General features: G+C 35.0%; 1 protein-coding gene across 1 annotated transcript; it reads left to right on the top strand.

Annotated features, from left to right (window-relative positions):
• The first annotated feature begins 37,851 nt into the window (after positions 1-37,851).
• LOC132554432 (cytosolic phospholipase A2-like) lies at positions 37,852-56,136 on the top strand. Its single transcript, XM_060218751.1, has 17 exons — positions 37,852-37,865; positions 40,342-40,374; positions 46,597-46,621; positions 46,857-46,938; positions 47,231-47,380; positions 48,392-48,507; positions 48,843-48,880; positions 49,107-49,239; positions 49,750-49,886; positions 50,237-50,459; positions 50,760-50,874; positions 52,840-52,977; positions 53,241-53,342; positions 53,529-53,891; positions 54,694-54,878; positions 55,245-55,431; positions 55,805-56,136. The coding sequence occupies exons 1-17, from the start codon at positions 37,852-37,854 to the stop codon at positions 56,134-56,136; spliced, it is 2,373 nt and encodes a 790-aa protein (XP_060074734.1).
• The last annotated feature ends 2,970 nt before the right edge of the window (positions 56,137-59,106 follow it).

Consider the following 59,106-nt stretch of genomic DNA (forward strand, 5'->3'; position numbering starts at 1 on the left):
AATAAAATAAGAAGGCAAGTAATGAATCTCCAGAACTGCCCCTACCCATCAACTCAAGTTCTAAAACTACCTGTCACCACATGGAGGTTGATGAATGTCTAATGAAACAGAGAGACTAGAAGTGAGTCTCTATTACTGCCCCCTACCCATCTACTCAAGTTCTAAAACTCCCTGTAACAACATGGAGGTTGATGAATGTCTAATGAAACAGAGAGACAAGAAGTGAGTCTCTATTACTGCCCCCTACCCATCACTCAACAAAACTCCCTGTAACAACATGGAGGTTGATGAATGTCTAATCAAATAAAACAGAGAGACAAGAAGAATCTCCAGAACTGCCCCCTACCCATCTACTCAAGTTCCAAAACTCCCTGTCACCACATGGAGGTTGATGAATGTCTAATGAAACAGAGAGACAAGAAGTGTGTCTCTAGTACTGCCCCTACCCATCTACTCAAGTTCCAAAACTCCCTGTCACCACATGGAGGTTGATGAATGTCTAATGAAACAGAGAGACTAAAACTACCCATCCTGTCCAAAACTCCCTGTCACCACATGGAGGTTGATGAATGTCTAATGAAACAGAGAGACAAGAAGTGAGTCTCTATTACTGCCCCCTACCCATCTACTCAAGTTCCAAAACTCCCTGTCACCACATGGAGGTTGATGAATGTCTAATGAAACAGAGAGACTCTGCCCCCTGCCCATCTACTCAAGTTCTAAAACTACCAGTCACAACATGGAGGTTGATGAATGCCAAATGAAACAGAGAGACAAGAAGTGTGTCTCTAGTACTGCCCCCTACCCATCTACTCAAGTTCTAAAACTCCCTGTCACCACATGGAGATTGATGAATGCCAAATGAAACAGAGAAACAAGAAGTGTGTCTTTATTCCTGCCCCCTACCACATCAACTGATCAGATTCTATAACTCCATATTACCATCAGGATCAAGAGTGACCTGAACATCTCGTTCATGTAGTGAAGTTTATTGTCTGTACAAGATCTTACTATTAACAAACGGAAAAAAAAAATGAAATTTTAGATGATGACAACTGTGACATTGAATAAAGGTGACAATAAGCAGAGGATACATCCCGACCAGTGACTAAAGCCACTATTTCGATACTAAATCTACAATATGATCTATAACTTTCCAGATTGCTACTCTACTGATCAAACAAACAGAGATTCCCTCTAGGGTCAAACTTAATGAGGCAGTAATCCTATGTACATACTGTCTTCAGCTACTGAACACAGACAATCAACCAGTCTTGTAATATTTCCTAAACGAACAGCCACGACCACAGTAGACACAAATTTTGTTTCATAAATATATCTTAGAAAAAGGCAACAGGTACTTTATAAAATGTTTACAATTGGAATAAGTACTTCTGAATGTAACAGACAAATTCAAGGAATACACCTGGTCAGTTTTTGCTTGTTAATCCGGGTAGTAAACAAATGTTTGGTTAGCATACACAATACTATCACCCTTATTGACTTATGCGTCACCTTAACACTTAACCTGTTACAGCTATCATGAATATAACTTTTCATTTCTAACAAAGTCTTGGTCAGTCAAGGTACATCACATCAAAAGGTCCTGAGAAGACTTACTGTAGAACCTGAATAATTACAAATACATGGTTTACCATACAGATATTTGCAGAAAGGCTTACCGGTTTTTTTTCTCTCCTGTAACTGTTAACAGTGGAAGTCCTTTAGAGTGTTTGTACTAATACCTACTACAGACACAACAGTACACCAATGACACCTGGTCATGTCGTGTGTGGTGTTTATACGGGTGATACGCCCACTAGTCACCCTCCATTGACCACTTTGGGGTATACGTAGTAGGTCAGAGGAAGCGAAATTGTGATTACCTTGTCAGGTGATCTCGCACAGATATAAGTGTGGCAAGCACTTGAGTACCTCTAGGAATGTATGGACAAAATCAAAAACCAATAATTCTATGTCCAACATTGATCAACCCATTGAAATAGACACTTTACAGAGGTAGTCAGTTAAGACAGGTTAATGCTTGATCTTCACAAGTATAAGGTGTCACAAGGATAAGGTCATTGCACCATATGGATCAGAACTGTGTTTACTCGGATTGGAGGGGACATATCAGGCGGTGTCATTATTAACTGATGGGTCTCCTCTCCCTTTGTACCATTGTGTATACAGGACTCCTCAGCAAGACTAATTTATTTATTATGTGATATGTCCACACCCTTGACATTCTGTTCTGGTGTGACGTTGTCTACAGCACTAAGATTAACTTAAAGTTGACATCTCACTGTCGAAGGTAATAATATCATATTTACCGTGGATGATTCAAAATGAGCGTACCACTCAATTTACAAATATTTCAGTATTTACATCAAATACTTATTTGCTTAAACCAATCCTTCTTCAGTTTATTAACCACACAGTGATTCTTCAAAACTTGGAAACATCAATATTCCAGACATATATATCATAAAACAATGCCTTGTTAGGGTACCCAGTAACACATACCGTAACAGTTTCTTCAAACTAAACTGAAAATAACAATAACAAATTTCTTTAAACTTAAAGATTTTAGTGAGTATATCTCTGATCTGTGTTTCTAGTTTTATAAAATGTTTTTGTACATATGTAGACAAATTTTCACAGAGATATGTTGAATGATTTTCAAGTTGTAGTCAAGATAAGCTTGTAAACAGTAAATCCCATTCTTCATGACATTGTTTCCATAGTAACAGATAGAATATTTGAAAAAAAAGGAAATCTTGCCAATGATAAATGGCACCACTAGGGCAATTCCAAGCTTGATATCAATAGAAATATTCATCAAGCTAGCTCACTTAAATGATTTTCAAGCTGCAGCCTGGAAAAGCCGTGGTGATGAATGAGTGGATGGGCACATGCACACACATACAGAGCCCGATTTAAAATTCCCTCAAAATGTGTTCGCAGTAAATAACTTTGAACCTGTTTCATAAAGTTTATTGATTCAAAGAAATTTAATTATATGTTATCCTATATCTAAGGTCAAAATATTAAAATACTTTTTGTGTGACACCATGATCAAATTGTTAAACCTACACGTCTTTAGTTTTGGTCTTGTAATTAGGATGTCTGCCTTTAAAACTTTGTGCTGAACATCCGTAAATCTCTACCTATAATGAATTCAGCTACCACAGATATCAGACATCTCACCTTTTCATTTAAGTACATTTAAATCCTCAACAATCTGAATTCTTAATGCACCTAGTACTTCGTAAGTTATTTAATACATGTGTTTATCAATTTGAAGTTGAATTAAACAAATTCTGCTCTAGGCATCTGTAAAACATTGCCACTGACCCGCTGTTAACACATACCACAGTACAAACCCACACCAAAATTTTGGCTTCCATATATAAACAGTGAAGGCTAGTAAAAGGTCAAAACAACAGATTTATTTTTAGAAATCTTAAAATCCTTAAAATTCCCATATAAATATACGACTAGGCATTTTCCGGTATCTTTACTGACAGAGGTCTTATAAACACACTGGCATATTTATACACAAACTGATAAGGTATTATAGACTCAATGGTAAGGTATTGTAAACTCACTGGTAACATAGTATAGACTCACTGGTGTCATTGTAAACTCACTGGTAAGTTTGTAGACTCACTGGTAAGGTATTGTAAACTCACTGGTTTCTACACTCACTGTATCTGTAAGTCTACAATATGTCACCACTGAGTCTACAATACATTACCAGTGAGTGATATGTATTGTATACTCAAAAGCAATGAATTGCAGACACATTAGTGATGTATTTTAGACTCACTGGTAATATATTGTAGACTCAATGGTAACATGTTGTAGACTCACTGGTGATGTATTGTAGACTCACTGGTAATGTATTGTAGACTCACTGGTAATGTATTGTAGACTCAGAGGTAATTTATTGTAGACTCAGAGGTAATTTATTGTAGACTCAATAGTGATGCTTAGAAGACTCATTAATAAGATATTGACGTCTCACTAATAATGTATTAGAGACTCAATAATGATGTACTGCTGACTTATCAGTGACATATTATGGACACACAGATAACACATTGTAGACTCAATAGAGATGCATTGAAGACTCCTTGGTAAGATATTGCCATCTCACAGGTAATTTATGAGAGACTCAAAAGTGATGAATTGCAGACTCATTGGTGACATATTACAGACTTACTGGTAAATGTGTAAACTCACTGGTAATGTATTGTAGACTTGCTGGTAATGTATTATAGATTCACTGGTAATGTATTGTAGACTTGCTGGTAATGTATTGTGGACTCACTGGTAATGTAATGTAGACTCACTGGTAATGTATTATAGACTCACTGGTAATGTATTGTAGACTTACTGGTAATGTATTGTAGACTCACTGGTAATGTATTGTAGACTCACTGGTAATGTATTGTAGACTCACTGGTAATGTATTGTAGACTCACTGGTAATGTATTGTAGACTCACTGGTAATGTATTGCAGACTGACTGGTAAGTTTGTAGACTCACTGGTAATGTATTGTAGACTCACTAGTAATGTATTGTAGACTCATTGGTTTTAGGCAGAACACCAGGACTAGTAGAGATGCTGTAGACACACTACCTTGATGTCACAATATTTGAACATGCCACAAACAACAAATTGGTTCCAAATGCTGATAGTGCAGTGGAGTCATTATTTCACTCATCAATTTTAATTTCCCTTTTCTGAAAAATTCATCTAAAAAATAATCACAAGCATTTATGAGAAAACTTTTGATTGATAGAAAAGCACTTATTTCCAAGTTCATACTGACTCAATGGAGTTTGAAAGTTGACACCTGGTGCATTGCCTGACATTGTAAATTTGACACATCAAAACTACAACATTCTTTGTGGTTTGGTGTGTAACCACATATAAAATGGCTAGAAGTAGTAAAATTAGAATGGTAGTCGTGAAACGCGTTCACTTCAACAATCAGTAAGAAACAATAAGTAACAATACAACACGGTCTGTGGAAGTGACGTATACGCCTATCCAGTGTCATTCATTACGTATGAACGTCTTAGTTTATTTGGATGTCACTAAAGATGATATACCAACACAAAGAACAATCAAATATGACTGTAGGATTTCCTTCCTATTGGAGACAATCATTGCAAGATCCTGGAGTGTTGTAGAGTGATGATTGGCTGGGTGTTTTATGGGTACCAGGAAACAGCTGATGACAGGGTGGCTAACCACTTATATCCTGTTATATCTAATTACATACAACTTCCGATTACGCTGTGTGCACTCATCCATGGTTATTGTCTGATTAGGTTACTTACATATGAATATAAATAACATCGCTCTGAAGGATATGTCAGTAATTAACATGTCACTGACATATCTGTCTATACACTATGAACAGCTGATGAGAAAATGGTCAGATTTATGAATGAAGACCGAGGTATACACACGTCCTGTCTATTCAGTAAAAGACGAAGAAAAAATTTTAATTAGATTTCTTAAATTGTGGATTTACGTGTAAATTATGGTACCTTATACACTAGCAGTGTAAATGAACACATCCTAAAAATAGATTTTAAAATACATGTTTCACATTTACAAAAGATATGAACTCTATGGCTCATTTCATAAAGGCCATAGTTCATGTTCTGTATTATAGACCAAAATACACTTTATTCAATACTTAAAATCCATTAGCCATAAAACCTACATTTATATACTTTATATTTGATATCAGCAATATCAAACTAGGACATGTGACGCATGGAAAAAAAATAAAACTGATAATGTTTAAATATTCCAAATATAAGTAGTGTTTAATAGTCCTAAATAGGAAACCAAAAGTGAATACAGAATATGGTGCATTTCATTGTAAATTTGACACATCAAAACTACAAATTCTTTGATAATCAATTTGGTGTGTAACCACATATAAAATGGCTGAAGTATACAAATTAACATGGGTGTAATATCACACGTTCACTTCAACAATCAGACAAATTAACACTGACCTGGTGTAATATCACACAAATTAACACGGTCTGTGTAATATCACACAAATAACACTATCCAGTGTAATATCACACAAATTAACGTATGAACGTCTTAGTTTATTTGATGTCACACAAATTAAAGATGGTAATATCACACAAATTAACACTGACCTGGTGTAATATCACACAAATTAACACTGACCTGGTGTAATATCACACAAATTAACACTGACCTGGTGTAATATCAGACTGACAAATTAACACTGACCTGGTGTAATATCACACAAATTAACACTGACCTGGTGTAACACACAAATTAATATCCTGTGTATATCACACAAATTACTGACCTGGTGTAATATCACACAAATTAACACTGACCTGTGTAATATCACACATGGTTATTGGTGATTAGGTTACTTAAATGGTGTAATATCACACAAATTAACACTGACCTGGTGTAATATCAGACTGACAAATTAACACTGACCTGGTGTAATATCACACAAATTAACACTGACCTGGTGTAATATCACACAAATTAACACTGACCTGGTGTAATATCACACAAATTAACACTGACCTGGTGTAATATCACACAAATTAACACTGACCTGGTGTAATATCACACAAATTAACACTGACCTGGTGTAATATCACACAAATTAACACTGACCTGGTGTAATATCACACAAATTAACACTGACCTGGTGTAATATCACACAAATTAACACTGACCTGGTGTAATATCACACAAATTAACACTGACCTGGTGTAATATCACACAAATAACACTGACCTGGTGTAATATCACACAAATTAACACTGACCTGGTGTAATATCACACAAAATACACTTTACCTGGTCAATATCACACAAATCCATTACCATAAATCACACATTTATATACTTTATATGTAATATCACACAAATCAACACTGACCTGGTGTAATATCAACAAATAACACTGATAATGTGTAATATCACACAAATAACACTGACCTGGTGTAATATCACACAAATCAACACTACCTGGTGTAATATCACACAAATTAAAAGTGTAATATCACACAAATTAACACTGACCTGGTGTAATATCACACAAATTAACACTGACCTGGGGTAATATCACACACATTAACACTGACCTGGTGTAATATCACACAAATCAACACTGACCTGGTGTAATATCACACAAATCAACACTGACCTGGTGTAATATCACACAAATCAACACTGACCTGGTGTAATATCACACAAATTAACACTGACCTGGTGTAATATCACACAAATTAACACTGACCTGGTGTAATATCACACAAATTAACACTGACCTGGTGTAATATCACACAAATTAACACTGACCTGGTGTAATATCACACAAATTAACACTGACCTGGTGTAATATCACACAAATTAACACTGACCTGGTGTAATATCACACAAATTAACACTGACCTGGTGTAATATCACACAAATTAACACTGACCTGGTGTAATATCACACAAATTAACACTGACCTGGTGTAATATCACACAAATTAACACTGACCTGGTGTAATATCACACAAATTAACACTGACCTGGTGTAATATCACACAAATTAACACTGACCTGGTGTAATATCACACAAATTAACACTGACCTGGTGTAATATCACACAAATTAACACTGACCTGATGTAATATCACACAAATTAACACTGACCTGGTGTTATATCACACAAATTAACACTGACCTGGTGTAATGTTAGACTGACAAAATACTTCTCACCATTAGGTATTTTAAATATAACCAAGGACGATGTTATTGTACCAAGGGATATTGCCTTGACATATAAGTTCAATGTTTGTTTCAGAAGTTCACTTATCTTACTGAAAAACCAAAACAACAAAACTGGCATTGCATTCTAATTGGCATCAGATTAAAAGATCATCTAAGATGCCAAGGGACCTATTCAACTCTGAAATATAAATACTTAGTGTAGAGGTAAATGTTTATATACTTAAGAAACCAGATATATATCAAACCACACATAAACCGAAAGTTACACAATAGAGGTGGAAAGCTTCCAACAAACCTCTTGTATCAATAAATCTGAGATTGATTTCTTAAAAGTAATTAAATGGAGAAATTGATTCATTTACTCTAAGAAAGAAACAAAGATGAAATATTCAGAGGAGATGTATTTCCCATACAATGACAGCCAGCATAGCTCGCCACAACTTGTAACTAATTGATGTATAGGACATATATTTCATATCAGTTGACAGTTGAAAAATAAATGTGAAGTACTTGTGAGTTATTGCCCTTGTGTTACACAACATGAATCAGAAAGTGACGTTGATATGAACTAAGGGAGAAAAGTCTTATAGTGAAATCAAACTACCTATTTATTTCAAGTGATTATAGCTTCAGAGAAGTCTTAACCTTAATCACGGGAGAAAACCAACTCATATTATATATTCTGAACCCCATATTAGACTTGTTTAATGTTTTTTCATAACATTGTTAACAGGAACATTTGGTATATGATGTACATTCATGAGAGTTTACATATGTACTTTTATATATATATACGTCGTTAATAAAAATTGCCAATTTCAATTCATATTAAGTCTTTGTTGTTTATTTACAAGTCTAACTAGCTTGCCATGGTAGCTGTTCATAGTGGAATCATCTATAAATATATATATATTACAAGTAACTGAAAAGAGTATGCAATGTAACATCAATATCATTTAAGTTGCATGGCAGAATTCCAAGATTATTTTTTATTTTTCATATTATTTGAAACTTTAATGATGAATTTTTAATACTGATAAAACTTTTCAGGTTCTAATTAACAAAACTTGTAAATAAAATGAAAAAAATAAGACAAGAAATGCTTAATTAAGACAATGGAATGTTATGTTTAGGAAGTTTTTGATATAACCCACGTCCTTGTAGGGTACATTGAGAATTCATATTTTGCCTGGTTTATATGTATTCACAAGCTCACAATAGTATTTGACAGATGGTACCTGTATATATTTTGAACACAAATTTCATTTCAAGTACCATTATTACAAATACTACAGATTACGTGTAGAAAATTCTTTCAAAATAATCAGTGAACAAAATCCAAGGTTTGTGGCAAAACATAACGATGGCCATCAAGGTAATCAGCATGGAGGGGTATAACATACCAACAGTGCCACACTGATGCCACAAATGCAAAAACCAGTCAGAAAAGGAGATTTTTGCAGCTTCAACCAGCCACAGAGCAATGATTGAATGGCTGATATTTTCAGGGCAACTGTGAGTGTCATCCCTGAATACTTGAGAAGTCTGCCACAGGTAAATGTTTAGGATATGGTGCTTTGTGATAAGGATGACACAAAGAAATGATCTGGTCATCAACGGTCACACTACAGGGAAGAAATATCCTGATTCATTAGTTCAATTCACATAGTGGGTTTTATCAGAAATCTGATGATAATATTATACTATCAAAGTTAAAAAAACATCCTTCTGTCATATCTACCAGAGAAAGAAAAGAGATGGTGTCATAGAGTATTTATAGGGGGAAGTATAGATAGTTTCTGTATCAAACTGGGAGCAATATTAGCCATCTTATAACTCCCTGCCATTGGTGATGAAGAAGGATTTTATACATCAAAGAAGTTAACCATACACAAATGTCAGATGTGAAAACTGTCTGATCACACAAAAATTGATTGAAAAGTCAAAATTTAGGCAATGCATGCATCAGGGTATATTCAAGCAGACTGCCAATATTTAGCAGGCTTGGGTGAAGATGGGAGTGAAAGATATGCTGATAAGGGGAGACAACTGAGTTGGATACAGATAAGAATCTTAAGGTCTTGTTACACATTATTAATAATTTTCAGAAATGATACATCATTATGATAAATTTATCAAAATCCTATAAAATCACAGAAATATATTCAAAACAATTGGAATGTATATACATAATGTATAAGTATTAGTTACTTATCCAGAACAAATACTTAACTTCTAGATACTTTTACCAGTGTACAGACAAATGTATTTGAAATGATCTGAATCACCACAAACTTAATGAAAGTGTTTCTAGCCTGCAGCTATGGTATAATGGTATAATGGCAATGTTTAGGGAAAAGGGTTTATAAAATCAGTTCACACCAGGAACCCAGACGTTTTCCATCATCTGGGAGATGAAACATTGACAAGATCATAAATGTGATAATTGGTGAATCACTGCTGCATGCTTTGACCATTATTGTTGATATGCTGTTAATGTTAAGGACACAACTTAATAATTTGTTAATCATGTGTTAGAAATCAGTTGTAAACGACAATTTTTCGTCAATCTATCCATGGTATGTCTTATGCCAGAGTATACCAGAATAGTGTTAAACTTAACCGACGTATGTCGGTGAATAAATCAAATCTAATATACATTGACATACGCGTGGCAAAATCATCAATAGGTAACAAGCCAGTTAGTGATAAACAACTTTTCTGTACCCAGTTGAAGCACTCCTCACCACACAAGTCATTCACAATGCAAGGAAAACAAATCTCAAATAGATATTTTGATGGTACAAAGTTTTGATGCATTCATCATTCTCCTAAGTCAAACCACATGGTTTTTTTTAACAGATACTCCGGTTTCCTCTTGTGCTGGGACTCCTTGTATGCTTCCCCCCACATCAACATAATCAAATAATTAATATAAGTTGAAATAAAATAAAGTTTGATCTAATCTAATCTAATTAAAAAATGAATTTAAGAACAATAATCAACAAAACCAGAGAGGAAAAATCTGAGATCAACACAGGCAAACCTCATATACATGTACAACCACATAACTAAGATTTGATTTTTTTGCAAAGGCAACACCAGGTAGACAGCTAAAGTATAGATGTCACACCTTGCCTTCAATACATCACAGGAAAGAGTGCAGAAGTTTGTTTTTGGTACATTGCCAGAACACATGAGAATTAATTCGGACTGCAGTATTGATCTTTTACCCAATTTATTTGGTAAAATGTTCTTTACCTTTAGGAAAGGATCTTGATAAAAAAAATTTTTTAAAAAGGCAAAATAACAGTATTGAAAGAGTCATTTCAAAACCTGTTTGTTGATGTAGAAGTCACATTTGTTTTTGGCTCACTTATATCTGTACTTTTTTGTCAAATAATCTATTAAATGTTTCATAGTTTCAAAGTTATATGTAAAAAAAAAAAAGACTTACATAAAATCAATCATATCAGAATGGGCCAGCGTGTCTCCTTAGTGAGTAGGTAACAGAAACGCTCTCAGGTCTAATGGTCGTTTGTTACATCAGGATTCTCTGTTAATAAATGTTATCAGTATTCCCATATCATTGACTTGTATGAACAAATCTTTAGATTGGAACCGAGACCAGCCAATCCAAGCACAGCTTTTCCACACTTTTATCAGATAAAAAAACAAATTAACAAGAAAAATCACTATTTCATTTAAATATAAGGATTTGGCAATGCACATTGGCCTAACAGATATCACTTTAAACTATTAATTAAATCAAAATAACTTTAATTTATATATGGTTGTAAATCACTTAAAAATCAGATAAACCTCATCTTGACAATTTGTGAATTCCATCGAACTTTTGTGAAATTAAGGCCCAATTATCGTCACCTTAGGTCTATGTATAGAACATACATGAGAAGATTTTACACTGTCTTTGTAAAAAATTGTTGAAACATTGAACAATACCTACATAGGTGATATCTTGAGTAACCAGTTAAGCCAGAGGGCTCTTATAGTCTACCAGAGAGATACAACAGGTTGGTCTGGAAGATTTACTACATAATAGGTTACAACCATTATACTTAAGATTTCATCACAGTTCGGCCTCAGGAATCGGAGAAAAAAAAAAGGCCTCAGGAATTGGTGAAAAACAAATGACCAGTCCATACTACCAGTGTTACTGATCAAAGATTACTCAAATCAGATCGCATAATTAGCTTTATCTACATGCCAGTTATGAAACAAATCCTTCATCGTGACCTTGCTAAATCAAAATGGAAATTGACTTCAGTAACAACTGAATCTGACATAGAGATAGCAGCATTCCTAAATACAAGCATTCCTGTACATTCTATATTGACTTTTGATACAAAAAGAAGACAGCAACACGTTTTTCTATTTCGATTTGTGTGTAATGTAGAAGACATCTGAGATGCCAATATCAAACCAAATGTTCTTTTTTTTTCTATTTTTTTTTTTATGCATGTTTATTTGTCTTCTCCTGAATAAATCAAGATTACCATTTGATTAATTCGGTACGGTGTGGAAAATCGTGTTTTTATGAGAAAAAGGGGTCCCTTTACAATTCCACTGCCACACTGCTTTATGACTCACATCAAGAAAGAGTTTTGTAAATTGAAAAACCATTCTAAAACAGAGATATGGCTCAATGATTTAGTCTTTGATCCTTTATTTCCCCATGGTTTCAAACATCTGACTCTGCCCCATTGGGATTTATAATCATTCTGTACGATTGGAACTCTGTCTGGCATGAAACTTTCGGTAATATCTAGTGTGTATGTGTGTGTTCATATCAATTAGTATATGTTAAGAATTTTAGAAAATTTATTGTTGCATCTGGTGATTTTAGAGTCGATCAAATACATGCTTTTTGAAAATTCCATGTCAATTGGGTGTAAACTAGAATAAGTAAAGTAAATACTTATCTACTAGAAGTGTTAGAGATTATCTGCCTCCATACATGTAATATTGTTAACAGACAAGATATTCACAATATTTAGTGAATAGTTGTATTGTATAGCCAGAGCATCTGGACCCTTTCAATCAGAAGCGGATGAAACCAATAACATTAATGCAACTTTCAAAACACAATTAAGACTTTGATTATAAATATTCTGCTTGACTATAACATCTTAGGGATGTAAGTATAACAATAGGCCAAATAGGCATGTAAAACCTGCATCTAATTTCTGTGAATTCAAACCAGGCATGTTAAGTGATTAATAAATCATATTTCTCAGGTTTTATAATCATGCAGCGTATAAAAAGAAGACTTTGTCGGTAAGCTCTATTCACGCAACCTTTAATTAGAGTTATGAAATAAGTTACTAACATGGATTAATGATAGTGGGGATCTCAGCTTAAACTAAGGTCATATTGATATTTCAACACGTTTTATCAATATGATCTCAAAAATGGGAATAGGTTAATTTGAATAACTCAAAAACAGATTATCCCTAATTCTGATTGTCTTGGTTAGATTTAAGAGGATATTGTTTAAACATTAAACATGTCTGACTTCTGTGAGCTTGACAGGATAATAGATATTGGACATGCTGCTGGCCAAATATCACACGACCTAAGATCACTGAGCATATGTTTTAAGGAGAAAGATGGCACCAAACATACAAGATATAGCAGATACCAAGTCACAGTATCAGATTATTTTTGCTATTACAATAAATGATGGTAACACAAACACCACACCTGGGCAAAGAGGAATTTCCAAGTAACACTATGGAACTACACAACAAACAATACCCGACTTACCGATGCCATTGGACAGGTTGCCTCCCCACTGTTCTGTCTCTGTGACTTGTTGAGATATTGAAGGTGCTAAATTACATCCAATTACAGGGGTATAGGCTATGTCAAGGCAGCAGCTCTCAGCCGTAGGCAAGGCACCACTCCTTACCATCAACCTGTCCGCCCATAAACCGCTCACGATGGCACTTCTCTGTGATGTCTTATTTCCCCAAATAAATCATCGTGTGGAAATAGAATGGAATGGTGCTACCTCTCGTTCTAGAGTATGTTATATTGTTAGAGTACTAACCTAAAAGTATTCTGAAATTCATCAGTTAGAATGCTTGCAATAGCATAATACAGGCACAATGTACATATCATAATATTTCATATCATTTTTTGATGTTACCAACCATCATTTTATATCACCCACCAACATTTTATATCACCCACCAACATCTTATATCACCCACCAACATTTCATATAACTCACCAACATTTTATATCACCCACCAACATTTTATATAACTCACCAACATTTCAGATCACCCACCAACATTTCAGATCGCCCACCAACATTTCATATAACTCACCAACATTTCATATAACCCACCAACATTTTATATAACTCACCAAAATTTTATATCACCCACCAACATTTCATATCACCCACCAACATTTCATATAACTCACCAACATTTTATATCACCCACCAACATTTCATGTCACCCACCAACATTTCATATCACCCACCAACATTTCATATAACTCACCAACATTTCAGATCACCCACCAACATTTTATATAACTCGCCAACATTTTATATAACCCACCAACATTTCATATCACCCACCAACATTTTATATCACCCACCAACATTTCATATCACCCACCAACATTTTATATAACTCACCAACATTTTATATCACCAACATTTTGTATCACCCACCAACATTTTATATCACCAACATTTCATATCACCCACCAACATTTTATATCACCCACCAACATTTTATATAACTCACCAACATTTTATATCACCCACCAACATTTCATATCACCCACCAGTGTTTGATATAACCCACCAACATTTTATATCACCCACCAACATTTTATATCACCAACATTTTATATCACCCACCAACATTTTATATCACCCACCAACATTTTATATCACCCACCAACATTTTATATCACCCACCAACATTTTATATCACCCACCAACATTTCATATCACCCACCAGTGTTTGATATAACCCACCAACATTTTATATCACCCACCAACATTTTATATCACCCACCAACATTTTATATCACCCACCAAAATTTTATTAAACTCACCAACATCTTACATCACCCACCAACAGTTTATGTCACCCACCAACATTTCAGATAACCCACCAACATTTCATATAACTCACCAACATTTCAGATCACCCACCAACATTTTATATCACCCACCAACATTTCATATAGCCCACCAACATTTTACATCACCCACCAACATTTCATATCACCCACCAACATTTTATATCACCCACCAACATTTCATATCACCCACCAACATTTTATATAACTCACCAACATTTCATATCACCCACCAACATTTCATATAACTCACCAACATTTCATATCACCCACCAACATTTTATATCACCCACCAACATTTTATATAACCCACCAGTGTTTGATATCACCCACCAACATTTTATATAACTCACCAACATTTCATATCACCCACCAACATTTTATATAACTCACCAACATTTTATATCACCCACCAACATTTTATATCACCCACCAACATTTCATATAACTCACCAACATTCTATATAACTCACCAACATTTTATATAACTCACCAACATTTTATATAACCCACCAACATTTTATATCACCCACCAACATTTTATATAACTCACCAACATTTTATATAACCCACCAACATTTTATATAACTCACCAACATTTTATATAACCCACCAACATTTTATATCACCCACCAACATTTTATATAACCCACCAGTGTTTGATATTACCCATCAACATTTGATTTTACTTAATGACCTAAATATGTTTCTAGTTGAAGGATATGAAAATCATAAGTGTTACAGTGCACTTGTTAAAGTTAACTGCATTCATCCAAAGTTAATTATAAAATTTCTCAATTTATACTGTAACAAAGCACCTTACACCATAATGTTACATTGTAATGTCTCATAAATATCTATGTGATCTGTTTACTAGAACAACTCTTCACCGAGATCTTGTCTTGTCATATTGGGATCTTCGATAAACAATTGATAGTTTGTTTGATAAAAATAAGAAAAGAAAGACACATTTCTTTGATAACTGCTGAAAAAGGGTTCAAATTAAAATGTCTAGAAACAGTGTTTAGAATGGATACGGTTCAAGTTTTCAGAACGGTGAAGTAAAATGATTCCAAGATGTAAAGTAAGGTGTTTGTGGCCATCAGCATTACACAAAGGTACTATTATCCAGAATGATTACAGTGTTTGAAGTCGGAGAAGTCAAGTTGTCTAACTAAACCAGCATCACCAGGAACTAATAAGTACCGAGTCCATGCCAATTTAATAGTCAGACTCCCTCTGGGACACGGTAACATTACAATCTACTTCCAAAACAGATGGAACCTTCCGTATCTTAACATGGCTTAACAGTCTGTACTGAAACATTTTCTCTTGATCAGGCAAAATTGATATACAGATACTGAAGACAGAATCACAGACACTAAGTGTGTACCTGATCTTATCAAATGGAAGTATATCATTTGATTATCATTTCAACGATTCAAAAAAAAAAAAAAAAAAAAATTGTAATTTATGCACACTACTGAAAATCATGACAGCCTGCAGTACAAACTTAAAATAAAATTATTGGAATAGATATTCATTTTAATTTGAAATGGGTTAAAATATCATTTAAGATTTAAATATTGTTATTCAGACATTTTTTTCTGTGACCTCTCAAAAATAATTGTAGCCATAGAACATCACTATCAGTGTTTTGTCACAAGAGGCAAGATATAGCTGTACGTTTGCTTACTCCTTGTTTGATTGTGTGGCAAAAACAATTTGAAGATTTTGAAACACATAAAGCCTGCACGAGATCTTAAGTACAGACCAAGATAATTACATTTAACAAGATGATAGCCATCATCCGATCTCGTGGTAGGCAAAATATCACATCTAATAATTATCATGCTCTGATAAAAGATATTTCAATGAAAGACTTCATTGAATATGTGGCAGCTTATAATCCTGCTAGATACTCATGAATGCCACATATACTTTACTTTGGCTTTATGGTTCATTAGAAGAAGTTTTCTGAAGATTTTAATACCTTGACTCCTATCACCATAACATCTGGACAAAATTATTAAATTTGAACAAACTTGATAACTCCAATTCCAATCATGTTATTCTTCAATTATTAAGCTCTAAATATATATACATTGGATTATCATATATTTAGTAAATACACCCTGCATACCTTGATACTGCATGAGTGACACCAGAGATTTCAACACCATAAAATATGACCTCAATCAGTCCTCGTCTAAACCTAATTTAAGTAAATTGTTGTCAAATTTGTTTCAATACTTGAATTTTTCAAATACCCTTACTATCAATTTCACTATTTTATGAAAATATTTTTTTCACACACACTATCATGACCTTGGCACATTAAACCATACAAGACTTTCTTCATAGAATTTATTGTACATCTCCAAAACGTCATTGTCTAAGACATTTTAGTAACATTTCTAAGAGATAAATTTTCATGGATTTTAACCTATTAATCTTTAGATAGAGGTAGATAAAATTTGAAATCTATAAACAGGTGGTTCATTTAGTCTGTAATATCCAAAAAAAAAAAGTTCACAAAGATACTATATTCCAACAAACATTCCAACAAGAGATAATACTGGGGAACTTTACAAAATTCATTCGTCATAACTCTAAGCCACGTCACACTGATCCAAAAAAACCTTTTAATAATCCTTGTTCAGAGTGTAGATCAAACGTATTAGGATCATTCTGATACAGTTCAATGGTTTTTGCATTCATGTAAAATTGTAAAAGATTTGTCTAATGATGTATATATAGATTTTAAGACGTCATCATTTTACATTGATTGCATATAATTAACCAATTGCCAAACCCCTTTGCTACGTAACTCATATTTAAGTTCATGACGTGAAAATTGAGAAAATATTGATATTGAGAATTAAAAAAAAAAAAAGACAGGAATATGGAACAACGTTCCAGTGTTATGTTTGTAAACCTAACAAAAACATACAACATCAACAGGGAATTATTGCTTTTCCGAATCGTGTTGGCAGCTAATCTTCTACGTCTTAGTCGTTGATAAAAGCAATATCTCCTGGGCTAGAATGCAATAAGAATTAATGTCTTCAAACTTTTACGTCCATATATATCTAAAACATAGATTCACTTTGATACAAGTAATCAAATTATGTGCATTTGTTTGTTTTTTTAAATATCTATAAAGGCAACATGGCCGATGTTGTAGATCTTACAATTGATATTTTACTGAATACTTTACACTCAGTGCAACAGAAAAGTGCATTTGATAAAGTTGGACATGATTATATGATGACGATTGTCCCCTATAACTGGGTACCTGTGCAGAAAAAAGGGAGATAACCACCATAAAGTAAATAACACAAGCAGGGGCTACATTTTACGAAGTGTTTGTAACATAACGTAATTGTTATGATTTCCTTGTCTCAACATGACATACATGTTGGAATAACAATGAAGTGATATGCGAGGGGTGTCTGCGTAGGTCTTACACTGGGTGTCACGGTGTACTGAGGATTACCAGTAATCTGGAGAAAGTAATTGTATTAAATAAATAAGAAAAGGCTGCCAAACCAAAGCTAAACAAACGGACATATCAATCGGATTAAACATCATTATAACACAGGATTTGATAACAAACTGAATAGCTGAAATCCAAATGTGATTAAAGTCATGCCAGCTAATCCATTTACAGGTTAACATTATAATAGTAGGTTGTAAAAGTCTTACCTGGCAAAGCAATTCACTATGTTTGTATTTTATTATATACAGGTAACACCATCCACCTACACTTTTATAAAACCTCAATTAAACATTACAAGCCCTTCCAATATTAATAAAAACATCAGCAAATAAAAGTAATGTCATGTATACCAACAACGGACATCAACAATATGTTCCTACAATTATAAAAAAGGTCACTTATGTTCCTCTGATAGCAATAAAGGTCACATATGTTCGTACGATTAAAATGAAGGTCACATATGTTCCTATCATAGCAATGAAGGTCACATATGTTCCTATGAAGCAATGAAGGTCACATATGTTCCTACAATAGCAATAAAGGTCACATATGTTCCTACAATAACAATGAAGGTCACATATGTTCCTATGAAGCAATAAAGGTCACATATGTTCGTACGATTAAAATGAAGGTCACATATGTTCCTATGAAGCAATGAAGGTCACATATGTTCCTACAATAGCAATAAAGGTCACATATGTTCCTACAATAACAATGAAGGTCACATATGTTCCTATGAAGCAATGAAGGTCACATATGTTCCTACAATAGCAATAAATGTCACATATGTTCCTACAATAACAATGAAGGTCACATATGTTCCTATGAAGAAATGAAGGTCACATATGTTCCTACAATAGCAATAAAGGTCATATATGTTCCTACAATAACAATAAAGGTCACATATGTTCCTACAATATCAATGAAGGTCACATATGTTCCTACAATAACAATGAAGGTCATATATGTTCCTATGAAGCAATGAAGGTCACATATGTTCCTACAATAGCAATAAAGGTCACATATGTTCCTACAATAACAATGAATGTCACATATGTTCCTACAATAGCAATAAATGTCACATATGTTCCTACGATAGCAATAAAGGTCACATATGTTCCTACAATATCAATGAAGGTCACATATGTTCCTACAATAACAATGAAGGTCACATATGTTCCTATGAAGCAATGAAGGTCACATATGTTCCTACAATAGCAATAAAGTTCACATATGTTCCTATGAAGCAATGAAGGTCACATATGTTCCTACAATAGCAATAAAGGTCACATATGTTTCTACAATAACAATGAAGGTCACATATGTTCCTACAATAGCAATAAATGTCACATATGTTCCTACAATAGCAATAAACGTCACATATGTTCCTACAATAGCAATAAAGGTCACATATGTTCCTACAATATCAATGAAGGTCACATATGTTCCTACAATAACAATGAAGGTCACATATGTTCCTATGAAGCAATGAAGGTCACATATGTTCCTACAATAGCAATAAAGGTCACATATGTTCCTACAATAACAATGAATGTCACATATGTGTCACATATGTTCCTACAATAACAATGAAGGTCACATATGTTCCTATGAAGCAATGAAGGTCATATATGTTCCTACAATAGCAATAAAGGTCACATATGTTCCTACAATAACAATGAAGGTCACATATGTTCCTACAATAGCAATAGATGTCACATATGTTCCTACGATAGCAATAAAGGTCACATATGTTCCTACAATATCAATGAAGGTCACATATGTTCCTACAATAGCAATAAATGTCACATATGTTCCTACAATAGCAATAAAGGTCACATATGTTCCTACAATATCAATGAAGGTCACATATGTTCCTACAATAACAATGAAGGTCACATATGTTCCTACAATAGCAATAAATGTCACATATGTTCCTACAATAGCAATAAACGTCACATATGTTCCTACAATAGCAATAAAGGTCACATATGTTCCTACAATATCAATGAAGGTCACATATGTTCCTACAATAACAATGAAGGTCACATATGTTCCTATGAAGCAATGAAGGTCACATATGTTCCTACAATAGCAATAAATGTCACATATGTTCCTACAATATCAATGAATGTCACATATGTTCCTACAATAACAATGAAGGTCACATATGTTCCTATGAAGCAATGAAGGTCATATATGTTCCTACAATAGCAATAAAGGTCACAAATGTTCCTACAATATCAATGAAGGTCACATTTGTTCCTACAATAGCAATAAATGTCACATATGTTCCTACAATAGCAATAAGGTCACATATGTTCCTACAATATCAATGAAGGTCACATATGTTCCTACAATAACAATGAAGGTCACATATGTTCCTATGAAGCAATGAAGGTCACATATGTTCCTATGAAGCAATGAAGGTCACATATGTTCCTACAATAGCAATAAATGTCACATATGTTCCTACAATAGCAATAAATGTCACATATGTTCCTACAATAGCAATAAATGTCACATATGTTCCTACAATATCAATGAATGTCACATATGTTCCTACAATAGCAATGAAGGTCACATTTGTTCCTATGAAGCAATGAAGGTCACATATGTTCCTACAATAGCAATGAAGGTCACATATGTTCCTACAATAACAATGAAGGTCACATATGTTCCTACAATAGCAATAAATGTCACATATGTTCCTACAATAGCAATAAACGTCACATATGTTCCTACAATAGCAATAAAGGTCACATATGTTCCTACAATATCAATGAAGGTCACATATGTTCCTACAATAACAATGAAGGTCACATATGTTCCTATGAAGCAATGAAGGTCACATATGTTCCTACAATAGCAATAAAGGTCACATATGTTCCTACAATATCAATGAATGTCACATATGTTCCTACAAGAGCAATAAATGTCACATATGTTCCTACAATAGCAATAAGGTCACATATGTTCCTACAATATCAATGAAGGTCACATATGTTCCTACAATAACAATGAAGGTCACATATGTTCCTATGAAGCAATGAAGGTCACATATGTTCCTATGAAGCAATGAAGGTCATATATGTTCCTACAATAGCAATAAATGTCACATATGTTCCTACAATAGCAATAAGGTCACATATGTTCCTACAATATCAATGAAGGTCACATATGTTCCTACAATAACAATGAAGGTCACATATGTTCCTATGAAGCAATGAAGGTCACATATGTTCCTATGAAGCAATGAAGGTCATATATGTTCCTACAATAGCAATAAAGGTCACATATGTTCCTACAATAACAATGAAGGTCACATATGTTCCTACAATAGCAATAAATGTCACATATGTTCCTACAATAGCAATAAATGTCACATATATTCCTACAATATCAATGAATGTCACATATGTTCCTCCAATATCAATGAAGGTCACATATGTTCCTATGAAGCAATGAAGGTCACATATGTTCCTACAATAGCAATAAAGGTCACATATGTTCCTACAATAACAATAAAGGTCACATATGTTCCTAACGTCTGTACAATGATAATACAGGTTACTTATTTTACAGTCACTTGGACATTATAGATAGATAACAAAATCCTGGTAAGAACAAAATAACACATACAGCAGAGAGTGCTACACTACATTTAAACTTGAGATGTTAATATATACAGTAATAGATGGTTCACCTAACTTGACCTTTTTACACCCGATGTTACACGGACATTTCTCCGAGTCCCATTTCACACCAATGAGTTTTGTTATCAACCATTTTGGTATGTGAGTCATTACCTCTGATCCTATCACAACAAAATTTCCCATGTACATTCATGGCTACACTATTCCTGGTTCATTACATCTTTATTAACTCACTAACTGCTCAAATTACATCAACATATATACATGTATCTTAAGAGTCATATTTTATAAGGATATTAATTGATATGAGATTATCATTCTGGAATAAATAATTTCATATGTTTCTTTATCTAAATTGATCACGAAATCACACTGGAGTCAAACTACACAAATATACCACTCACCCTCCATCTAGTATATGTATAAAACTCTGGGCATATCGGATACCCAAACCTTGATCATTCTAGACAGCAGGACATACTTGATACCAAATACCCAGCACATGCGAGATACTCAATACCTAAAACATTCTAGATATCCATACCAAGAACAAAGAAGTCATATTAAATACCCTTTATCCAGGAAATACTAATACTCCCTACACAGAATATACTCGTTACTCCTTCCTAGGATGTAGTTTACATCCATTACCCACTAGGGATACTTGATACCCCTACCTGATACATGTTAGATACCACTACCCAGGGTATACTAAATACCCACTACCCAGGATGTACTAAATACCCACTACCCAGGTTACACTAAATATCCACTACCCAGGATGTACTAAATACCCACTACCCAGGATATACTAAATACCCACTACCCAGGGTATATTAAATACCCAATACCCAGGTTGTATTAAAAAATACCCACTACCCAGGGTATACTAAATACCCACTACCCAGGTTACACTAAATACCCACTACCCAGGGTGTACAAAATACCCACTACCCAGGATGTACTAAATACCCACTACCCAGGGTATACTAAATACCCACGACACAGGGTATATGAAATACCCACTACCCAGGTTATACTAAATACCCACTACCCAGCACATTGTAGATACATCTTACCAAGCACTTATAGCCTCTAACAAGGACATATTACATATTCTTTCTCTGTACACAAAAGATACCCCCTATCTTGGAAATACTATATACTCCTTACACATCAAATAAAAATACTTTGTAGCCTGGACAATTGCTCATCTGGCGCAAGTACCTTTTTCCTACAATTTTTCACTCAAACATTCTCTCTTCTTAACAATCTATTATAGCACAAGTAACTAATTTTTTCAATAACTTTATGTAATCACACAAAATTCGTTATTGACTTTTTTATTCTAAAACATAAATGTCTAAGAAACAATAGTGTACCTCATTATATTTTCACATGACAAGCACTGTCCATACTCAGAGTTATCAAATTAGGTGGAACGTTTTTTAAATGAAAAGTTTCCTCATCATGGCGGACAATTAGTCACGGTCAATTAACTTATCAATAGTTCAAACACAAATCGTAAATAATGTTATGTTCCGAACCTTCTGTGTATAAGTATTTCACACCGTAAGTCTTGGTGTACTATATGACGAGGGAAAATCACCATCGTCACACCATATACACGTACGGCTAAACGTCACACATTCTACTGCTATATATAGCCATTAATAATCTCGCCACAATAGTCCCTGAATCCTGTTACCTGTATTTACCATTCCAGAACATGTTACCTGGCAGTGAGCATCATCAGCTAGGCTAGATAGTATCCAACATCAAAAGGAAATACTAACGAGATTTACCTGTACTTTTCATATCTGGCATGGAAAGCAATTAATACAGGTAAGTGATTAACTATGATATTATATGTGTCAACTTTTAACTGACATGTAGTACAATTACCTGTTGAATATATATACATGCCGTACACCTGGAAAAAACCTAGTGGTAATCTAGTATACTGCTTGAAGCTGGAATCAATTATCAAAACTATTGAGAAGATCAGATCAGTAAAATTGCATAGGAACTGTTTTATTTTAGCAGCTTAGTATCTGAAATATTAGTTTAATCAAAGACCTTAAAAAACTTCTTGTTGACAACACAACACTTGATTAACACTTCACTATATATCCTGTGTAGAGATCCAACAAATGATGTTTAGAATGGTAAACGCTATTAATATTTAGTTACAATTCTGTGAGTGAAGAGAGTTACAGATACTTGTCAAACTCAAGTTATGTCATTCTTAAAAGCGACAATGACACAAGTTTGAAAAACATATCTCTGTAACATCCTGGGAAAGACCAGTTTGGTGTTACATATCTTTATAGATAAATATTCTTAGTAGCAAAACAGAAATGAGATTGATCAATCATATATAAAGAGTTGTGAAATTTACATTCACCCAAGAATTTTGTTATTTTTCAGTTTCCCTTTTTTCCTGTAAAAAAATTTCTCCGTCTATACATAGGTTTGCAGTATTTCATTTCAAACTAAGTAAGAAAATCCAACTAAAATAAAGACGTTTTTAATCGTTAACCGGAAAGGAACTCCAATGTGATTCACTCACTGATAACACAGAAATCTGGGACAGAAAGTGACCAATGAAAGGTCCTTAGTTACATAATACACTGTAAACATTAAATACAAAGTCAATCTGAGTAAAGAATCGACAAGCGATCGAGAAAACATCATTAATTAACTGATTGTGTCAGCCGTCAATTTAAGGAAAAGCATTTCTCCTGTAAGTACCATTATCATGATTGTTTTATCATCTTTATTTAGAATTACTCCATATAAATCACATCTTAAAGACACATTTTATACATTTATGTAAAAAAATTGGTATAAAACAGATCACCCTGGAGCATTATCCCATCCCTGTATACGAGAATGTACTTACAATGTAAATAATTTTGCTAGACAGGGATCAAATATGAACAGCTTTAAAATGAGACCAGGTTTCTGTGACAGGCAAAGTAACAGAAAGAGTTTAAATTGTTTTATCTTCTATAAATCAGATACCCGGTACATAAAATTCTCAAATAACTGTTAGGGACATGTCACCTTCTCAAGGCGTTCATGGATTACTAGAAATTCCACTGGAATTATTTATTAACGGGTTTTACGTCCAGTATTACCACCTTTCCGTCTTTCAGCGGACGAGACTGGAATCATGCCAGCAGGCTGCTAATAACTTGTGACAGCCAGTGGTATCCAAAAATACACCAAAGCTTGACACATTCCCATTGTGAACACATTGTCAGATTTTAGCTGATTACAATCTTATGAGATCTTGTTGATAGGGACAATCCTTCCAAAACATAACTGTAATGCTGACCAATACATATCCTCTAGAATAGTATCTACTCTATACTTGTCTGAAAATTACAAATCTAGATTCCTAATGATATATTCTCAATTAATAGTTTTGATTAACTTTTGTTTATACTACGATTGTCTGAGTTAGGTCACGTACAGCCAGACAATGTAAACAACTGTTTGATAATCCAGAAATGATCTGTTTATACGGACAAGTTGTGACATATCGTGTCATTATAGAGAAGCTTCATGACTGCTGAAATGTATCTATTTAAATATTACACATGATCTCGGAAAAAATCTGTTAAGTAGGTTTCTGGTTTACCTGAAAATATCCAGGAATTAATTTAAAATCAATTCATCTAACCCCAATATGCGAACAGTTTTGACTTCATCTGATAATTTTTGACATGATTTTTAGATTGAATGGTTATAGACATGATTTCAAATTGTTTTCAATTTTTTAAAAAAGTTTTTTAAAAGGGTAGTTTTTAATGTCAGTCTTGATATCAATCTTTTTTATAATTTATAAGGCTTCATTAGCAATGGTACGTAACCATATTGTAATAACCTTGATGTTACCTAGTGTACATGAGGATTTCCAAATCACTGTTGAATACCTAGGTAGTAATATAACCAATGCTTTCTATGGACAGGCATCAAGTGCTATACAAACTGAAGGATCAGCATGGGATGATACACGACTTATATTTGTCTGATATTAGTGAACAAGTTTCCTACAACTTATCTGATAAGGCCTTATAAATCTGAAGCATGTAATCAGTCGATGGATCTTATATAAAGTCTGGTATCATCAGGAAATCCCTGTATCAGAAGAAATGGAGACCCCAGTCATCACCCTTACGAGGTTACCATACTAACTCCCCCACCTAATCCTCACCCTTTGAAGATTATCATACTACCTCACTTATCCATTTCTCATCCTCAAGAGAGTACCTTACTAAATCCCTTTTTATTCCTTACTCTTAAGAGTTTACCATACTAAAATGTAAATATTGTATATTTCTTGGTAAACACTTGACCAAATTGTAATACGAGTCATTGACTTAAATTTGTTATCAAGTATAAATAAAGATTATTATTATTAAAATTAAATCAAATTAAATCCCCTAATCAATTATTACCTTCAGGACTGAGCTTAACATATACAGGATAATAGATTTAACATACAGCTTCCAAGAATTGTCACCAGCAATCAATATACATATGTATATTTGATAATTAGGTAAGTTTATCTATGTAAGTATCTATGTAGGGTTTAAAAACACCAATAACTTCTTGGTACATTACATACAATAGGTAAGGTCTTCCTACATACCTACATATTGATCCTTAGACGTCCTACCATCAGGTATGCTTGAACACTTATTATCATACTGAACATGTTTTTTCAATTGTGAGTCATACTGAGCACGAGATGTTTGAAATGTGAGTAATACTGAGCATCAGTTTTTTCAATTGTGAGTTATACTGAGCGTATGTCTGAATTGTGAGTCATACTGTGCATGAGTTTTTTCAATTGTGAGTCATACTGAGCATGATATATCTGAATTGTGAGTTATAATGTACATGAGTTTTTTCAATTGTGAGTCATACTGATCATGAGATGTTTGAAATGTGAGTCATACTGAGCATCAGGTTTTTCAATTGTGAGTTATACTGGTCATCAATTGTTTCAATTGTGAGTCATACTGAGCATCAGTTATTTCAATTTTGAGTTATAATGAGCAAGAGTTGGTTCAATCATGTTTTATAGTAAGAATGGATAGGATCAATTGTGAGAAATGATGAGAAAGAGTTGGATCAATTGTAAATTGTAATGAGATTGAAGTGGTTCATATTTCAGTTATAATGATAATAGGTTGGTGTAATTGTGAGTTATACTGAGCATGTGTTCTGAGCATTTGTGTGTTATATATTGAGCATGTGTTGGTTCAGTTGTGAGTAACATTTAGAATGAGTTGGATCAATTGTGAGTAATGATGAGAAAGAGTTGGGTCAATTGTAAATTGTAATGAGAATGAAGTGGTTCATATTTCAGTTATAATGATAACAGGTTGGTGCAACTGTGAGTTATATTGAGCATGTGTTGACTCAATTGTGAGTCAGCTGGTGGCTAACTAATTGGATAACATGTGATAGACAAGTAGCACTGAAAAAGTTTAAACTATTGAGTTAAATATTGAAAATGAATTGTTTCAGTTCTGAAGTATACTAACTGAGATTCCTATGTGTTGATGCCCATTATTAACAATAATGGTTACTGGTGTTCTGAAATTATGATAATCTATAGTTCAACAGATATATCAGAAAATGATTGATAATTGACAATACTGACTTATAAATTTATAATGATAATGCCATTGATGCATATATAATAATTACATATCTGGGTCTACCTGAGGTCACATAGTGCTTGTTTCCTTACATACCATTGAAAACAAATGTTCAGAGTCAATAATTTATTTTAGAATCGATAAAACTTTAAGCGTTGGTATGTGAAGAGATATGGACCTGGGATTTCCAACATCAAACTATCATGAATTAGTGATACTGATGGTATGTCATCTGTACTGGTGTATTTATTGTCAATCCTGAACATCACAGCTTCAGTACCCAGCTTCTCCATCGATAATCACCTCTATTGGGACTTTAGTTGAGACACCAATAAACAGAATCGAAGATGATGAAACAAACTGAGGTGTTATCAAACAGCACCTCATGTCACTGAGGAATTAATAAGTTACTTATGACTTAATGTTTTTATATCTTAACTAAGCTTAGTGGCCTTTAGGGTAAAGAGTAATGGTATCAGCTATAGGAAAAAGTATAGGTATAAAATCAAACTTCATACATAAGGTTTCGTGATCATTCTTCAAGAATAATGAAGGTTCAATTGTCACTGTAGTGAGGAAAGGGGTACGTACATGAACATTTGAATTTCCTTTTTTGAACACACTCACTTGTCAGCTCAGTGAATGGTACGGCATTCTATTTCCAAACAATACAAGAAAACACTTAGGTCATCTGCCCAATAATACAGATTTCTTCCAGTTTTTGTCAAAATATTAAACAAAAATTTCACTCTTATCATTTGATAAAACAGCACAGCTGCACATCTCAGTCTCTATCTGACCTCTGTGAGATTAAGACCTAACCCACACATCTATCTGACCCCTGAGTGATTCAGACCTAACCCACATGTCTATCTCACCCCTGAGTGATTAAGACCTAACCCACATCTCTACCTGACCCCTGAGTGATTAAGACCTAACCCACATATCTATCTGACCCCTGAGTGATTCAGACCTAACCCACATCTCTACCTGACCCCTGAGGGATTTAGACCTAACCCACATGTCTATCTCACCCCTGAGTGATTAAGACCTAACGCACACCTCTATCTGACCCCTGAGTAATTAAGACCTAACCCACATCTCTATCTGACCCCTGAGTAATTAAGACCTAACCCACATCTCTATCTGACCCCTGAGTGATTAAGACCTAACCCACATGTCTATCTGACCCCTGAGTGATTAAGACCTAACCCCTTTCTCTATCTGACCACTGAGTGATTAAGACCTAACCCACATGTCTATCTGACCCCTGAGTGATTAAGACCTAACCCACACCTCTATCTGACCTCTGAGTGATTAAGACCTAACCCATATGTCTATCTGACCCCTGAGAGATTAAGACCTAACCCACACCTCTATCTGACCCCTGAGAGATTAAGACCTAACCCACACCTCTATCTGACCCCTGAGAGATTAAGACCTAACCCACACCTCTATCTGACCCCTGAGTGATTAAGACCTAACCCACACCTCTATCTGACCACTGAGTGATTAAGACCTAACCCACATCTCTATCTGACCCCTGAGTGATTAAGACCTAACCCACATCTCTACCTGACCCCTGAGAGATTAAGACCTAACCCACACCTCTATCTGACCCGTGAGAGATTAAGACCTAACCCACACCTCTATCTGACCCGTGAGAGATTAAACACCTCTATCTGACCCGTGAGTGATTAAGACCTAACCCACACCTCTATCTGACCCGTGAGAGATTAAGACCTAACCCACACCTCTATTTGACCCCTGAGTGATTAAGACCTAACCCACACCTCTATCTGACCCGTGAGAGATTAAGACCTAACCCACACCTCTATCTGACCCCTGAGTGATTAAGACCTAACCCACACCTCTATCTGACCCGTGAGAGATTAAGACCTAACCCACACCTCTATCTGACCCCTGAGTGATTAAGACCTAACCCACACCTCTATCTGACCCGTGAGAGATTAAGACCTAACCCACACCTCTATCTGACCCGTGAGAGATTAAGACCTAACCCACACCTCTATCTGACCCCTGAGTGATTAAGACCTAACCCACACCTCTATCTGACCACTGAGTGATTAAGACCTAACCCACATCTCTATCTGACCCCTGAGTGATTAAGACCTAACCCACATCTCTATCTGACCCCTGAGAGATTAAGACCTAACCCACACCTCTATCTGACCCGTGAGAGTTTAAGACCTAACCCACACCTCTATCTGACCCGTGAGTGATTAAGACCTAACCCACACCTCTATCTGACCCATGAGAGATTAAACACCTCTATCTGACCCGTGAGTGATTAAGACCTAACCCACACCTCTATCTGACCCGTGAGAGATTAAGACCTAACCCACACCTCTATCTGACCCCTGAGTGATTAAGACCTAACCCACACCTCTATCTGACCCGTGAGAGATTAAGACCTAACCCACACCTCTATCTGACCCCTGAGTGATTAAGACCTAACCCACACCTCTATCTGACCACTGAGTGATTAAGACCTAACCCACACCTCTATCTGACCCCTGAGTGATTAAGACCTAACCCACACCCCTATCTGACCACTGAGTGATTAAGACCTAACCCACACCTCTATCTGACCCGTGAGAGATTAAGACCTAACCCACACCTCTATCTGACCCCTGAGTGATTAAGACCTAACCCACACATCTATCTGACCCGTGAGAGATTAAGACCTAACCCACACCTCTATCTGACCCCTGAGTGATTAAGACCTAACCCACACCTCTATCTGACCCGTGAGAGATTAAGACCTAACCCACACCTCTATCTGACCCCTGAGTGATTAAGACCTAACCCACACCTCTATCTGATTAAATAGTAATTTAAATATGATGCACTTTTAGATAGTTTGTTTGCATTTCAATATTTCTTGAAAAATCTAAATTGATGCTTAGTATCTCATTAAAGTAAATATCTGACATTTCTTGCATTCAGTTTCATATAAAAAGAACAAAACCTTCATTGTAATAGTAATCAAACCGTACTGTAAAACATCTTAGAGCAGACAAGATCCAACGTTGATATATAAATGTGTATTGATCAATACAGTAACATTCAATGAATCCTTACAGAGATAGAGATATGTGGCCAGACTTGTGGAATACATAGACATATGCAACACCCAAGGGGAGTCAGTCATGCACGGTCAATTATACCATTTCTGTAAACAAGTTTGTTACACTCCATTAGACATGGAGACGGGTTTGTTTAGATCTAACTGTCAACATGTTGTCTAGCAGTTAGTCACATACAATCTCACCTGACTGATGGTGTATCAATGGTATATCAAACAAAATTTTAGATGGAATTTAAATCATACTTTCAGCAAGTCTTCAGTGGCTACTTCAATAATCAGTCAGATCTATCAATATACTTCTTTTTTAATTTCTCTATCAAACAAAGTTTCCAAGTGAACAAGTTGGTGACAACAGAATCTCAATTATAGAAACACAGAAATGTTTAAATGTCTGTTATTAATAATTTATATCTGACTTATTGGTGGGACAGGGTTACTATAAACACTCAATCTCAGACTTATTGGTGGGACAGGATTACTATAAACACTCAATCTCAGACTTATTGGTGGGACAGGGTTACTATAAACACTCAATCTCAGACTTATTGGTGGGACAGGATTACTATAAACACTCAATATCAGACTTGTTGGTGGGACTGTGTTACTATAAACACTCAATCTCAGACTTATTGGTGGGACTGTGTTACTATAAACACTCAATCTCAGACTTATTGGTGGGACTGGGTTACTATAAACACTCAATATCAGACTTATTGGTGGGACAGGGTTACTATAAACACTCAATCTCAGACTTATTGGTGGGACAGGATTACTATAAACACTCAATCTCAGACTTATTGGTGGGACAGGATTACTATAAACACTCAATCTCAGACTTATTGGTGGGACAGGATTACTATAAACACTCAATCTCAGACTTATTGGTGGGACAGGATTACTATAAACACTCAATCTCAGACTTATTGGTGGGACAGGATTACTATAAACACTCAATCTCAGACTTATTGGTGGGACAGGATTACTATAAACACTCAATCTCAGATTTTTTGGTAGGACAGGATCACCATGAACTCTCAATGACTAAGGATACCTAACAGGTGCTGCTTCTGTCAGTCATGAACGTGCAACTTAGGTGACAGAAATGTGTCACACTCGAGTATAGAATCTGCTACAGTGTCACTCTAGAGAGAGAGGCACTCAGTGTGGCCATTTATCTATTTACCTAAACGGATTTTACATCCACTATTATGGCCTTTTGACCTTTCAGCAGAGAGGAGATAGGAGAATGAGTAGAAAGGAAATAGCATAATTCTAGCATTACATATACCAGTAAAATACTTTCTGTCCATATCCAATTCATTTGATCCCTAAAACATCAGGATATGTATTTTTTACATCTATCATTATTCATTGTAATCCAATAAACATTGAAGACACATTAATTCGACCCTGTAGATGTTTACTTACTGAGTCTGATGTAACGATGGTTAAGGTAACATTGCATGTGAGCTATACAATGTCTACTATAAATATATATATTACTGTTGTCGCTTCATATACAGGAAGTAGCTAGGCAGGATTCAGTGAAACCCTTTATATTGGTAAATAGGTGTAGGCATTGAATATGTATACTCAATGTTTTTGTTTCTAAATTGAAATCGTTCTTTCAAAGTAAATATATCATTCAGGTTATCGTATAGAAGTTTCTGTTATTTCGAAAAATCAATAGTAACAACCCTGATTTATATATACATATCAAAGTTCTTGACAACTGGTGGCCATCTTGAATAGACCACATTCTAAGCAGGTCATCAACTAGGAGATACATCAATTTATATACATGCTTTCAGTTTCAGTAATATCTCTGCCCTAAATTTTGAGATCGAGGAGTAAAGCACTACAAATTTCAAACCCCAAAGTGACACAGGAAGCACCTTGAATATATCCAGAAAGGTCTTTTCAGTGGTTCCTGAAAGATACAGCACCAAAATTCAAATGGCGAATCCTAAAGGGTGGCCACTGGTGGCCATCTTGAACATTTTATCAATCTCAAAATGATGCAGACACAGATAGGATTCATTGGCATATCATTATGTTTTCAGGAAATGCCTTTTGTAATTCACAAGAACGAGCAATAGTAAAATTTTTACATGACAGACTAATGAGTGCACATCTTGTACGGACAAAAACATTTTTGAGATACCAAACAACTGATGACAGAAATGGTGTTGTGGCCCTCCCAGCAGTGACAGGTGATTGAAATAATGTGAAAGATTTTAACTGTATAGATTCACGTTCCAAAGAATTGCCCTAAAGCAGATTAGTTAAGCAGTCAATTACGAAGTCATGATCACTAGTCATGTCCCTGGTTTGGACAAAGAAGAATCCAACATTCCAATTGCATACCTCATACTAACATTTATTACAATATTTCTGGACTAAAGAAATTTAGGCATACTAATAATTTTACAATACAACTCAGCAAAAACTGAAATGCCACTAACTATATAAAAATATATTTGGATTTATATGAAAGCACCTGTTGCTATCAGCTTGTGTAGCTGGGTAGATGTGATATCATGACAAAACTTTCTAAATAGGACCAAGCTGTGCCATATTTGTAAATATATATGTAAATGCACTGAAAATGACAATACAGGAAGTTATTGTGTGATAGGCCTACAGGTCAGAGAGGAGTACTGACACTCATTCATATATGTCAAGTACTGGACTTAAGTGTGCCTGTATGTAGCAAATATCACAAAGTCTGCCTATAGCGTTGAATTCATTTAAGAAATGTTATAGTAACAAACACATATGAAATTTTTGTCTTATTATTTCTCAACAGATTCAAAGAAATTTTTTTTTAAAGAAGAGTGGATTTTTTTTTTAGTGAAACATTGGCTTTTTTTTCCCAAATTAAGTAAAATGATAGCAAAATTTGAGCATACTTACCTCTTTCTAACTTTACTAACTTCACCGGGCATCCAGTTCAGCAGCTAGCTGACTTTAGTGAATTTGGACCATACCAACAAATGTTCAGGTATCTTTTATAAAGTACTTATTTCTCATTTGCTGTAATATAGTTCTATAAGAAACAATATGTCAATTCTGATATGTTACTGTATATAATTGTACAACTCAAGTGTCATTAAGGAATCAAGTATTTATTTAGATAACTAAACATATATTTATATGTGCAGAAAAACCTAATACCTTTCATTGAGTTCTCGCTGTCATAAGTACGATTTAAAGTGTCATGAGGAGATCTCCCTGACATATCTACCTGTACCACAACTACTGGGTACCACTCTGGGATCACTGTTTGCACTTATGACCTCGTTATGTTTGATAGTCACTGGGAAAATATGAAATGGATGGAGTGAAACAATGTACACAAGGTTTGTAATGCTGTGATCATGATACTTTTGGTTATATTACTGCATGTATAGACCTCCTGATGAATCAGTAATGTCTTTAGTTATATTGTGGTTCATGTGCTATACAGATATTTATTCCCAATAATTTGTAGAAAAAACTTCAATCCAAAACAATTGTGTTTTCATGCACAGCTTTCGTTTTCAGATATATTCTGTATCAACTTGAAACATTATTCATTTGGATGAAAAATAACTGGAATTTATTTATTTTTCCAACTCCAACCATTTCAGAAAATTCAGGTGTAGGATCAAAATTCATCAATATTTTCATTCACACAGATTTTATTTGAATTTGTCAAAGCAAACAGATATTATCATTATAATTTTGAAATACCATCAAACTTAAGAAATGGTTTATAAATTGGTATAATTCTATCAAACTATGTCACCATTGCCTTGTGATAAAATACTTCATGTGAGAACTAAGATTGTTTTAGGTGTAACACCAGTAAGTTTTAGGAACTTGATTCAGGTAACTGTTTAGCCATTCAGTCTTCAGGAAAACAAGAAAAATTGAGGAAAGTTTGGTGTAGGATTTTAAGGTAGATGAGGGGCTGTGGGCAAAAATCTTTAATCATGTTTAAGTACTAAAATGACTCAGTTTAACTCAGTCTATTCCTCCAAAATGACTCAGTTTAACTCAGTCTATTCCTCCAAAATGACTCAGTTTAACTGTTCCTCCAAAATGGACCACCACTTGTATTACAGAATGATGCAATGTAGAGGAATCATGTCACTAACTGATACACTATTATCTTACCTGGAAAGTGGTAAATAATGTATTGTTTAAAACATTTCCAACAACCAATCAGATTAAAGTATTTTCTGAATGAAAAAAATGCATCATAATATACACAACAGAAATAGATTTTGATATCAGGATGAGAAATTAGAACATATAATTCTGAATTCTTAACTCTACATATGTACTTACTATATGTCAACATGCACAGTCATATGTTGTACCCCGCCTCCCCCCCCCCCCCCCAACCTCTCAAAATCAATACTGTAACTTTGTCTGTTTTACAAAGCTGTTCATACTGCGGTTGTTGGACAGTCAGTTGGCCACATATACCAGAGGAACTTGTATAGGTGTTCAATTAACTGTTTACAATAATGTACACTTAATGAAGATGCTTGCAGGGGCAGGGGTGGGAGCTGTCATCCTTCATTCATAATTCTAACCAAGTTTGAAATATTTCCAATGGAAATTAAACAAATTCTATTCAAAAATCTAGTTTTCCTATATACACTATAGTAAACTTTACCCCCTCCCTATGGGGAAATGTGAGACCCTGGATCCATGTGGGTGTTGAGAAGAAGATTTTTGAAATCAATGTCAATTTCTTTGGGCACCTCCCATCAGGCCCCTGTGGGGTGGAGACTGCATAATTCAAAATGTTGATTCATCGTAGGCCAGGGAAGGTTTCTGAAAAATTTCATTGAAATCGGATCAGGAATTTTTGAGAAGAAGTCAAAACTGTTGAACTGTTTACAGAAGCACTATGCACAATGTCGGATGAGAGTGATCGCAGTAGGTCACCATGAGACCTTGTCTTAGGTAACCTAACAGCAGGCCCATAGGGATCTCAACTGTTTCAAACCTATTACCAGTTCTAACATTATGATTGTGTTTGTCTCTTGACGCCCATCATTGATAAATATGGTTAAAGGATGAGTATTTCAGTTGTTTCAAAGATATAACAAGGAAACATAGTCCCTAGGGGTGGGGCCAGACCCCAGAGCCAAGCTGCTCTTGCCCTGAGGGGCATTGATACATCATTTATACAAAATTAATTTTTCTTCACCCAAGTCTGATTTTAGATAATTTGCACTATTTCCCCCTATTAAGAACCAACTCTCACACCCCAGGGGGCAAAGATCCACTATTTATACAAAATTGACCTCCTTCACCCAAAGATGCTTCTGACCAAATTTGAGCAGTATCCAATCATTCCTACAGGAGTAGTAGGATTTTAGATAATTTGCACTATTTCCCCCTATTAAGAACCAACTCTCACACCCCAGGGGGCAAAGATCCACTATTTATACAAAATTGACCTCCTTCACCCAAAGATGCTTCTGACCAAATTTGGGCAAAATCAAATAATTCGTACAGATCTGGGCCAGGTGAGCTAAAAAGCAAGTGAACAGTCTGTAATATTGACTTCTTTGCTCAGAGAATGGACGGTATGTGTAAGAGTGATGTAACAATGGGCAGATATACATGTATCCCCTCTCTATATATGATAAATCTCCCCTCGATACTTTTTTGATGGCCATCATATATGTTTCCCCCTGATATATAATATAAACCTACCCAGACACTTACTCAAATATGTATCCGCTCTTTATACATAAATCACCCCCACATACTTTTCTGATGACCATCAAAAATAAATTAAAAACTTTAAAGAGAAGTTTGATTCATCATTGTCTTTCTGGACATGTACATTGTACAGATCGAAACAGGTAAATTTACCTGTACCCAGTAGGTCTCCTCTGTGTCAGTGGTCACCCCTGCTTTCCTGTTATATAATACATGTATGTACTGCTTGACCATGGCCAGGTGTCGTTAATTAATTACCTACTTTATATTTTGTCACCATGACGCCTGCACAGGTACCTATAACTATTTTTGTGATGGTCTTCCTCAAATTAACTTTGTACAATGTAAATGACCCCAGCATATGTAAAATAAAATGTAATTATCTTCATTTAAAATTTCTTTTTCCTTTTTATGAGACAGCACACAGGATTACAATAATATACATACACATGACAGTATATTTCATAAGTGGAAGCAAATAGCTACAACTACAACTCCTCTACCAATCAGCCTGACCAATTTACCTGTGAAACCTAGTTGAGTGGCAGGCCTAATAGGTGTAAAGTTCATACATTGAACACTTAATTGATTTTAACTTTTACTACAACATATATACACAGATTAATCTTCAGTAAAACACTTCCCAAGGACATTCTAATGATACATGAGGGAATATACTAATACTGACAAAATGAAAAGTTTCACGTCAACGAGGGTAAGATTCATTTTTTTCTTTCCTCTTTTCGGAACAAACTCATGTGTGGGGAACTCCTTGTACTAAATGGACTTCCATAAAACTATCTCACATCCGCAACGGTAATGGCAAAATAGTTTTACGTCTTGCTTTCCATTACAAAATAAGTAATTTGAAATATTCTGTTTATTGTGTAGAAAACTATTAATCCTGAAAACAGCATCGCTCTAATGACCCAAATTCTCCATAAAATCCGTTGACTTATAACAGAAGTACAAAACTCCAGACTACTTGGACAAACATGATTTCAGTGTACACTGTCATAAAGCTGAGTGATCCATGCCATCTTGTCAGCTATAAACAAATTTCGCATTTTATTTACCTGTATGTAGCTTTCAGTATTATCCTTTGTTGTTTCAGTAATGAAGATTGGTGAGTGACTTGTGATTAGTGTAATACTTAATTTGCTTTCATCTGCTGTTGCTGTTACCACTGTTTCACCATCATCAGAATTCTTCCCGTACCACTGACATGGACCTAAAAAAGTAAGTACTGTATAGATAGTGATTCCTGATCAGTTTACAGAAAATTGATGGTTACAAACTGTCGCTGAAATACTTTGGAAGTATGGAGCAATCTAAAATTAAAATCAATATTGTTCTCACTATCTAAAAATCCAAAGTTACTTCTATAAACAATGTGTTTTTCTGACTTTTGTTTTAAATACCACTAGAAATTATTCCAATTTATTGACCTTGAATCTAGAATTAGTTCCACCATAATTACCAGCCTTTCCTGTCATTACACCCATGTACTGATATCTAATGAGAGTATTTACAAACAAGGCTAGTACTTGTGATACTACCAGAGATTTTCATATTTTCTTGACCTTTAACATTTGACCTTTAAATATTGCCTGAAATACTTCATGTATTTATGGCCAAAGGTCCAAGCTACTTCTTGCCCTTATACCAGGTACCATGTAATCTTTTCTGAACATTGAACTTTAGCTCTTTCAAGACCAGCAGTCGTAATGTATTAGCCTTTGAAGTGCAGAATACATTTAAAACAGTGTTTGTTACTTAAACAATTTCGATAATTATAGGCGAATCTGAGTTTTAACTGAACAAAGAAAATAATTTCCAAACTACCAAGGGGAACCTTTAAAAAATCTGTACAATTTTACATTCTGTCAATTTAACTCTTTGATCATGGAAATCAGCGACAGAATGTGACGTAAATGTTCAAGGGAATTATGTTGTCACATTTCTAGGTGAATAACTCGACAGTATGACTTGGTGTGATAATCCCGCCAGTCACCATGAAATGTATCTTAGTTATATTTACAAAACGATCCTGTAAATAAGAGGGTTTCACTTTTGATATCATCATTTTATCATTAGGAATCCAAGCATGTCCTTTGTTAGTGTAATCAAACAGTGCTAAACTTGTAATAGTGTCAATGTATAGGCTACCTAAGCTCCGCTATTGTAATCCTATCACGAAACAAACACAATTATATCTACATTTACCAACTTAAACTGTAAGCCAATAGCTGACTATATAGCTAATAGAATTACCTACTACTGAGGCAACCGCACATTTTTTGTTTAAAAAGGGATGCAAATTTACAAATTGAACCTAACATTCATGCTTCAAAAATAATGAAACTGACACATTAGTTTAGGAGATCTTGTGCAGACAAAATTTTCAAACAAATCCTATTGACTGGCTACCATGGCTGCCAATATTTTGCTGAAGAAAAAGTTGAATGCACATCTAAACATGGTCCCCAACATTCCTGTATAATTTCATTTAAATCAATCCAGTAGTTTAGGAGGAGATGTGTGGGCAAAATTTTTTCTACAGATGGATGGACACGCTGATTCCAGTATATCTGCCCCCCTCCCCCCTCCTCCCCCTCCCCCTAACTTTATTACAGTTGAAGTACATAAACAATTTGATATAGAACTTATTCCCAAGCAGCATTATACCATTTATATCATTTGTCTTTTCCTTTAATGTTTTTATGATCTCAGCAGAATTTACAATCAATCACTTTTTATTTGAATATTTCCGGTTAAACATTGCAAAAGCCATGTTAAAACAAAATCTATTGATATGTAACATAAACATTTTCATAACTGAATGTATAAATGGTATACTATTGAGTAATGTTAGAGGTAATGATATGTTTACAGTGACCTGTTTGGGTAGGTAACTTGTGCACTTTGTTTGTCTCATTTGATTGAGTGTTAATAACGTGACAATTCAGCATCATTTACTCTTTCTGCTTACCGTGAAAGGCTAAACCATGTATAAGCTCCACAAGTTTGTAATTAACCCTTACTATATCACGTTTCTGCATGGAGAATGTGAAAATTGACAATGTGACCATCCACATCCTCCACTTCTATTACAAAATGGCTAATTTTCATTTAAGAAAAAGAATTTTTTGGAAAAATCTAGAAAATGTCTTAAAATATCAATGTCCTTGCTCCTACACAAATCAGACACTGATCAGGTGTAGAACTTGACGTTAAGAAGATATGGGGTAAATATGAACCAAATTTGTCGAGAGGTTCTAAAGATATATGACATTGATTTGGAATGCAATGTGTGAAATGAACAACATAGTATGCCACACCCCCTACACCCCAATGAAATAGTACGGGAAGAGGTACAAAAAGATACTGACAAAAATAAAGTCACATCATCAATATTATTTCAGATTTCATTCAGATTATGGCCAATAGGACAGGTTAATGTATGCCAATCCTACCTCTGGGTTAGTATATAGTAACCTGTACCAGGATCATCATTCCTGTGATTAAGGCCATTCCATTAGTAAATCATAGCTCCTATATCTCATCATCATTAACTATGTTTCTGTGATTGTGTTTTTTTTTAATTTTCCAGTGATATTTTCATACTAGTCTAGTAATTGTTTTACATGTGTATAAATGTCGTGTTTTGATAACTAATGCTCTACTGTTTTTATTTTTTAATCCTTCTTTAAAGACGGGTACTTCAACATCTTCCTAAACTTTCCAGGTGAATATCAAAGCGCCTTATCTATAATGCATGTCTCATACCTAGTGGCATCATGCTTTGTTGATGGGGAATGTTGCTTCATATTAATCAAACCATGTCCTTACTACCTGTAAATAACCAGCATCATCACTTTTGAGTCACATTCAGTACACAGGAAGTAATATCTGAAGTTTCAATCAACAATAGAATCAATGTTACATCCAATGCTTGTGCAATGATAGGTATCAGTAAGGTGTTATGTAGGTCAGTACCCAAACAAAAGAAATAGGTGTGTCTCTGGTCTGATTCACAACCGGATACACAATCCAGCATGCATGAAATATTCATGTCCATTCATTCTTTTGAGCAGTGGAGTAAAACTTCCTCTATTGATTGTAAACAAAAAAGTATGTCATGGCACTAGATATGTATGTATACATGAGAAAACACATGGAAATATCAAGTTCCTCTTTCCTTTTCAGTAGTCACAACAAACTGTTTCTTAGAAAGCTGGGAGGTCATTATCAATGAAATATTTACAACACTGTGTAGTTTACATATGCACATAAGGATATATCTGTCTTCAAATGTCTTTGTTCGTTAAGCAAATTTCTGCAAAATTGATTTAATTTCCCTGCAATCATACTACTTAAACACAATTACCATGACACTGGGTATGTTGGTTATTTGAGAGTTTGTTTAAAGATTATAAACATGCTTCAGGCCCAATATCAGTACCCTGGGGCAGGGTAGACGACACTTCAAATAAAAACAAGAGGCCCATGGGCCTTAACGGTCATCTGACAAAAAGCAAGCCAAACCTAGAAAGTGGGTTGAGGTCATTCATTTGAACAAACTTGGTAGCCTCTCCTCCAAGCATCTTACAGGCCCAATATCAGCACTCATGGACTTTTGCTTGTTGAGAAGAAGTCGTTTGTATATTTTAACATATTTGACCCCTGTGACCTTGAAAGTGGGTTGAGGTCATTCATTTGAATAAACTTGGTAGCCTTTCCTCCCAGCATGCTACAGACCCAATATCGGCACTCATAGACTTTTGCTTATTGAGATGAAGTCCTTTGTATATTTTAACATATTTGACCCCTGTGACCTTGAAAGTGGGCCAAGGTCATTCATTTGAACAAACTTTGTAGGGCTCCATGCCAGCATGCTATGGGCCAAGTATTAGCCACCTAGGCCTTCTAGTATTTGAGAAGAAGTTATTTAAAGATTTTGACATATTTGACCCCTGCGACCTTGAAAGTTGTTCAAGGTCATTCATTTAAATAAACTTGGTAGTCTTTCCTCCCAGCATGCTACAGACCCAATATCGGCACTCATAGACTTTTGCTTATTGAGATGAAGTCCTTTGTATATTTTAACATATTTGACCCCTGTGACCTTGAAAGTGGGCCAAGGTCATTCATTTGAACAAACTTTGTAGGGCTCCATGCCAGCATGCTATGGGCCAAGTATTAGCCCCCTAGGCCTTCTAGTATTTGAGAAGAAGTTATTTAAAGATTTTGACATATTTGACCCCTGTGACCTTGAAAGTTGATCAAGGTCATTCATTTAAACAAACTTGATAGCCCTTCATCCCAGCATGCCACAGGCACAATATCAGCAATCTGAGCCTTTTGGTTATTGAGAAGAAGTTGTTTAAAGATTTTAACATATTTGACCCCTGTGACCTTTAAAGTGGGCCAAGGTCATTCATTTGAACAAACTTTGTAGGGCGCCATGCCAGCATGCTATGGGCCAAGTATTAGCCCCCTAGGCCTTCTAGTATTTGAGAAGAAGTTATTTAAAGATTTTGACATATTTGACCCCTGCGACCTTGAAAGTTGTTCAATCATTCATTTAAATAAACTTGGTAGTCTTTCCTCCCAGCATGCTACAGACCCAATATCGGCACTCATAGACTTTTGCTTATTGAGATGAAGTCCTTTGTATATTTTAACATATTTGACCCCTGTGACCTTTAAAGTGGGCCAAGGTCATTCATTTGAACAAACTTTGTAGGGCTCCATGCCAGCATGCTATGGGCCAAGTATTAGCCACCTAGGCCTTCTAGTATTTGAGAAGAAGTTATTTAAAGATATATGCTACAGACCCAATATCGGCACTCATAGACTTTTGCTTATTGAGATGAAGTCCTTTGTATATTTTAACATATTTGACCCCTGTGACCTTGAAAGTGGGCCAAGGTCATTCAAACTTTGTGCCAAGTACTAGGCCTTCAATACCTTGAAAGTTGTCAAGGTCATTCATTTAAACAAATATATCATATCAATATCAGCAATCTGAGCCTTTTGGTTATTGAGAAGAAGTTGTTTAAAGATTTTAACATATTTGACCCCTGTGACCTTTAAAGTGGGCCAAGGTCACATTTGAACAAACTTTGTAATATGGGCCTAGTATTTGAGAAGAAGTTATTTAAAAGTTATATATATTTGAGAAGAAGTTATTTAAAGATTTTGACCTGATGAAAGTTGTTCAAGGTCATTCATTTAAACAAACTTGATAGCCCTTCATCCCAGCATGCCACAGGCACAATATCAGCAATCTGAGCCTTTTGGTTATTGAGAAGAAGTTGTTTAAATATTTTAACATATTTGACCCCTGTGACCTTTAAAGTGGGTCAAGGTCATTCATTTGAACAAACTTGGTAGTCCTTCATCCCAGCATGTCACAGGCCCAATATCTACACTCTGAGCCTTTTGGTTAATGAGAAGAAGTTGTTAAAAGATTTTAACATATTTATATATATGAACAAACTTGGTAGAGCTCCATGCCAGTATCCTCTGTGCCAAGTATTAGCCCCCTAGACCTTCTAGTATTTGAGAAGAAGTCGTTTGAATGAAAAGTTTGACGAAGCATGATGACCCTTCGGGTCAGATGACCTAAAAATCAAATCTGATTATATCACTAAAACTTCTACAGAGACCAATATCTCCATTTCGTCTATATCTCTCCCTATGTATCATGTGACCAATACTGTGTCCTATATATATATCTCCCTATGTATCATGTGACCAATACTGTATCCTATATATATCTCCCTATGTATCATGTGACCAATACTGTATCCTATATATATCTTCCTATGTATCATGTGACCAATACTGTATCCTATATATATCTCCCTATGTATCATGTGACCAATACTGTATCCTATATATATCTCCCTATGTATCATGTGACCAATACTGTATTATATATATATCTCCCTATGTATCATGTGACCAATACTGTATCCTATATATATCTCCCTATGTATCATGTGACCAATACTGTATTATATATATATATCTCACTATGTATCATGTGACCAATACTGTATTATATATATATCTCACTATGTATCATGTAGTCAACATTTCCTATACATATCCTTCCCTACATATGTATCTATATGTGCACGAGAACGTTGTGAACAGTGTTTAATAGGAAACCATTGTTCTATTGTTACTTTTCTGATCTTAACATAAAAATCTGGACTTAGATGATGTAAAACACCATTCTGCTTTGTAAAAGTGTGAAAGCAACACTTTGTATACTGCAGAAAATTTCATTTTCGGTTTGATAATTCCTGACATTTCATATTTCACTGATGAAAAAGGCAATACCTGATAAAGTTAACATTTTTAATTCCTCTTACACTTCAGCATTAAGTTATTGAAACTTTCTCATTCCATTGATGTCATGCCATAGTGTTATTCATATCATATGCAGTTATTAATAATTCTGTTCATATACACACAAAGTTATAATATATAGTGTACAAGTACTATTTAAAGTACAAACTGTTAGGAGTTTCTGGTACAATTACATTAAACATAAGTCACTAAAATTGTGATATCTGGATATCACGATTTCCATAAAACCTTACAGAATCATATTTAATTATGTATATTAAATATGCCCCTGTTCGGCAAATAAATGTGTTAAAAGACTTCCCAGTCTGTGTAAACACCTAGATATATAACACCACAATTTCCATTTAAATAGAAGGCAATAAATTTCAGAGATATTCACTACATGCCAATATATACATCACGATTCCAATATTAGCCTGTACTCAATCTATATATACTGTAGACCAGTGTCATATCATATTTGTATACCCCATCATAAAATATCCGGTTACTTTTTCTGGCCATCATAAAAATATTCCCACTACAATATTTGCATCCCCCTCAACATCTTTTTTCATTCATATTGTACAAGGTTAACTTGAGAAAGATTGAAGAGATTCAAGGCTTCCAGGATGATGGATCCTGACCAGTTTCATTTCTAAGTAGTTACCTATCAGAGGGGAACTATCTGGTCTTTGACCTTTTTACATAAAGTGTAAAGAGAGGTACATGTGTAGCACTTAGTATGGGTGTTACTGAGTTTGACTTCTAAGAAAAATGGAGAGCATTTTAAAGTAATAGGACACACAGCATAGGATTTTTCAGTCTGCCCAGCAACCATTTCATATCAATATTTATAATTCAGTAGCCTTATAACTTTTTTCCAAATTGTGTAGATTATTTCTGTCATACAAACCTTTGATCATTTATGTGTGAAAATTTGCAAGATTCATTGTTAAAAACAAATGTAATGACAAACATATTATTTATGTAACTCAATATATTCACAATGAAGACAGTAATTTGCAAAAAGTTCTTAACTACCAGGTAAATATAGAGAACGATGATGCACAGTGGCATATATAAGTATCATTTGTTCATAAACAAGACAGGACAAGGTGTTGGAAAAGGAATATAATCCAAAGTTTTCTCAGTTTATCGAGCATAAGGGAATAAATCAGAGTCACAAAAATGCTTGTATTGCTAAGAGTCTAAATGACCAAGATTGAGATAAACTTTCTCAAGTTTGAACAGGATTTGATAGAGTTTGGGCAAGACATCAAGATTCCCCTTTCACGAAAATTTAATCCACCCGTCAACAGAATTCTCACTTTACCTAAATCAGTATTGTAAAACAGATCTTGGTATATGTGTTCATCTAGAGACTGGATGAGATAGGCAATTGTTTCAATTCATGATTCTTTAAATTTGACTACACCAGAAAATTAATGTCAATGTTTATTATCTAAGAGATTTCTTAAAATCAACATTTTTTTTCTTTCTTCCTTTTTTTTGGAAGGTGTATGTTTCATCTTAACGTTTAATGATCATTAAAACTTGAATTTCAACACCTATGAAACTAATATTTAATTTTATTATGACAATTCATCTTTACACTAAGCAACTGACATTATTTCACTTGTACATTATTTGTAACCTGTATTATTTATCTACCAATTTAGTATAGGTAATTTTCTTTTTAAAATAGTTGATAAAAAGAATACAGTCTTATGCGCAAGACTTGAAATTCATGTAACATCTTGAATGTTATTCTGTCAACACACTTACGTTTCAGCGCTTTATCAACGACAACTGCAATCAGAAGTGACTATAAAGTTGAATGTACAGTCATTTCACATTTAGCATTAAGATTTTGTGTTTTGCTTTTAATGTAAATAGTAATAAAATGTCATTACCGCTGTAATGAAATATTAATAGTTCAGCTCTTACTGGGAACACTCTAATAGGTACTAAGAGATACCAAGTTTTAAAAGTCCATACGGAAATTAATTTTTTATGCAATCTTCAAGTTTCCAAAATGAAATTGATTTTCATTTAAGTTTCAGTTCTCAAATATTTTTTTGATAAAACACCAGGTACCCAAGAAAAGGTTAAAAATTAGGAATATAAAAAGATATTGTGAGGTAAATTACATACACATCATATGAGACATGAAATTTCAACCTTAAACATTTCTGTCTTTCATTTCGACACTATAGTCAATTCATGTCAGGTTATTTGTGTCTTTAGTATCAAAGTATTAAACATTTGTCTTAACTGTATCACATATTACATTAAGTGTACCTCAATAGTAAGCTTTAAATTAGTATAATAATGTTTCATAATCATTCACCCTGCATGTCATACCATATGTACTGAAACACTCCAATTACATGGCCATGCTTGACTGCTGATTTACATAAAACATCCTGTAACAGTACTTAATTGATTGAAACATCACTATACACTTTTCTTCCATCAAAGCATTTTCTTACTCATTAAACTGCAGTTCTGATGTGATAAATGCTCATGATAAGAAAATTAAGTTTCTGGCCCTTACATGTGAACTGGTGACAAATTCTAAGTTTGATTCTTTTTGTTGTAGGTTTGATCCATTTCAAGTTTTTGAAGTAAGTGAATTTGGATATTTAGTTATTCAATTAAAATCATTACATATTTAATTATCCAATTAAACACTCCATTCTTGGCCTTGATGTAGCATTCTTTTGGAAGCACAAATTTTGGATTCAACACATACTTTAATATATCCAGATTTAGCTCAGATACTTGTGAATCCATCCTGATTAGAAATAATTTTGCTACCATTTCCTGTTGTAATCTGTAGATCCTTTCTAACATTTACAGGTTACCCACTATCCATGTGCTGTGCTCTATATCAAAGTTCTAAGTGGATACAACATTACAAAAGGATGGGCAGGTGATCTCAGTAAGTAAGACATAGGTAACAGTGGAGGTTAAAGGATTTACAACAATTAAGACACACTGGAAACATTTTTTTTGGCTAGAGAACCTAAAAAAATCATGATAAAGTGGCATATTGGTCATGGAGATTGTAAAATTCATATCAGGACTGAGAGACAAATGAGATAATATCACTCAGCCACATGTTATAAATTTTGAAGGTTTGTTAAATATTTAATATCATTGTAGTGACAAATAGCCATGTATCAAGAAATGAAGATTTGACTAAGAGATTGTATTTCTTTTCCTCTTTACAGTGGACACACCAGATCCATATGTTACCCTCTACATCAAAACTGCACCCAACTGTTTACAGAAAACTTCCATCAAAGACAATGACATCAACCCAGTATGGAATGAGACCTTTACCTTTTACATTGATCCCCGAGAACACAGCAATAGACTTGGTACAGTAACATTCAACAATCTGTAAAGAAAGATGGCAGCTCAATACAAACTGTTGTGTAACGGTGATGCAATATAAACAGTAATGACAGACTGTACCTCAATACAAACTAGAGACAAATGATAACTCAATACAAACTAGAGACAAATGATAACTCAGTACAATCTATATTGAGAGATTGTAGCTCAGTACAATCTATAGTGACAGACTGTAGCTCAGTACAATCTATATTGAGAGATTGTAGCTCAGTACAATCTATAGTGACAGACTGTAGCTCAGTACAATCTATAGTGACAGACTGTAGCTCAGTACAATCTATAGTGACAGATTGTAGCTCAGTACAATCTATAGTGAGAGATTGTAGCTCAGCACAATCTATAGTGAGAGATCGTAGCTCAGTACAATCTATAGTGACAGATGGTAGCTCAGTACAATCTATAGTGAGAGATCGTAGCTCAGTACAATCTATAGTGACAGATGGTAGCTCAGCACAATCTATAGTGACAGATTGTAGCTCAGTACAATTTATATTAACAGATTGTACCTCATTTTTGGATAGTGAATGATAAAAGTGGTTTTTCAAAACAAGTGGTAGCTTAGGAAGGTTAATTACAAAATCTCCTAACAACAGGGAAGGGTTTCTCAATTGACAAATGCAAGTAAGAAATTTTTTTGTTAATGATATGCTGGTATCAGTGAATTGTTTAAACATTTAAGTTTTGCTGATAATACATTAAGTACCCTGTTTGTGTTTAAGAAGAACTATGATCCACTTTCCAATACCACATGATCCTATCATTTATTGTCACAAATCATGCTACCAGTCCATAATATTAAATTTATTCAGGAAAATTATCTGTAACCCAACAGACACCTACACGAGGATCCAAGTCACAACCACATCAAGTAGATGTAATGTAACCCGAGGTGAAAGTCTCAAATATTAAACTTACATATACAGGACCACCATGCATAACAATAGCTATCATATATGAGTTTCATGTTTTTGCAGAGATATCACTGATGGATTCTAATTACTTAATGGATGAACCTCTGGGGTCCCAGGTCATCGATCTCAAAGAACTCCCATATCAGGGAAAAGAAAAATACACACTCGAGTTTTTTGGGGTAAGACACCATATTTTTTTATAATACGTGTACATAAGAAAATCAAAGTATATAAGTAATTGCAACAGGTTCGGGATAAGTTGATTTTTTATTAGTGTGAAACATCTACCGGTTTCACCCGAACAGTGGGCTTCTTCAGGACTAACTGTTAAAACCTTACCTTTCACTGACGTGTACACATGAAAACTTAAAGCTTATCCTATATTCACATATGCTCTTATGTATCAACAAGTTATTGACTTAATAAACTGGAAACAATTTATACCATAAAACCATAATTTTAACCTTATACCATACTTTCAAATCTACACAAATTTTTTTCAATTCCATTTCAGACATCAGTAGTTGACTTTGAGCTATGGGCAGACATGAAGTAAGTTCTATCATATATCTCCTCTCTTTCTCAATACCAGAGTCTTACTGAAGAAGTTTCTTCATTTCATTAATCAATACATCCTGGAGTAAAATATCGGGCCCGGTAATTTAATAAATCACTCTTAATCAATATGTAACTGATCTAACTTTACCGACCTATTATTCTGAGGTCTTTTCCAGAAATTGTTCGAAACTAATTCTGACTTTAAAATTGTTATGTCTAGCTGTGAGCCGCAGTTAAGATTCAGTCTGACACTGAGCGAAGAGGAAAGAGAATTTGTGGAAAAAAGGAAGATGAAGGTATTTGAGGCGATGAAGAAGTACCTTGGGAAGGATGCACCAATTTCCATGCAAGAAGTAAGCAACTGTAAATATTTCAGTTATAATGGTTTAATATTCATTTCTTCTTTTTTCAGAAGTTATGATTCTCCACGATAAAAAAGATGTGGACAATGATTTGGGTGTCATTTTGAACTTTTTTTGGTATATGGTAACCATGCATTACATCCCTGTTACAATTGTGATAGATTCTGTAAAAGAATTCGATTCTATGAGTATCTATATGTTTTTTTTATCTATTACCTCCCCGGTTACAGGTACCAGTGATTGGTGTGATTGGGTCTGGATAAGAATTCAATTCCATGATAACCTACATGTTTTTTTTAATCTATTACCTCCCCTGTTACAGGTACCAGTGATTGGTGTGATAGGGTCAGGGGGAGGATTCAATTCTAAGGTTACCTACATGTTTTTCTATCTATTACCTCCCCTGTTACAGGTACCAGTGATTGGTGTGATAGGGTCAGGGGGAGGGTTCAATTCTAAGGTTACCTACATGTTTTTTATCTATTACCTCCCCTGTTACAGGTACCAGTGATTGGTGTGATAGGGTCAGGGGGAGGATTCCGTGCAATGACTGCCTACAGTGGGGTGTTCAGTGCCCTTGTAGACACAAATATACTAGAAATGGTCACATATGCTGGAGGATTGTCAGGATCAGCATGGTAGGTGTTATATAAATATCTAAAGTGGTCAAACTGAAGAAAAAAAACTTGTTTGAGGGATCTCACATAAAATGGAAAGTCATATAATATCCTATACCTATTTACAATGTGATAAAGATGGCACCAGAGATGGTCATGGATGCAATGCTATTTTATGTTTTCTTATTCTAACTATTCCTGACATTTATTCTAATCATTTTAACTTTTTACCTGTATTTTTTTCCCTTTATTTATCTTTTATTTGTATTTTCTTTTGTTTTGTATCTATATCTACCAATGTGTGAGTTTTATGTCTATATTTACCTTATTGGTGTACCTGTAACTACCAACTTATTGCCTTCTACTCGTAGGTACCTGTCCCAGCTGTACACTCATCCTGAATGGCCCAAGAGGTCACCACTGGACCTCCAGGAGGAACTGAAGAGCAATATTGACTCTAGCCCATTCTATCTACTAGGCCCTAACAGCATGTATTCCTATGTTTCACGTATCATGGAGAAGAGGCGCCAGGGACAGCCGGTCAGTTTCACAGACTTTTTCGGGCATCTTGTTGGGGAGACCCTTCTCAAAAACGTGAGTATAAGTCTTGTACATCAAAGATCATTCAAAGTATATGTCATATCCTGTAGATACCAGTAAAATTGAAATCACACTATTGCATTTAAGAAAACTTGAACTGATTAAAGTTGAGTATCACCGAGAAGACTATTCATAATCATTATAATTGAAAATTGCATTTAGAATTTCTCTAATTTCTATGAATGATCCAACATTTACAAAATGTGCTTGTTGATCAAGGCAAATGTTATCTTTTGGTCACAAAATAAATGATCTGACAGTGTTTTAATGACAATAAACTTTTCTTGTTGTCAGCGACAACATACGAAACTGTCCGACCAGAAGGAAAAGATCAGAAATGCTGATATCCCCATGCCCCTGTACACCTGTCTACATGTCAAAAAGTCGGTTTCTGCCATGGTCTTCCATGGTAAGTATTGACCATAAACTATATATTGTATTGTATCTACATAAGTACCTCTACACACAATCCATGGTAAGTATTGACCATAAACTATATATTGTATTGTATCTACATAAGTACCTCTTCACACAATCCATGGTAAGTATTGACCACAGAGCTTAAACTATATATTGTATTGTATCTACATAAGTACCTCTACACACAACTGCAATACTCTATATCCAAATATGCCCTTTGGTGTGCAATGTGTTTTTATAAATGTACCTCTTCACACAATCCATGGTGATAAACTATATATTGTATTGTATCTACAAGTACCTCTTCACACCACTTCTATATATTGGATAAGTCTCTCACACAATCCATGGTGTATTGACCATAAACTATATATGATCTGTCACTTCTAGTATGATCTGTCACACTTCTAGTGGATGACCATAAACTATATATTGTATTGTATCTCACTTCACACTGACCATAAACTATATATTGTATTGTATCTACATAAGTACCTCTTCACACAATCCATGGTAAGTATTGACCATAAACTATATATTGTATTGTATCTACATAAGTACCTCTTCACACAATCCATCTAGTGGATGTATCTACATAATCTCTACACACTGGTCAGTACCTTGACCATAAACTATATATTGTATGTATCTACATAAGTCACTTCTAGTGGATGATCTCTCACTTCTAGTGGATGATCTCTCACTTCTAGTGGATGATCTCTCACTTCTAGTGGATGACCTCTCACGTCTAGTGGATGATCTGTCACTTCTAGTGGATGACCTCTCACGTCTAGTGGATGATCTGTCACTTCTAGTGGATGATCTCTCACTTCTAGTGGATGATCTGTCACTTCTAGTGGATGATCTCTCACTTCTAGTGGATGATCTCTCACTTCTAGTGGATGATCTGTCACTTCTAGTGGATGATCTGTCACTTCTAGTGGATGATCTGTCACTTCTAGTGGATGATCTGTCACTTCTAGTGGATGATCTCTCACTTCTAGTGGATGATCTCTCACTTCTAGTGGATGATCTCTCACTTCTAGTGGATGATCTCTCACTTCTAGTGGATGATCTCCCCTACTTCTAGTGGATGATCTCCCCTACTTCTAGTGGATGATCTCTCACTTCTAGTGGATGATCTCTCACTTCTAGTGGATGATCTCTCACTTCTAGTGGATGATCTCTCTTCACTTCTAGTGGACTTCTATGATCTCTCACTTCTAGTGGATGACTTCTGTCACTTCTAGTGGATGATCTCTCACTTCTAGTGGATGATCTGTCACTTCTAGTGGATGATCTGTCACTTCTAGTGGATGATCTGTCACTTCTAGTGGATGATCTCTCACTTCTAGTGGATGATCTCTCACTTCTAGTGGATGATCTCTCACTTCTAGTGGATGATCCCCCACTTCTAGTGGATGATCTCTCACTTCTAGTGGATGATCTCCCCTACTTCTAGTGGATGATCTCCCCTACTTCTAGTGGATGATCTCCCCTACTTCTAGTGGATGATCTCCCCTACTTCTAGTGGATGATCTCCCACTTCTAGTGGATGATCTCCCCTACATCTAGTGGATGATCTCTCACTTCTAGTGGATGATCTCTCACTTCTAGTGGATGATCTCTAACTTCTAGTGGATGATCTCTAACTTCTAGTGGATGGTCTCTCACTTCTAGTGGATGATCTCCCCTACTTCTAGTGGATGATCTCTCACTTCTAGTGGATGATCTCTCACCTCTAGTGGATGGTCTCTCACTTCTCGTGGATGATCTCCCACTACTAGTGGATGATCTGTCACTTGTAGTGGATGATCTCCCCTACTTCTAGTGGATAATCTCCAACTTCTATTTTTATACTTTGTTAAATAGAAGTAAGTACTAAGAAGCTCAAATTTTTACTACCTGAATAATACAGTGATTGATAGCCATAGAATATCTTTTTTTTCTACAGAATGGATGGAATTTACTCCCTTTGAAATTGGATTACCAAAGTATGGGACATTCATGAAGTCAGAGCACTTTGGAAGTAAATTCTTTATGGGTCAGTTGGTGAAGCAATACCCTGAACAACCTCTGCACTTCCTTCAAGGTAAGTTGTCAGTAGTTAACCAAATTCATCATCATGCATTTTTAAAAAAAAATCAACAAGCAACTCATTTAAGATGAAGAACATTTTTCGGACATCATTAGAGAATTTCCTTATACACGTTGTTGAATTTAATGACTAAACTATCTCGGCCCCTACCTTTATGGTACTTTATCTATAGCACATGACCTTAGTAAATGACCTACAGTATATGGCCTTATATGGTGGTAAATGTTTGGCTGACTCACGATAGTTGTGTGTTACAGGTGTGTGGGGAAGTGCCTTCTGCATCCAATTCAAACGCCTCCTTAAAGATGATAAACGTACAGATGAGTGTCGCATAATTCAGGAAGAACGTGAAGAACTTGGTAGGTATCCTTCATATCTATTTTCAGCAGATCTATGTAAAGAGAAATACATAATAAATATCATTTCAGTGTAAATAACTATAGTCAATTGAAAGAGTGTGTCAATGACAGTGTTGCCAACTTGTATATGCTGTAAATACTTGAAACCATTCACAGAATCATTAATGTGTAACCTCCTGTTGTCAGAAAGAGAACTTCTTCAGGAGCTTGACACACAAACAGATGAAGAAAGTGAATCAAGTGAAACAGAGGCAGAGGAAGAGGAAAGAAAACGCAAACAGATACAACAGAAAGGTCGTCGTAAGAGTTCTGTAACCAGTGTAAACAGCAGGAGAGGGTCTACAGCAAGCATAAATAGCATGAAAGATACAGACAGTAACAAAGGCTTCATCAGGAGTATGTTTGGCAAGGTGTTAGATAGCACTGGCAATTACTTACTGGGTTCCATTGAGGGACGAGCTGCCAAAGTACACAGCTTCATGAGGGGACTGTCCTTGTACAAAGTCTATCCCTTCTCTCCGTTCACTTCTATCGATGAGGGAGCAGAAGGTAAACGTCTAAATAACAATAGACTCAGAAATTTCCTGCTTTCATGGATGACTTCTTATTTTTCAATCAACAGTTTAATTAAATAGCCAAGAATTCAACAGATAGAATGCAAGAAAATCAGTGTGGAAAGTCTGATTCATGAATTTTCATTTGTATCAATCATTCTTGGCTCAACCCTGTCTCAAAGGTCATGTCTATGTAAAGGTCATCTGTCTGTAAATACCATCTCTGTATAAAGACCACCTGTCTGTAAATGTCATCTCTATATAAAGGTCACCTGTCTGTAAATGCCATCTCTGTATTAAGACTTCCTGTCTGTAAATACCATCTCTGTATAAAGACCACCTGTCTGTAAATGCTATCTCTGTATAAAGACCACCTTTTAGTCCGTAAATGCCATCTCTGTATATCTATATAAAAACCACCTGTCTGTAAATACCATCTCTATATTAAGAGCACCTGTCTATAATGGCTACATTGTCCCTATGAATATAATTCATTCAAGGATGTAAATGAACCTCTATATAAAGGTCACATTTCTAAGCTCCCTTGAGTGGCCTTTATAGACAGGTTTGACTAACAATGTTTACTTTTTAAATACATGTATACTTTGGTGTAACAATGGTTAAATTAGACAGAAATAAATGTGAAACATAACCATTTGTATAAAATGACACTATAATCAAGTCAATGAGAAATTTACCTTACTTTTTTTAACTTTGTCTGTAGTCATATCTTAAGTTCTTCAATCAAAATCCAATTTTCTACATTTATCTACACACACTTTTGATCTGGTTGAAAGGTATGGATCAGTTTGATGGTATATTTGAGATGTACCCAACAAACATGAAGAAGTTATATGTAGTGGATGGTGGACTGACCTTCAACTCGCCCTTCCCCCTCCTGCTTCGTCCGCAGCGACAGGTCGACCTTCTTCTGTCCTTTGATTTCAGTGCCCGGCAGAGTGACAGCACACCTCCCTTCAAGGTAAAGATATCTCTATATACCATAAACAGAATATCTGAAATCGGCATAAATTTGCTGTATCAATAACAGCTTTGGATAATTTTTTTGATTCTGTACAAATATCTTTTCACTAAAGTGATGAATGGTTTGAGGGACTTAAATATATCCAGCAGATCTTAAAACATGCAACTGCTTTGAAATATAGGCAGAAGTTTCCCCGATGTCAGTAAAAAGTATTAATGAGGAAAATAAACCTTTTAATTGGAGCATGATAAGTTAGCTATATGTTCACTGTCTTGAAGATAGTAAGGAAATTCACCAACTGGAACCCTGACATACACATACTTTTTAACAACATGTTGAAAACCTTGTTTCTCATTGTTTTAGGAGATCAAGCTTGCAGAGAAGTGGGCACGACTGAATAATGTGCCATTTCCTGAAATTGACCTGAAGAGGTTTGACCGCGAGGGAATGAAAGAGTGTTATGTGTTCCAGAACCATAACGACCCACGCTGTCCCATTGTTCTCCACTTTGTTTTGGCCAATATCACCTTCAGAGACGAGAAAATGCCAGGTCAGTTCATATGACATAGTTATAGAAAAGATTGCTATTGTCAATTTGTTTTATTTGTCACCATTTTCAAGGTGAGAGTAAAAACACAATATATACCCTGAAAAACAAATTTATAAAGGAAACTATCCATTTCAAGACATCCCTTTTTCTCAAGCTTTTGGTAAAAGAAATGAAAATATGAATTACAGAAAAAATACTACCTGTACAGAATATCTAATATCTCCAGATCTTTTTCTAATACTAAACCTTTATAGCTTAAATGATCAAATCTCTGTTTCAAATGCTTATCTAAAATTTTAAAAAATCACACATCTGTATCATTGTTCATATAAGTACCAATTTTACCATGATTTTCCATGTGGGTTATTTTCAGGTGTGCCTCGTACTACAGAGGAGGAAAAGAAATTTGCCGACTTTGAGATTTTTGACGATCCTGAGAGACCATATTCAACATTCAACTTCAAATATACTCATCAAGCTTTTGATCGTCTTACACAGCTGACAGAGTTCAATACTCGACTACATACAGACCTTATCATCGCAAAAATTACAGAATGTGTTAAAAAACATCGGAACAATGGTCCTGTTTCTAGGAGACCAATCAAACTTAAAGACATAAAAAAGCTCCGCCTCCAAAAAGTTGAAGAAGAAAGGTTAAAGGAATTCGTGCAGTCGTTTGATGATGGTGATGTACCAATAGTGTGATACAAATCACTGGTGTCAATCATTATCTTCCTGCCAAACAGATGGCTGCACTGTTTATGACCAATCAACCGAAAAGGTCAAAAGTGTTTGTCCATTTCGGAACATCCTGAATTTGATATTCCCAGTTGTTTCCCATCCTTCCATGGGTAACTTTCCCAAATGGAGCGGAACGTCATCTCTCCAACAACAGTGTCGGGGTACACTGGACCATCAACAAGAAATCATGTTTTTCTTGGAGTCACTGAAAAGTGTTTTAAACATCAAGACAGTTTGACATGGCAATGGTTGTGTGATATAGTTGGAGTGGACGAGAGGCATATACTAGATGCAACCACTGAGATCTTGTCCGAATTTTTCACCGTTTTTCATCCTTTTTTTCAAATACGGGCAAAACTGATAACAATAAAAATCATCAAGAACAGTGTTTAGTCCAATTGGAAATTTTGCAAAACATTTTTATAATGTTATGAATGTTGACAAAAAGATCGAAAAGGAAAAAGATGAAAAAAGAGCAACAACAGCATATAATTCGGATTTTGAGCATAGTTCATCGATGTACATGTACTTGATATTTATTTTTGATATTTAATATTCGTTTCCATTCCATGTTAGTTAAATCTGTTGGAAAATAGTTCTAATAATAAAAATCTTAATACATATCATTCTACATGTACGACATGTATGTATGTCTCGCATTCTACATGTACGACATGTATGTATGTCTCGCATTCTACATGTACGACATGTATGTATGTCTCGCATTCCACATGTACGACATGTATGTATGTCTCGCATTCCACATGTACGACATGTATGTATGTCTCGCATTCCACATGTACGACATGTATGTGTGTCTCGCATTCTACATGTACGACATGTATGTATGTCTCGCATTCATGTACGACATGTATGTATGTCTCGCATTCTTCATGTACGACATGTATGTATGTCTCGCATTCCACATGTACGACATGTATGTATGTCTCGCATTCCACATGTACGACATGTATGTATGTCTCGCATTCTACATGTACGACATGTATGTATGTCTCGCATTCTACATGTACGACATGTATGTATGTCTCGCATTCATGTACGACATGTATGTATGTCTCGCATTCTTCATGTACGACATGTATGTATGTCTCGCATTCCACATGTACGACATGTATGTATGTCTCGCATTCCTCATGTACGACATGTATGTGTGTCTCGCATTCCACATGTACGACATGTATGTATGTCTCGCATTCCACATGTACGATATGTATGTGTGTCTCGCATTCTACATGTATGACATGTATGTATGTCTCGCCATTACAAGAACTGGAAGGTTACAATACCGATAATTTTGCCCATCTCTTTTCAAATAATGTTTTTCTATGCTTTGAAATATAAATATTTTTATATCATTTATTTTAGATAAAACCTTTTTCGAAAATTTGAAATATTATATTTACATGGTCATATGCCTGAGATGTGTACTATCAAAGTATGCATACATTGGTTATTTAAGTAAAAACCAATAATTATATCATCTTACAACCGGATTACTACTTAGGTTGCCACACTTTACCTATGTGTCAAATGCCTGGTAAAAATGGACCCCTCTTGATCTACTGAAGAGGGGAGGTCACACTGGAGAGACGGAGGAGAGGAGCTAGTCTCCACTGACAGGATGCCAGCTCACTCGGGCTTTTGCCTGAACTATGTTACTACAATGTTATTTGTAAATAAATGAATGTACTTTGTAAATATATGTATATATACATTCTAAAGTAAACATGAAGACCAGAAGTTGGAGTTCACTGTCATCACTACATTAACAAAAGCAACACTTCAGGACTCTACCAAACCACAAAAATAGCATCTGTACTTCCCTTTACACTTTATGTAAAAGGCTAAAAACCAGACAGTTCCCCTTTGATAATTACCCAGAAATAAACGGTTCAGGATCCATCATCTTAGAAACCTTAAATCCTTTCCGTAAAACTACAGGCAGTTTATTTATAACAATTATAAAAGTCTTAGCTCAACATCCATAGGAATCGGTCTTTGGCTCAAGATACAAAACAGAATGAAAAGACATTCGTCACCCTATCTCATACTTTTCATTTTTTGTGTCACATATAGCAGAAAGTGTCCGACTTTATAGAATGTGTACAAAAACAAGAGGCCTATAGGGCATGTATCACTCACCTGGATCTTATAGTCAAGCATGCCTATAGGTTGGGTATTTCAAATATTTCCAAATGAAATCTGACACTCAACCTCTTTGATGGGGCAAGACTAATGGTTAAATTCTAATATCATAAGTTTCTCTCTTTTAATTCCCAGTAAGAGTTTATCTGATTATGGTGTGCATGGTCAATTCTTACATTACAAGTGTGTTTATCTTTTGATGCCAAGCAATTCTGATTATGGGGTGGGGATTTGAACCATTTCTAAGATATCACACAGAAAGTAAGTCCAGAGGGGTGGGGCCATGCCCAAGCTCAGTTCTAACATCATTGCTATAAATGGTTAAAGGGTGGTTATCTAATCTGTTTCAAAGATATAACAAAGAAACTAAGTCCCTGGGGATGAGTCCAGACCGAAGAGTCAATTCTTACATCATCGTGTTTATCTCTTTATGGCAAGCAATGCTATACATGGTTATGGGATGAGGATGAGGGGTGGTCGGGTGGTGCAGTGGTAACACACTTGCCTTTCACCTAGCCATCCGGGGTTCGATTCCCAGAATGGATGTGAAAAGGTATGGGGTCACCTTCCCGACCACGTGGATTTTCCCCGATTACTCCGGGTTTCCTCCCATACTAAAAACCCTCGCACACTTCCATCCGAGCAAACAAGAGTGATTAATATAAGTTGGAAATACTTGGTTCGCAATTGTTGTGAAATATTATAAATATATTATTATTATGAGGATGTAAACTGTTTTCAAACACATCTCCCCTATTGAGCCCCTCC

This window comes from Ylistrum balloti, unplaced genomic scaffold (assembly GCF_031769215.1).
Source record: "Ylistrum balloti isolate Yb309-2 unplaced genomic scaffold, AGI_CSIRO_Ybal_v1 Utg370402, whole genome shotgun sequence".
Lineage (NCBI taxonomy): Eukaryota > Metazoa > Mollusca > Bivalvia > Pectinida > Pectinidae > Ylistrum > Ylistrum balloti.

Coding starts and splice junctions, on each gene's coding strand:
- LOC132554432 (XM_060218751.1), top strand. Junction 48,508..48,842: donor ACACACTCGAGTTTTTTGGG/GTAAGACACCAT, acceptor ATTCCATTTCAG/ACATCAGTAGTTGACTTTGA. Junction 48,881..49,106: donor GAGCTATGGGCAGACATGAA/GTAAGTTCTATC, acceptor TGTTATGTCTAG/CTGTGAGCCGCAGTTAAGAT.